The sequence below is a fragment of the Gymnoscopelus microlampas genome, assembly GCF_963454915.1.
Source record: "Gymnoscopelus microlampas genome assembly, chromosome: 15".
Lineage (NCBI taxonomy): Eukaryota > Metazoa > Chordata > Actinopteri > Myctophiformes > Myctophidae > Gymnoscopelus > Gymnoscopelus microlampas.
Genome location: NC_139952.1, coordinates 46,212,808 through 46,275,706, shown reverse-complemented (window position 1 = coordinate 46,275,706; position 62,899 = coordinate 46,212,808). Strand labels below are relative to the sequence as shown.

The 62,899-nt window shown below is 41.2% G+C and overlaps 4 protein-coding genes across 4 annotated transcripts; all 4 read left to right on the top strand.

Moving 5' to 3' along the window:
• Positions 1-12,932: 12,932 nt before the first annotated feature.
• LOC311061819 (uncharacterized protein) lies at positions 12,933-21,672 on the top strand (the record flags this gene model as incomplete). The annotated part of the gene is made up of 6 exons (XM_084080516.1): positions 12,933-12,942; positions 13,841-14,006; positions 17,940-18,259; positions 19,340-19,499; positions 20,498-20,627; positions 20,727-21,672. The coding sequence occupies 6 exons, from the start codon at positions 12,933-12,935 to the stop codon at positions 21,195-21,197; spliced, it is 1,257 nt and encodes a 418-aa protein (XP_083936642.1). The 3' UTR covers positions 21,198-21,672.
• A 4,482-nt stretch (positions 21,673-26,154) lies between these two features.
• On the top strand, positions 26,155-29,133 carry LOC311062159 (uncharacterized protein). The gene is made up of 4 exons (XM_084080994.1): positions 26,155-26,412; positions 26,833-26,989; positions 28,091-28,238; positions 28,331-29,133. Exons 1-4 carry the CDS (start codon positions 26,160-26,162, stop codon positions 28,802-28,804), a joined length of 1,032 nt encoding a protein of 343 aa, XP_083937120.1. The 5' UTR covers positions 26,155-26,159; the 3' UTR covers positions 28,805-29,133.
• Positions 29,134-40,152: 11,019 nt separating this feature from the next.
• On the top strand, positions 40,153-46,500 carry LOC311062030 (uncharacterized protein). The gene is made up of 6 exons (XM_084080787.1): positions 40,153-40,270; positions 43,941-44,106; positions 44,795-45,036; positions 45,230-45,389; positions 45,641-45,770; positions 45,870-46,500. Exons 1-6 carry the CDS (start codon positions 40,264-40,266, stop codon positions 46,332-46,334), a joined length of 1,170 nt encoding a protein of 389 aa, XP_083936913.1. The 5' UTR covers positions 40,153-40,263; the 3' UTR covers positions 46,335-46,500.
• A 3,019-nt stretch (positions 46,501-49,519) lies between these two features.
• On the top strand, positions 49,520-53,896 carry LOC311061818 (uncharacterized protein; the record flags this gene model as incomplete). Its single annotated transcript, XM_084080515.1, has 6 exons — positions 49,520-49,617; positions 50,767-50,935; positions 52,376-52,620; positions 52,808-52,967; positions 53,197-53,326; positions 53,426-53,896. The coding sequence occupies exons 1-6, from the start codon at positions 49,611-49,613 to the stop codon at positions 53,894-53,896; spliced, it is 1,182 nt and encodes a 393-aa protein (XP_083936641.1). The 5' UTR covers positions 49,520-49,610.
• Between the last annotated feature and the right edge of the window lie 9,003 nt (positions 53,897-62,899).

Sequence of the window (62,899 nt, the reverse complement as noted above, 5' to 3'; positions counted from 1 at the left end):
CGTGACACGGTCATACACAGGGACGTGCACAGATAGACTCTAGGTGGTGCTCGAGCATGCCCTCTTGACCAGAAGTGCCCTTTTGAAAAAAGGGCACTCAGTTTACAGCAGGGGTCTTCAACAGGGGGTCCGGGACCCCTAGGGGGTCCTCAGAGTTACTACAGGGGGTCCGCCAAATCTTTATGTGATATGATTTTTCTTTTTACCATAACCACTCGAAACCTAGCATCCCTTTTCTGAGGAGAACTTTAGCCAAAAATAGCAGATCTACAAGCCCACAACGCCTCGCGCTGCGAGGCGTTGTGGGCTTGTAGATCGGCTATTTTTGGCAAAGAGGTATAATTGCAGAGGGAAAAAAGAGCAGACCAAGTAAACAAAAAAAAAGTATAATTTACTTGAGCACCTGCCCCTCAAAATGTCTGTGCACACCACTGGTCATACAACAACGACAATAACAACGACAACAAATACAGCTTTTTAAGTGGTTTAACAGGATGGATTGGAATTTCACTCTGTGTGAGAATTCTCAGAGAGAATAAAAAAAGATACATTTTTATGGCAGGCCATTAACAGAAGTGTGTTGGAGCGCTGAGGAGGAGGACAGGTGAACTGGAGGCTACGACGTTTCCCTCTCTGTTTCCAGTGGTGGAAAAAGTACTCAAACTCTTTACATGAGTAAAAGTACAAATGTATTGGCATCAAAATATACTTATGTACTAAAAGTAAAAGTACTCATTATGCACAATATCCCATTTCACATGTTTCCAAATGTATAAAAGTTGAGAGCTTGTAGAACGGCTATTTTGAGAGAGATTTTGAGAACTGTACATTTTCTGTCTGTCTGTCTGTCTCTCCCCCTGTCTGTCTGTCTGTCTGTCTGTCTCTCCCCCTGTCTGTCTGTCTCTTGTCTGTCTGTCTGTCTGTCTGTCTGTCTGTCTGTCTGTCTGTCTGTCTCTCCCCCTGTCTGTCTGTCTCTCCCCCTGTCTGTCTGTCTGTCTGTCTGTCTGTCTGTCTGTCTGTCTGTAAAGTAGCATTTCCATGGGGTTAGCAGCATGCCTTTCTCACACTGTAATCTCACACCTGAGTATAAGGTGACGGTGTGACGGAGCCCGGGGCCTCAGAGGGTCATCTTTACACTGCCCTGTCACTGTGTGTGTGTGTGTGTGTGTGTGTGTGTGTGTGTGAGTGTGTGCGTGTGCGTGTGTGCATGTGTGTGCGTGTGTGTGCATGCGTGCGTGCGCGCGCGTGTGTGTGCGTGTTTAATTGTGTGTAGGTTCTCAGCAGTTTAGAGAACTGTGAATCACATACACGCCATATAATTATATTTGAAATTTAAACATCTTTAACCAACATAACATGCTCCCCAACTCCTTTAACAAGATAGAGAGGCCACTCTCTAATCCTCAGTGTTAATTTAACTCTCACACTTATATATATATAAGTATAATATAATATAACCAACATGGACCCCCGTTAAGGGACCATTCGGATTTGTTTCAAATGGACACGTTATTTTACTGCTGTACAGTAGGTGGGTTTGAAATGGGATTATCAGAACTCCAAATAAGACGGTACAGAATAGAAAAAAAGTCATGTAGAAAGTTGATTGTTGACATGTGTAAATGTATCTTTTGTCTCATTGAGATCACGTCTCTCTCTTTTACAATTAAGAGACACCTGGCCAAGGATAGCAGCCACACAAAGTTTCAACAATAACATATAAATATAAAGAACAACATAAAACAGTGAGTGAGTTAAAATGAGCAGACACAGACAACACGGATTCAATAGATTTCCCCATATAGTTTTAAAAATGCTTTAAAACACTCTGGCATCAGGTTAACCTGAAAACAGACAAGATATAGCTTAGTGCGTGAGTGTGTGTGTGTGTGGTGTGTGTGTGTGTGTGTGTGTGTGTGTGTGTGTGTGTGTGTGTGTGTGTGTGTGTGTGTGTGTGTGTGTGTTTGTGTGTGTGTGTGTGTGTGTAATTAGGCGGGCAGATTGCGTAATGGTAATCGGTGACTTCCAGCCCATCTCTTTTAAGTACATGTGACTGTGGCTCAGTTTACTTGACCTTATATCCTTCTCTGTGTGTGTGTGTGTGTGTGTGTGTGTGTGTGTGCGTGCGTGCGTGCGTGCGTGCGTGCGTGCGTGCGTGCGTGCGCGCGCGCGTGTGTGTGTGTGTGTGTGCGCGTGCGTGCGTGCGTGCACTTTTCTACATGTCAAATAGCTTCCAGTAAAGCTGAAAGTAATTTGACATTTCTCACGGCCTAAAAGCTTTGTGTTTGTTTGTCATTAATTCAGCTAACCTGCGTTCACAGAGACACAGGTGCATGGTGATGCCACTCCCTCTCATTCCCATGTTCTGATAGAAAAAGAAAACATAACCGTTGAAGCCTCATCATCTCTTACAGCGAAAATAAAAGGCTTAAACAGAACCATCAGTCGTCCATACATTCTTATGGATGTACCAATAAACCATGGTGATGTTCAATGTCCGGTGAACCAATCCTAGAACTCGACCTTACAACATGGACGCCAGGTGGTTACAATATACATTTTTAGGGTATATAAGCTTCCTCGGTGTAGGAGCCATTATGGTGGTGGCATATTATTTGTCAGGTTGGCAGTATTATTATTGGACACTGGGTGGCGGGCTCTAGATTTGACAGCACTGGGTGTGTATTTAAAGGGTCACAGGTGTAGTAATGATGACAGATGAGATGACACAGATACTGGGGAGCCACACCGTCCTTACCAGGCAGGCAAGCAGAAGCAGACAGAGACAGAACCACAGAACAGAGAATCACCACAGAAATGACGCTGCAATATCACTGGTATGTTCATTACAACTGCAACTACAATAAATACTCCTAAAACTGGAATTTTAGACTGGACATCCATCGTTTGTTTCTGTGTCTATTGCGTAGGATCACTCCACCATACTATACCTGTGAAGTAATGTGCAATGTAGGGCATTGGAAGGTGGAAATTGTAAATGCACTCGGTGTTGAGAATTGAGTGCACCAAGTAATGAGATAGTGTAGTTTATAGTTTTTGTATATTGTACATATCGCATTGATAACATGTGGTCACAAAAATGTGTCACAAAATCTCAAGACACACCTGGATTTGTCTCACGGCACACCTTTTGGGAACCACTGTATAGTACTGTACTGAGAGCTGTAGGCTACTCTCACTGTATAGTACTGTAATGAGAGCTGTAGGCTACTCTCTCACTGTATAGGATACTGTACTGAGAGCTGTAGGCTACTCTCTCACTGTATAGGATACTGTACTGAGAGCTGTAGGCTACTCTCTCACTGTATAGGATACTGTACTGAGAGCTGTAGGCTACTCTCTCACTGTATAGGATACTGTACTGAGAGCTGTAGGCTACTCTCTCACTGTATAGGATACTGTACTGAGAGCTGTAGGCTACTCTCTCACTGTATAGGATACTGAACTGAGAGCTGTAGGCTACTCTCTCAGATGGCTATCACTATGAAGCAGTGGTTTTCAACCCTTTTCATGTCAAGGACCCCCAAATTGACACTTATTAGCCCGCGGAGGGACTCCCATAAGAGAAGACTTTTACGGCTCTAGCAGTGATTCTCAAACATTTTAATATCAAGGAGTTTGTCATGCATTAGGGCTACGGACCCCCTATTTAATCTATCTGGGACCCTAATTTATATTGTAAAATCAATGTTAATTTAACTCTGAGAGTGTACAAATGGAACGGGTCCATTTGGTTCCATTTGTACACTCTCAGAGTTACAGACCCATAAGGGTCCATTTGGTTCCTAAATATCTATCATTTAGCAGGGGACCCCCTGGAACCCCCTCAAGGACCACTGGTGGTCCCCGGACCACTGGTTGAGTACCACTGCTATAAAGGATACTGTAGTGAGAGGTGTAGGGCTGTAGACTACTCTCTCAGATGGCTATCAAGGGAGCACGTCTGATAACAAAGCTCTAGTAGTGATTGCTCAAGGGCACTGCAGCAGGGCAGGGCTTTAAGTCACCCGTCCAGAGGGCTGGGTCCGCAGTGATGTACCCAACCTGTGGGACCTGGATGATGAGTTTTCATTGTGATCCTGAAAAACAGGAGATGAAAATAAAAAAATATAAATAATAATAAAATGAAAATAAACTTTGAAAACGCTCACGCTCGGCTGCCATGTTAAGGAGTCAGCTGGGTGGGCCCTGATCCACTGGTTTACTGGGAAGCAGTGTTGATTTTGTCGACTAAAACTAAATAAAAACTCAATAAAAGCTAAGCTATGACAACTAAAACTACATATATTGACAATTCCGTCAACAAATAAAAACTTGACTAAAATGTTGGTTAGGGACTAGTGGAGAAGAGATCCAGTAGAACTAAAAGACAAGTCATTTTATGTTTGCTCGGGTGCTGAAAATAGCAGATCTACAAGCCACTGCGACGCGTTGTGAGCTTGCAGATCTGCTATTTTCAGCATGCAACCAAGTGTAAAATCAGCCATTACGACGCCATCAAGGCACCGCCAACATACATTTTAGTCGACTAAATCAACTGTAGATTTAGTCGACTATAATCTTAGGATATCTTTGTCAACTAAAACTAGACAAAGACTAAAACCTTTCAGATGACTCAAATATGACTAAAACTAAATGGAATTTTATTTAAAAGAAATTAAATCAAGATTCACTGTCAAAATCAACACTGCAGGGAAGGAGCAACTGTTTCTCCATGAACCATGAAAACAGTTCAGGTAGAGTTACTGAGAGGAGCTACTAGACTGCCTGGACGGGTATCTGTCTGTCTGGTGTGTGTGTATGTGCATGTACTGTGCACTGTGCATGCATGCTTGGCCTATACGTATATCATTATGTGTGAATGTGTGTGCATGTGTCTCTATTCATGCATGTATGAGCACGTTGGAGCTGTTAACACAGAAACACAAACCTCTGAGGCAGCTGAGAACAGCAGGAAGTGAAGCAGTGGCGTGCACAGACATTTTGAGGGGCAGGTTCTCAAGTAAATTATACTTCTTTTGGTTTACTTGGTCTGCTCTTTTTTCCCTCTACACACCTATACCTCTTTGCCAAAAATAGCCGATCTACAAGCCCACAACGCCTCGCAGCGCGAGGCGTTAAAGTTCTCCTCAGAAAAGGGATGCTAGGTTTCGAGTGGTTATGGTAAAAAGAAAAATATCACATAAAGATTTGGCGGACCCCCTGTAGTAACTCTGAGGACCCCCTAGGGGTCCCGGACCCCCTGTTGAAGACCCCTGCTGTAAACTGGGGAAAAAAAGTACTCTTGTACTTTTGGACAAAAAAGAAAAGTGCCCTTTTTTTCAAAAGGGTACTTCTGGTCAAGAGGGCAAAGGGCAGGGGCTCTAGCACCACCTAGAGTCTATCTGTGCACGTCCCTGAAGTGAAGAGAGTCTGTCTGGAGACAGTTGTTTTTACTGCTTTAAGTGAACTGTATGTTTGATGTGACAGTTACTATCACATCTGTATTAGTGAACGTAAACCTTTTATACTGTGTGGAACAGCCTGGATGCCAGTGTCAAACTAACCAATCTGAGGTATTTTTTAAGCAGCATTTTCTCACAGGCTGTGAGAAAATGTTCCTCTGTAGAAGGTCGCTTGTCTAGGGCAGTGGTTCTCAAACTTTTTCATGTCAAGGACCCCCAACTTGACACTTATTAGCCTGCGGACCCCCATTTGAAAAGATAAGCCAGGGACCCCCATAAGAGAAGATTTTTACGGCTCTATCAGTGATTCTCAATCATTGTAATTTAAGGACCCCCCCAGTTTGACATGCATTAGGCTACGGACCCCCATTTAATGGCATTTCTATCTCTGGGGCCCCAATTCATATTGTAAAATCAATGTTAATTTAACTCTGAGAGTGTACAAATGGAACCAAATGGACCCTAACGGGTCCATTTGGTTCCATTTGTACACTCTCAGAGTTACAGACCCATAAGGGTCCATTTGGTTCCTATAAATCATTTAGCTGGGGACCCCCTGATATCCCCTCAAGTACCCCTGGGGGTCCCCGGACCCCACTTTGAGAACCAATGGTCTAGGGATAGATAGTTCATCGTTTGTTTGATTTTTATGTATGTTAATGTCATACTTATTAATTGTTGCTTGTGAGAGGAACCACATTGGAAATAAGTCTTATTTGTCTGTTCTGTTTATCCTCGAACTGATGTAACCTGGTGGTGTTTTGCATTTCAACTAAACTAAACTAAAATGAGCTTTAAGAACTTTCAAACATAGTCTAGAGATCTCACCACAGCTATGACCAATGTGCTTCATTTGGAATATTGACAGAAACGTGTTGACACTTCACACCCAAAATATCTTCACAAAAAATATAAAAAAAAAAAAATAGGAGTGAGACTCAAGGTGGTATAAAATGGACACTTCCTCGAAACAAAGGGAACAGCATTGTGTTGGGTCAGTGAGTGTTGTGTGTAGTGTCTCTGTCTACCTGCTGTGTAAGCTGTTGGCTTTGTCTTGAATTGTTCCCAAAACTGTTAGTTTGTCACACGTGGGCCACTAGAGGGGGCTGTGGTCCAACAGGTGACAGGGACAGGGTTGGCAGTTAGTAGGAGTAGGTCATGTGAGTGTCAATTCAAATGAGTGGATAAAACGGCTTTAGTTCTTGAACTAGAGGAAATGCAATTTAGTACAGTGTAACACACACACACACACACACACACACACACACACACACACACACACACACACACACACACACACACACACACACACACACACACACACACACACACACACACACACACACACACACACACACACACACACACACACACACTAAGCTCCATCTCGAAAGTCATGGAAAAAATAGTCTATGAACAGGTCGACAAGTATCTTGCCGAGAAAAATCTAATCTACAAATTCCAATCTGGCTTCAGAACAAACCACTCCACTGACACATGCCTTCTCTATTTGAACGACTCTATCAAACAAGAGATTGAAAAGGGCAAATATTGCGGCATGGTCATGCTGGACCTCCAGAAGGCTTTTGACACCGTTAATCACCCAATTATGATCAATAAGCTCAAAGCAATAGGTTTTGATGACACGTCAGTGAACTGGATGAGATCCTACCTGGAAGGGAGGGAGCAAGTGGTGGAAGTAAACGGCACCCAGTCCCCCCCCCTCCCAGTGACTTGTGGTGTTCCCCAAGGAAGTATACTAGGACCCTTACTGTTCCTGATATATGTGAATGACATGTCGTCAGCCTGCGACTGCAACCTGTTCCTGTTCGCAGATGACTCGGCCCTGCTAGTCTCGGACAGGGACAGGCTGCAGGTTGAGAAAACTCTCAGCTCTGAACTCAACAAAATCTGCATCTGGCTCTCCGACAACAAGCTCTCATTACACCTGGGCAAAACGGAATGCATCCTCTTTGGGTCCACTCCTAACCTCAGAAAGGCAGAGAGCTTCACGATCAAAGCGGGTGATGATATCATCAAAAGAAAAAACGAAATTACCTACCTGGGCTCTATCTTGGAGGCTGACCTCTCTGGTGACAAAAATGCTGAAAAAACGATCAAAACGGTCCACAAAAAAACACGCTATTTGCGGAGTATTGATCGTAAAGTCAGTAAGAAGACTCTGAAGACTCTCGCAGTGGCCCTCATACAAGGTCATTACGATTATGCATGTACTTCATGGTATCACAACACCTCCAAGGCCTTAAAAACAAGGCTCCAAACATCCCAAAACAAACTTGTAAGGCTACTTCTTGGCCTCAACTACAAAACCCATCTAACCCCTGATCATTTTGATAGGATTGGATGGCTTAGGGTTGCGGACAGAGTACAGCAACTTGCTATGGGCCTGGTCTTCAAGATATATCACAACATTGGGATCCCCCTGTATTTGTCAAAATACTTCCAAAATGTTAATGATGTCCATGATCACAATTACAATACCAGAGGCAGCTCCACAAACCTTGTCCAACCCTTTTTTGGCTCAACAAAGGGAAGTAACTCGTTCTCATGCTATTCATCAAAAATGTGGAACGCCCTACCAAAAGGAGTAAAGGAGTGTAAAACCCTACTCTCTTTCAAAACAGCCCTAAAGATACACCTTCAGGAGGCTGCAATTGGAAAATGGCCCCTGTCTAAGTCCTAACCTAACCTACCCCCCTACCCCCCCCCCCCCTCTCTCCTTCTCCTTTTGTACATATTTCTCACTCTTCATACCAGTAACCTGTAAACTGATTGTATGACATTCTATAGTAGTTGTGTATATCTGTCTGTCTCTTATATGTCATCATGATTTGTGTGCATGGGGAACTCATTTGAAACAAGCTCAGTGCTTTTATGAGTCTTCCAGTTTAGTAGACCTTGTATTGTGAATTTGTACTTCCATGTACTGTTGTTCTCATGTCTTACTAAATAAAGTACATCAAACACACACACACACACACACACACACACACACACACACACACACACACACACACACACACACACACACACACACACACACACACACACACACACACACACACACACACACACACGCGCACTCTAAACAGAAACTTCTAACAACTGTCACCCATGGGTCATGTCTATAGAAGTTATCACAACACTGACAGAAGAAGACAAAACTGTTCCCTTTGTTTTGTGGAAATGTCCATCTATCTGCCTTTCAAGCCATCTTTTTACAGTTTGTCACAAATAGGCCACTAGGGGAGGATATGGTTCAACAGGTGACAGGGATGACAGTTAGTAGGTCACTAACTGTCATCCCTGTCAGGTGGCAGTAGTGTCACTTCAAATGAGATGTTAAAACAGCACTAGTTCCATTTCAAATCACTGACAGGTTATAGAGAGTATGCACATACATCACTTTTCCATTTGGGACATACCCCCCTCATCTAGACCATTGGTTCTCAAAGTGGGGTACGGGGACCCGCAGGGGTACTTGAGGCGGTTCCAGGGGGTCCCCAGCTAAATGATGGATAGGAACCAAATGGACCCTTATCGTTCTGTAACTCTGAGAGTGTACAAATGGAACCAAATGGACCCGTTACATTTGTACACTCTCAGAGTTAAATTAACATTGATTTTATAATATACATTCGGGTCCCAGAGGTATAAATGCTATTAAATGGGGGTCCGTAGCCTAATACATGTCAAACTGGGGGTCCTTGACATTAAAATGGTTGAGAATCACTGCGAGAAAGCCATATAAACCTTCTCTTATTGGGGTCCCTGGCTTATCTTTTCAAATGGGGGTCCGCGGGCTAATAAGTGTCAATTTGGGGGTCCTTGACATGAAAAAGTTTGAGAACCACAGATCTAGACTGAGTGGCAAAACATTAAGCAGCATGGAGCATTGGAGTTTGGAAGCGCTTGTTGGAAATCACTCAACGGTCCTGTGTACCACCTGTTTCTAAATGTCACATAATGCAGGAGGCAGCAGGACGTTTCGTTTAAGAAAACGAGCGCTTCCAAAATCTGACACTTCAGAAAAATAATCACCTGCATGGAATGTATTGACAGAAAGTAGCTCATAACATGTCTCTACGGTGGATTTTTATGAAACAAAAACTTTGCAGGTAGAAAGAGGATAATTCAAACTTTCCGTACAGCTGCCATGTTGGTGGGTTTAACGTCATTTAATACAATCAGATAGGACCTTGTTTTGATGTATGGGCTGTCAAGGCCAGAAAGTATTTTTTTGCCACTCAGTAGGCGTTCCCGCATAACCTCCGGGTACGATGATGTCACGCGCATAGCCTCTATTGTCCCCTGGACATCAGTGGGACCCTCAGGGTTCCTTGGAGGGGTTCCAAATGGACCCTTACAGGTCTGTAAGTAATAATAGTAGCTATTATGTGGAGTTATTATAGTTGTCTTTGAAATTAAAAAGTTAGACAACTAATGCCATATTAGACAAATACGGTATATGGTGGTTCTTAGAATAGATTTAACTAAAGTGAATTAAGAAAAACATAAAGGCTTTTATACCTGATGCTCTGTCGTCCAGGTAATTCAAATGTAATTCAAAGGAGAAAAAAATATTTTTAACAGCCATATATACAAAGTAAACTTTGACATGAGTTCACCGGAAATGGAGTTAAGTGGAAATTGCATAAATATTGTGTTGAAATGGCTCTGCCCAAGTGCTGCTGCAGTAGATAATTATACTATACTTAACCTATCCTTGTGTTCCTAAAATACATTATTTATCTTACCTTACTTTTATACTTATTACTCATGCTGATACTATCCTAAGATGAATACACAAATCACTCTTTGCCTGGTTTAACCACTTAAATCTATTTATTCTTATTTATTATTATTATTATTATTATTATTATTATTATTATTATTATATTACAGTATATTAGGCCCCCTCCTGTTTTTGCTCTAAAGTAAATTCGCCCAAAACATCTGAATGTTAGACTCAGAATAGGTTCAAGTGCATGGTTACCAGCATTGGAGAGTGTCTCAGTGTCATATGTATTAGAAAGTCACTGCTGGTGTTATCCTTTCTTCACAAACACCTGGTTTCACCAGCATGTCGTCATAATACCATATACGGCTTATTGTAATAATCTTGACCTTGGCTGCAGTAGCCTCAGTAGATTGGAATGCTCTGCCAGTATGTGAGATGAAGATACGAGAGAAGTAGCTAGACAAAGGCTCCTGTCTGCATAGGCAACACACTGGAAAGAAAGGAGATTGCAGGAGGAAACCAAGGCCAATGGACACACACACACACACACACACACACACACACACACACACACACACACACACACACACACACACACACACACACACACACACACACACACACACACACACACACACACACACACACACACACACACACATGACTTAGGCCCAGTGTTTGTCCTGTCCAATGCTGATTTACAATACTGTGTAGGTCTGTGAACCCAGCGCCCCAGAAAAGGTGTTGCCTCATAAGTATTGTATGCATGAGTACTGTGTATGCTATGTATGATTCTGAAAGATATTAGTAAAGCTTTGATTAAGAATCATTGTTTGGGTTATTGGTTTCTTCCACATATTCCACAATTCTATGAACTTAAAGAAGATAAAGATTTTCTTCCACAACAGAACTTGTCTCTGCATTAAGCCAAGATAAAAACACATAAAAACGAAATAAATAATGAAATGAAATGATCACTTAACCCTTACATACATACCTAAGTTGACAGGAGTCCCCTGGGGTCTATATACTATATGCCCCCTCCTTTTTCCTTCTGCATAAACATCTCTTTTTAACAAAGTATTGTTCTATGGCATGCTTTCTACAAAGTAATATCATATTTGTGAATATAATTGCGCCCTTCTCATTTATTTTTAAATGATTAAAACATACAATGAACACAAATATTTTGTGTTTAAATGCTTTAGATCACAACAAATCAACTGTTTGTGTCAGTAGGATACTAGATATAACAGTTTAATAGTTTTGGGGCTGGTACTGTATGTCTAAATCATTGACAGTGGGGGGTCTTTGAAGGGTTTCCATGGGGTCTCCTCCAGCAAAGTTTGTCATATAGCATCAAAAGATTTAATCCTATTTTAGACTTAAACTTTTCAAAAATATTGAAAGATTGTGAAAAATCTTGAAACATTACTACCGGTAATTATGGGGGGGAAAAAAGAAGAAAATATTCTCTTTTGGGGGGTCCTGATCATGTTTTCAAATGAGGTCCCGCTGTCTACACAGACAATTTGGGGGTCCTTGACATGGAAATGTTTGAGAGCCTGATCTAGATCATTGGTTCTCAAAGTGGGGTCCGGGGACCCCCAGGGGTACTTGAGGGGATACCAGGGGGTCCCCAGCTAAATGATTTATAGGAACCAAATGGACCCTTATGGGTCTGTAACTCTGAGAGTGTACAAATGGAACCAAATGGACCCATTTGGTTCCATTTTAATTACAGACACATTTTTGTTTTTCCTTAACTTATTACGTACATTAAGCCACTCTTTCAAATGCACTTTACTGTACTTCTACCTCTTCTATCTTTTAACTGCATTAATGGGCTTGTACAATTAAGAATTTCACCCATATTACCTGTAATGTGATGTGACAATAAAGTTTGATTCTGATTCTGATTCTGATTTGGACACTCTCAGAGTTAAATTAACATTGATTTTACAATATGAATTGGGGTCCCAGAGATAGAAATGCCATTAAATGGGGGTCCGTAGCCTAATGCAGGTCAAACTGGGGGGGTCCTTCAATTACAATGATTGAGAATCACTGCTAGAGCCGTAGAGATCTTCTCTTATGGGGGTCCCTGGCTTATCTTTACAAATGGGGGTCTGCGGGCTAATAAGTGTCAATTTGGGGGTCCTTGACATGAAAAAGTTTGAGAACCACTGGTCGCAGTTAATTTGGGGGTCCTTGACATGGAAATGTTTGAGAGCCTGATCTAGATACCATTGTCCTTTAATCACTGTTGAGGACACTTTTATGATGCCAAGTTATGTTAATGGGGGTTTGTTCTCCGTTATCTGGCTGCAGCCTTGGTCCCAGAGAGAGAGATGCTTAGTTGGAATGGAAAGTTTTGCGACGGATTTTGCAGGAATTCAGCAGAAGACGCTTTTCATTCAATTCAGCTGCTCGACTACTATATGTTACTATAAGTTTATTCTGAACTCTTCATCGACATGAATGATCGTTTCGATAATTAACACAAATAAATGCATTTCCTCGCGTTGAACACTAGAGGGGAGATGTGCGTCTATTAAACGGATTTAAGCAGAACATCAAACTTGTGGAAACCACCTGAAAACCACCAGGAAGAACTCAAGACTCTGTCATTCATTCATCCGCTGCAGGCAAACTTCGACGCCTTTTCATTCATTGAAGACAAATTTCTCCCAAAATCCTGAACAATGAACAGAGGTAGGATACTGTAAATCAAAGAATATACAGACATTTAGTTCATGATGATCATCCTCATAACTCTGTAACTGTTTTAAATACTGCAGGACGATGGGAACATAATCTAGCCTGTCAGTTAGCCTCTTATAATGATTAGGCCTAATAATAATCACTTAAACTTAGTTTGTGGTACATCAATAAATAAGCATTGTGCCTTGTAGTTGTAGCCATGGTTCACATGACGCTCGTCTGTCACAAGCGTCATTCATGGCGCAACTTGTTCCTGGTTTTGGCTACATAAACGTTCTGATTTCAAATATAAGTAAAAGTGCTGACCCCGCGGCCATGGATGTAACAAGTTGAAACGCCTGGGTCTAAGTACCCGTATCTACCGTATTGTTCAATAAAAATCATTTTAATCCGATCGGGTGGCCATTTTCTCATAGAGTTATCATGTATCAAAGTGCAATACACCTCCCAACCGATATGGTCGCGTACTTGAAGGCATACGAAGGACATTTTGAGAAAATAGCCACCGATCGGATTAAAATGCTTTTATTGAACAATACGGAAGATACGGGTACGTAGACCCAGGCGTTTCAACTTGTTACATCCATGGCCGTGGGGTCAGCACTTTATATTTGAAATCTGAACGTTTCTTTTCTAGATGTAAGGGTTGTAAATGGAGAAAGTGCCAAAACCAGGAACAAGTTCCGCCGTGACTGTCATGATGACAGTCGTGTTTCAGGGTAGATGTGCAAACATTTTTGCATATTTTTCGCTCAAATTAATATATTTTCGACAGGTGTTTGACGATTTCCGTCTGTTACAGTATCAGGCAGGCCATTATGCAACTATGCAAGTGTTCATATGTGTGTTTAATGTGTGCAATAATATGTTTTATGTGTCTCTTGTACAGCCTGGGACCCCTCACAGTGGCTGGACAGCTTTGGTGACATGCTGGACTCAGAGCTGGACACTGAAGACCAGTGGAGTCTGAACTTTAACTACAGCCAGACATACAGCATCTCCACAGAGGAGCAGAGGAGAGGATGGAAGCTCTACAAGCACTGGGCTTCTGGGAGGTACAGTATGCACAATGCATTTTAACATTCATAGGCTACTGACTAATACTATCATATAGATTTATAAAGACTAATACTAATTTAATAGTAATTTAAAAAGAAAAGAAGTGTCTCTCAGAGTGGGGTCCAGGAACTCTCTGGGTTCCGTGAGGGGGTTCCAAATGAACCCTTACAGGTCTGTAAACTCTTATGGTGGTCCTTGAAATTAAAAAGTTTGAGAACCACAGATCTAGGAATAAATACAAATTCCACTAATAATTGTTAATGTACAGCTACAAGTTAGTTAGTCAAATAATAACGTAAATAGTACAATAAGAGTATAAACTAGTAGTGCAACCTCAACTGAAGCGTTCAAAATACTAAATAATTGATGACCGTAAATGAAATATCATCATGTGATAAATTACATGGTATCAGAATGGCACAGACTGACATACTCACCGATACCGATACCAGCATTTAAGGCAGTAACGGCAGCTCTTCCGATACTGGTATCGGTATCGGAATGACTAAAATACTGTATCAGTCTTATTAACCCATTAAGACCTGAAGCCGATTCTACATGTCTCCTAAATCCCAACAGTATTCTGAAAAACGTATGTTTCTATATCAGTGTGGTGCTCAATATTTTACATGTCAAGGACCCCCAGAATTATATGTATTTGGCTGCGGATCCCCATCTCAAAATGTTGTTCCAGGGATCCCCCAGAAGCACTTTTTTTTTTTTTTAATGTTAAAAATATATATATTCAAAGATTTGCACACATTTTCACTATTTTTCAAAAATAGCAGATCTACAAGCTCGTAGCTCGTAGCGTGGTACAAATGGAACCAAATGGACCCTAACGGGTCCATTTGGTTCCATTTGTACACTCTCAGAGTTAAATTAACATTGATTTTACAATATAAATTGGGGTCCCAAGGATAGAAATGCCATTAAATGGGGGTCCGTAGCCTAATGCATGTCAAACTGGGGGTCCTCTTGAAATTAAAATGGTTGAGAATCACTGGTAGCTAGCAGTGAAAAATCTTCTCTTATGGGGGTCCCTGGCATATCTTTTGAAATGGGGGTCCGTGGGCTAATAAGTGTCAATTTGGGGGTCCTTGACATGAAAAAGTTTGAGAACCACTGCTATAAGAGAGTGATTTTTCATGTCAAGGACCCCCAATTCATATGTATTTGACTGTGAACCCCTATCAGATGATATTTAGTGCCAGAGACCCCCATACAATATTAGTGTGGTTAAAATGCAAAAAAAAAAGTATCCCCAAAAAATGTTGTCACATCACGACATGTTGTGAGCTTGTAGATCATCAGCTATTTTCAAATGGCCTACACAGTATGTATTTAGGTTTAAAGTTGCTATATATATGCTATATTATCTTAAAGTTTTGCTGGGGACCCCCTGGAACCCCCTCAAGGACCACTGGGGGTCCCCGGACCCCACCTTAAGAACCACTGCTATAAGCTATGTGGAGCAGTGGTTCTCAAACTTTTTCATGCCAGGGACCCCCAAATTAACACTTATAGCCCGCGGACCCCCATTTGAAAAGATAAGCCAAATATGATCCACATATGAGAAGATTTTTATGGCTCTAGCAGTGATTCTCAACCATTTTAATTAAATTTACCCCATTTACTGGCATTTATATCTCTGGGACCCCAATTTATATTGTAAAATCGATGTTAATTTAACTCTGAGAGTGTACAAATGGAACCAAATGGACCCTAACGGGTCCATTTGGTTCCATTTGTACACTCTCAGAGTTACAGTCCCATAAGGGTCAATTTGGTTCCTATCTATCATTTAGCTGGGGACCCCCTGGAACCCCCTCAAGTACCCCTGGGGGTCCCCGGACCCCACTTTGAGAACCAATGATGCGGAGCACTCTGTAAATGTGTGGTCGTGATCCTTACTTTCCACATGCAATATGCATCTCAATGAATACCAGGCCCCCTCCTGTGTTTGTCTCTACTCTATTCATTCATTGCCCGAAAATAGTCGATCTACAAGTTCACAATGTGTTGCTGTTGCAACGCGCCGTGAGCTTGTAGATCTGCTGTTTTCACCTGCTAGAATGCTCAGAGTTAGAGTGGTTAAGAAGCATGTATTCTCCACCCCCTCGTGGTGTGTGTGTGTTTTGCCAGGACGGTTGATGAAGGCTGCCTTTTAGTGCCTAACTTTCACCTCTTCAGATTTCCAAGAAATCACGTGGTTGTCGGGTAGCTTACCAGACAACACTCCTCGCCCTCTCAGCTGGGACGTTCAGTTTGATCAGCGTTTGTGTTGTTTTTAAAGAGAGACAGGAAACCACAGATACAGATACAGCTGCTCTCATAGTCTGACACGTGAATTATGTTGTGAAAGTTGAGGGTTCACAACAATGAAAGTCAGGTTTAAAATTGAACTTAAAACAATAATGTAGCACACTGTAATGTTAGTTATTAAAGATGGGTAGTGGAGACAAACCTGTAAAGTTTAAACTATTCTGACACGTACATACATACGTATGTGCATGTGCACGCACGTTCATGCTTAATTCCACCTCGGCAATAGGTCCTGTATCCAGGACAGGTCCAGTCATGTGCCAAACTTCCTCAACTCACATTAAAACATTAAAAATATCAGTCGTCTACTGTATATGTGCTTGTGCTAGGCTATCACTTTGCAACTTTAGCCAAATGCCCACGTTAACAGACATGTTCAGATCATGCTTGAGCTGGCAGGAATTATTTGTCTATGACTGAGTTTTTATCAAAAACTGTGAAACTAAATAAGTTCACACTATCCACCTCTTTATGAGGAAAGAACGCTTTATCTGCTGAAAAAAAGTAAAGAAGAAAAGTGTGCATCATGTGACTGTTTTTTAGCCTTAAATATTGCCTAGGCCATTGGTTCTCACACTGGGGTCCGGGGACCCCCAGGGGTCCATGGGGGCGTTCCAGGGGGTCCCCAGCAAAATGTGTTAATATAGCATTGCAATAATTTGAACCACTTTAACCTTTTATACTTTGGTCATTCAAAAATAGCAGATATATGAGCTTGTAGATCTGCTATTTTTGAACAATCACGAAAGTTTGTGCAAATCTTTGAATATATATATTTTTAAAGCGAACATTTGTAACTCAAATCTTTGCTTCTGAGGGGTCCCTGGAACAAAAATATTTTGAGATGGGGGTCCGCGGCCAAATACATATCATTTTGGGGGTCCTTGACATGAAAAAGTTTGAGAACCACTGGCCTAGGCTATCAACACCCTATGTTGCAATGGCCATGTTGATTGACAAGAGGAGAACAATTGCCCTCGCTTTGGCTTTTGTTTTTATAGGCAGAAGAGGAGGAGGGACTGGTTGTGGTCAGGAAATTAATCAGGTTATTAAACCGCCCATTGCAAAAAAAGGCTTAAATATCCTCTTCAGGGATCTTAAAAAGGGTGATGGCCCTTAGTAGTGTCAAAAGTCCTGTACTTCTGGCACAACTGGTTGCCGATGGCCAGGGATCAGTTCAGTCGTGTGCTCTATAAAAACTGAATTCCAAACCGTCCGTGAAGTTCATAAACGAAAAGCTTTTATTCTCTGTCAACATTAGCATACAAATAAATAAATACAATTAAACTTAAACACTTAAATGCACGGGAATAACACAGTCAAAAACTGTGTGCCTCTGCCACAAGCAACACCTGTGCTTGATTGCAGACCCTGTTAGGTACCTAGGCAACCTTGGCCTTGACGCAGACGCAGTAACGTCATAGAAAACAAACAGAAACCATATGGCTCTTATAGCCCTGTTTTTGAGACCCCGTCCTGGCAAGCAGAAGGTTGAGCACTGGGGGGTTACTCATCTCTGTGTGTGATTGACCGGTATATATTACTGACATTCATTGACTGATGTGAATGTTGTCTCTGCTGTGTCTCCCTCCAACCTCCCACAGGTTCTGCTGTAGCCACTGCTCCAGCAAATGGACCTCGCACAACGTGGTGGTCTTGTTTCGCTACCGGCTGCGGAGCGGGGACGACCGCGGGACGGTGATCATGAGGCCCTACGGGCAGGCCTGCAGACGCTGCCCTGATGCCGGGTTCTACCTCCCGGGCTTTTCAGAAGGAGAAGTGACAGACGCCCTGGAGAAGCTGTTTGAGAAGATACAGAGGACCTGCTACGATGATGATGATGGTGATGATGATGAGGATGAGCGGCCAGTGGCCAGACATCATGAGTCAGCTCTGTGTCAGGCGTGCAGAGAGGGCATCTGTGGTGAGGACAAATAGAGCTTTTTATTTTAAATGTTGCTGAACGTTTTCATATTACAATTTAATAAGCACAAATCTAACAAAAACGTAATATTGGGGTCAAATATGAACGGTAGCCCAGAGTTCCAATCATCTTATGTGTTTGTGTGTGGGAGGGGTTGAACATGTTTTGTGTGGGACGGTTTAATTTAGATGCTGTTTTGCACCACTGTTCATTTTGGGGGAGGTAGATAACACACCTAAAAAGGGAAAGATTTGGAATAAATGAAGTGCGCCTTTATAATTGTGATAATTAGCCATACAATATTATTACAGTCATTTAGCAGATGCTTTTATCCAAAGCGACTTATAATAAGTGCATTCAACATAGGTAGGGAACGAAACTACTAATCACCAGAAGTTTTAAGTGCATTCTCTTCTAAAACAAGCAACTAAGAGTATACCTTAGTTAGGGACGGCTGTGGCTCAGGAGGTAGAGCAGGTCGTCCAATGATCCGTGGGTCGTTCGAATCCCGGCTCCTCCTCCTGTCCACATGTCGAAGTGTCCTTGGGCAAGACACTGAACCCTACATTGCCTCCAATGATTCGGTCGGCGCTCGCTTGCAACCATTGGTGTGTGAATGTGGGAAAAGTGGGGACGCTGGCGTCGACTGTTCGCCGCTCCACCTCCCAATGTCCCCTCCCTGTATGAATGAATGAACCATTGTAAAGCGCTTTGAGTAAGTAAAAGTAAAAGTGCAATATATCAGCTACCTACTTTCATAAACAGATGAGACAAAATAGGAAAGTCAAATGAGCAATATAACTTATAAAATTGGGCTGGATGTATTTTGACTCCCTGCTCTTCTATTGAGACATTTAGATAGTGTCAAAGCTCACCTAGACACAGGATCTGACACACATTTTGACCTGATGGTCGAGATTCAATTTATCCCCTGAGCAAGCAGGCAGGCTCTATTATTAGCTCAACGGTATAAAAATGTCACAATTGCGCAGGAAACCGGGTTCAAATCCGGTTTAGAAGAGAAAGGTTATATAGTGCTGCTTTAAATACTATTACTAATTTTAGTTATTTTCATTACAGCTGGACCCGTGGAGACATTTGACTGGGTGGTGGCCAGCGCGGGTTATGCCCGGGCTCAGCACAAGGCTGGGTACGTGCTGTCAAAGCTCTCTGTCACCAACCTGGAGAAGAGGCAGAAGATTGAGACCGACACCGTTGGGCAACACAGGAACCGCTTATGGTAAGAAAGATCATTAAAGAGGTAGTGCCATGATTTTAGTACTTGTTCTGTTTTCTTTTCTCGTGTTTTTTTTATGTGGCTATTTATGTATCTTAATTCTCAAGATCATCCGGTGTGGTTAAACTGTGCGAGGATGCCTTCCCTGTGTATTTTGTGTTTATTTTTGTAAGCTGCAAGCATCTCTGTCAAACGGATGAGTAGAAACAGACAGATCCTATGACACACCCAAGATCATACATCCCGTCACATTAATATTTAATATCGAATGACATCACTCAAAAATAACCTACACACACCTATGCACCTCAACAACCAGGAAATGAAGAGAATGTGGAACGTCTTCATAATCTGTGTAATCCATGCATGTAAAACAGTGTATTTGTTGTGGAGCCGTTAATAGAAGTGTTAAAAAGCATCGCTACCGCGTGATTGACCAGCAAGTCGTGTGCGCACGGACATGCGTATGGTCAGCACAGTGCTGACATCACCGGATCCAGAATGGTGACAGGCAGTTGGGTCGCTCGCGTTCAGCAGGTCTAATGCTGTTGCTCCACGTTTTGTGTGGAGCCTCTGTACCTGCCGTTTGCATTGACCCTCATTGCTCCCTTTACCTGTCTTCTGCACCAGCACAGCAGTCAGAAAGTTAACGACAGTCTAGTCTCTAATCATTACACATATAAATATATTACAGCAGCAGGGACAGACAGTGTGTTCCCGAGGTGCCCGTCCACACACACAGACAGACAGGTAGCCAGAGTAATGCCTAATTGTCTCCGCCAGGCCGAAAGGCGTTGAATAGACATGGCCGCTGTTCAAATGCCAGTTAATGGAGAAGTAATCTCTCAAGAACAGATTCAGAGAAAAAAAACTGCACAGGGTGCTGTTTTTCCTTTTTTTTTTTTACTATGGGTTCCCAGATGAATGGAGAAGTGACACAATTAATGTATTCCACAATAGCTGAGCTATGTCCCTAATTTCTGGTTTCTTTATAATAACAGGTTTGCATATCGTAAGAATCGTCTCACTGCAAGCAAATTTGGCGAAGTCTTGGCAGCAGTTAGGCGAAGATCTTACCCTGCTTCCTTATTCAAAAAGCTGCTTGGACAATACGACCTCAGCAGAGTTGAAGTAAGTAGTGGGTTATACGTTATTGTTTTTAAACATATTGCATGTTTCTGTGTTCCCTAGAAAACAGTTAATAATAACTGGCAACATTTTTCTTTCAAGGCAGTACAATATGGAATCCGCAATGAGCCAGGGGCAAAGCAGCAATACACACAGCTCACAGGGAGGCATATCCAGGAGAGAGGAGTGTTCTTGTCTGACAGCGGGCTGCTTGGAGCATCTCCAGATGGGACGGTGTCTGGTGGTGATCGCATCATTGAGGTCAAGTGTCCATTGTCAGCCAGAGAAAAGAAAATCAGGCAGGCAGCAAGAGAGATTAGGGATTTCTATCTGCAGTTAGATAAGGTGAGTGGTGCCCTGACGCTAAACAAAAATCATATAACTGGCTTCAACTACTGGCACCAGATCCAGGGCAACCTACACCTGAGTGGAGCTAGCAGTTGTGACCTGGTCATTTGGACCCCTCTTGACCTAGTCATCCTGCCAGTGCCCAAAGACCCAACATGGGCTGAAAACATTCACACTCTGGAAACATTTTATAAAGATGTTTTCCTACCACACATTCTACCCTAACCCTCTCACTGATGTAACTGCATCCGAAGGGTCCAGTTGATAGCTTTGCTTTATTGCTTCCATACATTCCGTCATCAGAAAGATCAATTGATAGCTTTACTTTGTTTCCATAGATTTTGTCACAGATGTAACTGTACATCAGAAAGGTCAGTTGATAGCTTTTATTTATCATTTTGATAGACCCACCATGTCAACTACCAACATTTTTATGATGGTATCTACACTCACCGGACCCTTAAACTGCACTGAGGCCGATTCTACAAATGCCTTCTTAATCAGTTGTTCTCACACTTTCAAGGTGTTTCAAAAATGTTCAAAAATAAAAGATGTACAAGCTCATACAAGCTTGTACATCAACACAAGAATCTTAACTGACACAGATTTTTTCCCGGTTTTGATGGGTCCGGTCTTTAAAGCTTTGCTCTTTGTTTTTAACGCTCTCAACGACGTAGCCCCTCCATACATTTCTATCTGATTGAAGAGCCTCCGCAGCCACTAGGTTACTTAGATCATCCTCTGAGGCCGCACCTATACTCTGAAATAATCTCCCTTTTCACATCAAGATAAGCCCCACCATTGAGATTTTCAAATCCAAACTGAGGACCCACCTTTTTACTTTTTACTGACTTGACTTAACCGATTTATACCATGAGAGTCTGTTTTCCTTTGACTTTGTGAATTTCATATGTGCTAATGTCAGAGTGATCGTACAATTTCTGGCACAGTAACATTTGTTTGACAAATAAATGTTTTCAACAAAATGTTAATCTGGTGGCATCGTTGTTTTTTGATCAAATGCTTTCTGCAATACAAACAGCAAGAATTGTGCATTGTGGGGTGTTATTTCCAGTCTTGTCCCCCAAGGTTATCGTTTATAACGAAATAATGGAAACTAGATGGGAAATATATTTTAGATATGGGTAGACTATTAAACTGTTATATCTTAAAACACATAGTGAGTGACACAAAATATGTTAATTTGTGTTTATTTAGGTTTTCTAAAACACTTAAATAGAAAATAAATGTTCAGATGGGTTGCCACTTTCTTCCAATCAGGTCAGAGTACCCATTTATCAGCTTCAATTTGATAATGTTCAAGTTCCAATTCTGTCTGCTCATTTATTTGTGTCATCACTTCCAATTTCTCTTGTTTATCCTGTATCCTGTATGAGTTATCTCTTCTGATTGGATAAAATTTGTATCCCGACGTGAAAATTGTCCCCTAGTATATAGATCCTAAGAGTCTATATACTACGGCCCATCTACACAAAATCTCTTTTTAACAAAGTATTGGCATGCTTTCTACAAAGTAATTACATATTTGTGAATATAATTGCATGCCTCTCATTTATTTTTACATGATTAAAACATACAAACATTTTGTGTTTAAATGCTTTAGAACACAACACTTTTTGTGTCAGTAGGATACTAAGATATAACTGTTTAATACTTTCTGGGCTGGTATACCAGTCTAAATCAGTGGGGTCCTCAAAGGGGTTCCAGGGGGTCCCCAGCTAAATGTGTCATATAGCATCAAAATCAGTTTAACCACTTTAATCCTATTTTAGACTTACATTTGGACTTAGAAACCTACACAAAATGTTTTTCAAAAATATCGAATTTGGGGGTCCTTGACATGAAGATGTTTGAGAGCCTGGTCTAGATCAGTTGTTCTCAAACCTTTTCATGTCAAGGACCCCCAAATTGACACTTATTAGCCCCCGGACCCCCATTTGAAAAGATACGCCAGGGACCCCCATATTAAGAGGGGGTACATTTGTAGGTCACTCTCAGAGTTACAGACCCATAAGGGTCCTGGGTCAATTTGGTTCCTAACTATCCATCATTTAGCTGGGGACCCCCTGGAACTCCCTCAAGGACCCCTGGGGGTCACCAATGGTCTTCTAGATAACGTTGTCCTTTAATCACTGTTGAGGACTCTTTTATGATGTCATGAAACATGATGTTGTTAATGGGGGTTGGTTCTCTGGTCTGACTGTCAGAGGCAGTTATAACTGGCTGTGGCTGTATGTGGCAGAGATGCTTGGAATGGAAAGTGAAAGCAAAACGTTTGTGACGGATTTTGCAGGGGGAAAAAATACGCTTTTTCGTTCAATCCAGCTGCTTGACTATATGTTTCTATAACTTTATTCTGAACGTTTCATGGACATGAATGATCGTTTCGATTCATCCATTAATGCATTTCCTTTCTTTGAACACTAGAGGGGAGATGTGAGTCTATTTAAAAGATTTAAGCAGAACATCAGACAGTGGAAACTGGAAACCACCTGAAAGCCACCATCAGCTGCAGGAAAACTTCCAGGCTTTTTCATTCATTTGGCGACGATTTTCTCCTCAAATCTTTAAAACCTCAACCTGAACAATGAACAGAGGTAGGCTACTGTAAATCAAAGAATATGCAGACAGTATATGATTATCATCCTACTTAAATCATAATTCATTGTAATGAACTGTTTTAAATACTGCACGACGATGAAGGAAATATATTTTCTTCAACTTCAACACCATAATCTAGCCTGTCAATTAGCCTAGATTATAATGTTTAGGCCTAATAACCACTTAAAACTTGTGGTACATCAACTTTGTGGCGTGATGATGTGCTATCTCTTCGGCCAAATTAATCTATTTTATAGGTTTTCGCCTGTTACAGAATAGCCCCGCCCCCCCACTGTTTATTGTACTTATTTTTTGTTTTTCTTACCTTTAAACTGTTTAAATGATGTTCTGCATAGTAGTGTATATCTGTCTGTCATTTAATGTCTATGCCAGGGGTCTTCAACGTTTTCAGGCCAAGGACCCCATAGCTGAGAGAGAGATGAAGCAGGGTCCCCCTACTCTATATTGTATGAAATTGTGTTTCAGATTATACTTTTTTTCGTTTGCTTGGTCTGCTCTTTTTTCCCTCTACACCTATACCTCTTTGCCAAAAATAGCCGATCTACAAGCCCACAACGCCTCGCAGTGTCGGCTTGTAGATCGGCTATTTTTGGCTAAAGTTCTCCTCAGAAAAGGGATGCCAGGGTTCAAGTGGTTAAGGTAGAAAAAAAATCATATCACACAAAGATTTGGCGGACCCCCTGTAGTAACTCTGAGGACCCCCTAAGGGTCCCGGACCCCCTGTTGAAGACCCCTGGTCTATGCATTGAGTACAAAGCAAGGACACCCAATGGAAACAAGCCAATGTTTTTTTTCCTGCAAACTTCTAATAAAGTATTCAATTCAATTCAAAGGCAGGCCTATGCAAGGGGGGGGTTCATGTGTGTTGGTTAATTGCTGGTTAATGTGTAATATGTGGACAGAGTACAGCAACTTGCTATGGGCCTGGTCTTCAAGATATATCACAACATTGGGATCCCCCTGTATTTGTCAAAATACTTCAAAAATGTTAATGATGTCCATGATCCCAGAGGCAGCTCCACAAACCTTGTCCAACCCTTTTTTGGCTCAACAAAGGGAAGTAACTCGTTCTCATGCTATTCATCAAAAATGTGGAACGCCCTACCAAAAGGAGTAAAGGAGTGTAAAACCCTACTCTCTTTCAAAACAGCCCTAAAGATACACCTTCAGGAGGCTGCAATTGGAAAATGGCCCCTGTCTAAGTCATAACCTAACCTACCCCCCTACCCCCCCCCTCTCTCCTTCTCCTTTTGTACATATTTCTCACTCTTCATACCAGTAACCTGTAAACTGATTGTATGACATTCTATAGTAGTTGTGTATATCTGTCTGTCTCTTATATGTCATCATGATTTGTGTGCATGGGGAACTCATTTGAAACAAGCTCAGTGCTTTTATGAGTCTTCCAGTTTAGTACACCTTGTATTGTGAATTTGTACTTCCATGTACTGTTGTTCTCATGTCTTACTAAATAAAGTACATCAATCAATCAATCAATCAATCAATGTTGTATGTGTCTCTTGTACAGCCTGGGACCCCTCACAGTGGCTGGACAGCTTTGATGACATGCTGGACTCGGAGCTGGACACTGAAGACCAGTGGAGTCTGAACTTTAACTACAGCCAGACATACAGCATCTCCACAGAGGAGCAGCGGAGAGGATGGAAGGTCTACAAGCACTGGGCTTCTGGGAGGTACAGTATGCACAATGTTTATTCATACTGTATTAGCCCATTAAGACCTGAGGCGATTCTTGAAAATGTTTTCTAAATCGTAACAGTTTTTTGAAAAAAATCTTTTCACGATTTTTCAAAAATAGGTGCCAGGTGCCGTGCTATGAGCTTGTATATCTGCTATTTTTGAATAGCCAAAGAAATCTAAAGTGACACAGATGCGTTCCAGGTCTTAATGGGTTAGCCTGGGATCAAGAGACTATCATAGATTAATGTATTCGTGTCTGACATGTTTTGCTTATACATAAGCAAATGTCAGACTTGATCAAATAAATCTATGATAGTCTAAGACTCTCTTGACCCAAGGCTAATGCTGTATCAGTCTTATTAAAGGGATAGTTCACCCCCAAAAATACTTTTTTCCCTATCGATTAGTCACCCTATGGAGACTTGAATTCATGGATATTTCTTTGTTTTGTTGCATTCCTAAGCCAATAATTTGATGACCGGCAGCGGTTCCGGTAGGAGACACAATAAAGAGTCTCCTTTGTGTCTCCTACCGGAACCGTTGCCTACCGGTCCGCTGGTCATCAAATTATTGGCTTAGGAATGCAACAAAAACTAAACAATATCCATGAATTCAAGTCTCCATGGGGTGACTATTCGATATGTATTTTTTTTCTAGGCCATCGTCCCTGTGTGTGATTTACTGGTATATTTCTAATATTCTTGTGTTCATTGATTGATGTGAATGTTGTCTCTGCTGTGTCTCCCTCCAACCTCCCACAGGTTCTGCTGTAGCCACTCGCACAACGTGGTGGTCTTGTTTCGCTACCGGCTGCGGAGCGGGGACGACCGCGGGGCGGTGATCATGAGGCCCTACGGGCAGGCCTGCAGACGCTGCCCTGATGCCGGGTTCTACCTCCCGGGCTTTTCAGAAGGAGAAGTGACAGACGCCCTGGAGAAGCTGTTTGAGAAGATACAGAGGAACTGCTACGATGATGATGACGCTGATGATGATGATGATGATGATGATGCTGATGATGATGATGATGAGGATGAGCGGCCAGTGGCCAGACGTCATGAGTCAGCTCTGTGTCAGGCGTGCAGAGAGGGCATCTGCGGTGAGGACAAACAGACGCTTTATTTTAGATGTTGCTTAGCTTTTGTACTATCACAATTTAATGAGCCAAAATCTAACAAAAACGTAATATTGGGGTCAAATATGAACGGTAGCCCAGAGTTCCAATCATCTTATGTGTTTGTGTTTGTATGTGGGAGGATTGAACATGTATGTGGGAGGGTTGAAGATGTTTTTGTGTCGGATGGTTTCAATTAGATGCTCTTTTGCACACCATTTTTGTGATTTTTTCCATTTATTTTAGTGGGGTAGAAACATCCACTTTCATCAAATAACGCACCTAAAAAGGGAAAGGTTTGGAGTATGTACACCCAGACATAACCATTATAATGGTGATGAAAGGCAGGTTAGTTCGGGTATAACCTTAAATTCTATTACTTATTTTTTGTTATTTTCATTTCAGCTGGACCCGTGGAGACATTTGACTGGGTGGTGGCCAGCGAGGGTTATGCCCGGGCTCAGCACAAGGCTGGGTATGTGCTGTCAAAGCTCTCTGTCACCAACCTGGAGAAGAGGCAGATTGAGACAGACACCGTTGGGCAATGGAGGAACCCCTTATGGTAAGAAAGATCATGAAAGAGGCAGTGCCACGCTTTTGGTACTTTTTCTGTTTTCTTTTATGTGTCTGTGTTTTTTTTTTATGTGGCTTTTTTGTGTGTATCTTAATCCTCTCTAGACCGCACTGTGCAAGTATGCCTTCCTTCGTTGTGTATTTTTGGTTTCTTTTTGTAAACGGCAAGCTTCTCTGCCAAACGGGCGAGTGGAAACACGATGGGCGATCTCATGATGCACCCAAGATCATACCTCCCATCACATCACATTAATATTAATATCGAATCAATCACGTCTCTCATAATAACATTCCTGCCTTGTCAGTCTCGCAGATGTAAATGCACCTCAACAACCAGGTAATGAAGAGAATGTAGAATATGTCTTCATTAATAGAAGTGTTTAAAAGCATCGCTACTGCATGCTCCTAAGCAATGCTCCTATGCCCAGCAAGTCGTGTGTGCGCGGACATGCGTATGGTCAGCGCGGTGCTGACATTGCCGGATCCAGAATGCAGTTGGGTCGCGTTCAGAAGGTGTAATGTATTGTTGCTGCTTCACGTTTTGTACTGAGCCTCCTGCCGTAGCTGCCGTCTGCATTGTCCCTCATTGCTTCCTGTACCTGTCTTCTGCACTAGCACCGCAGTCAGAAAGTTAACAACAGTCTACTGGTACCGCTCGTCTCTCGTCTGTGCACGTAATTTCAACAGGGACAGCCAGTGTGTTCCTGAGGTACCCGTCCACACACAGACAGACAGTCGGGTACCCGTCCACACACAGACAGACAGGTAGCCAGAGTAACGCCTAATTTATACTCCGTCCTTCGATGGTGTCGCGCACCAGAAAAGGCCAATCTACAAGCGTGATGCATTATGAGCTTGTAGATCGGCTCTTTTTTTATCTTTCTGGTGCACGACACTGTCCTATGACTAATTGTAAATCAGGCTTAATGCTTCAACTTAAAGTTCATTATCACATCACAAGTTTGAGTGCCTGTTCGGGACGGGCACTGAATGGACGTGGCCGATATTTATGGACAAGTGAAATTATTATTATTATTATCATTTTTTGGCTAAACTACCTCTTTAATTTCTGTTTTCTTTATAAAACCAGGTCACTATATCGTAAGAACCGGATCACTTCAAGCAACTTTGGTGCGGTCTTGATAGCAGTTGCACGGCATTCCACAACGGGCAGTCCTTACCCTCCATCCTTGTTCAAAACCCTGTGTGACCAATACCCCCTCAAAACACGATCTAAAGTAAGTAGTATGTTTTATTTGTTTTACTTAAAGTATCTCTGTGTTCCTAAGAAACCAGTTGTAAAAATAACTGGCAACGTTTTTCTTTCAAGGCAATTAAATGGGGAATCCGCCACGAGGCAAGGGCAAAGCAGCAATACGTGCAGCTCACAGGGAGGCATATCCAGGAGAGAGGAGTGTTCTTGTCTGAGAGCGGCCTGCTTGGAGCATCTCCAGATGGGACCGTTTATGATGGTGATCGCATCATTGAGGTCAAGTGTCCATGGTCAGCCAGAGAAAAGACCGTCAGGCAGGCAGCAGCAGAGATAAGGGATTTCTATCTGCAGTTAGATGAGGGGACTGGTGCCCTGACGCTAAAACAAAAACATAAATCTAACTACTGGCACCAGATCCAGGGCACTTTGCACCTGAGTGGAGCTAACAGTTGTGACCTGGTCATCTGGACCCCTCTTGACCTAGTCATCCTGCCAGTGGCCAAAGACCCAACATGGGGTGTAAACAAAATTCACTCTCTGGAAACATTTTATAGAGATGTTTTCCTGCCACACGTTCTCTCACAGATGTAACTGTAAATTAGAAAAGGTCAACTGATAGCTTTACTTTGTTTCCATACATTACATTTTGTCACAGATGTGAGAAGGGTCAGTTGATAGCTTTGCTTTATTGTTTGCATACATTTTGTTACAGATGTAACTTTACATCAGAAAGGTTAGTTGATAGCTTGACTTTATTGTTTACATTTTGTCACAGATGTAACTGTACATCAGAGGGCTCAGTTGATAGCTTTTCTTCATCATTTCGATAGACCCACCATGTCAACTACCAACCAGAGCACATTTTTATGTTAGTATCTACACATACTGGACCCTTAAACTGTGTTCAAGTCATTAACCGATTTATACCTCCTGGGAGAGTCTGTTTTTCTATGACTTTGTGAATTTGTGTGCTAATGTGCTAATGTCAGAGTGACACAATTTCTGACACAGTATCATTTGTTTGACAAATAAATGTTTTCAACAAAATGTTAATCTTGTAGCATTCATCATTTTTTGGATAAAATGCTTTCTGCAATACAAACAGGAACAATTGTGCAGTGTGGGCCGTGGCTTCAGGGCTATGTGCTGTGTGGGTCATGGCTGATTTAGGAGGTCACACCTGGCCTGGGTCCAAACTAAGTGGGCTCTGAGCTGGGTGTGACTGCACACCTGTTGTGCATCAATCTAATCGATGCACAGCCTGCTATATTAATCCCCACACTCACTGGAGAGAGAGACCTCTGTCATGACAGATGTGGCTTGTACCATGTTGCCACTCTCTACAGTAAATGCAGTTTAAACATACTTGACTGTGTCTAGACTCATTAAAAACATCATCCATGTCCTCATTAATGGCATGGCATTCAGACTCATACACATGAAGAGTTTAACTTCTGAAGGGTTGGGTTGTGATTGATTGATTGATTGAATACTTTATTTAGAAATTGGTGGAAAAAAGCACAATAAGGTACAGTTTACATACAAGGTCAACTCAATAGGATTGAAAAAAAAAACATGAAAGCCTAATGGCTTGTTTGTACATGTCTCTGGAATCGAATGTTTTTCACTTGCTTTAGTCAGAATGCTAGCATTTTTTCCAGTCTTGTCCCCCAAGGTTATAGTTAACTAAAACTAACAAAATTATGAAAACTAGATGATAAAACTAGAGAATATTTGGATATGTGTATGACTCCTTCAATAGAGAAACAGGGAAACACACTGGTGATCAGTGTTACGTGCTTTGGAATTGAGGAAGCCACCTTCAGCCCTGAAACTATTAAACTGTTATATCTGAACACACATAGACACAATCACACAAAAGATGTTCATTTGTGTTTATGTTTTCTAAAACACTTAAACAGAAAATACATTTTAGGCGGGTTGCCAATTTCATCCAATCAGGATAGATTTCCCATTTATCAGCTTCCATTTGATGTCTAAGTCTGCTAATTTCTTTGTGTCATCACTTCCAATTCCACTTGTTTATCTATAGAGGAATCCACAGAGCGCCAATCATAACTACTCTATTTTGTATAAAATTGTGTTTCAGATTATTTATTTTTACTTAGTCTGCTCTTTTTTCCCTCTACACCTATAGCCTCTTTGCCAAAAATAGCAGATCTACAAGCTTGTAGATCTGCTATTTTCGGCTAATGTTCCCCTCAGAAAAGGAATTCTAGGGTTCAAGTGGTTAATGTAAAAAAAACTAAATCCTATCACAGAAAGATTTGGCGGACCCCCTATAGTACCCCCAGGGGTACTTGGGGGGGTTCCAGGGGGTCCCCAGCTAAATGATGGATAGGAACCAAATGGACCTTTACGTGTCTGTAACTCAGAGAGTTAAATTAACATTGTTTTTACAATATAAATTGGGGTCCCAGAGATAGAAATGCCATTAAATGGGGGTATGTAGCCTAATGCATGTCAAACAATGTCAAACTTGAAATTAAAATGGTTCAGAATCACTGCTAGATCACTGCTTAAATATTCTCTTATGGGGGTCCCTGGCATATCTTTTCAAATGGGGGGTCCGCGGGCTAATAAGTGTCAATTTGGGGATCCTTGACATGAAAAAGTTTGAGAACCACTGCCCGGCCTAGGGGTCCCGGAGCCCCTGTTGAAGACCCCTGGTATAGACAAAAATCTGCATTTGCAGCTGTTACTGAACAAACGATAGACCAGTATATTAGAATCAGAATATAGAGCTATTTAACACTTATTTCAACAATCAAGGGTAGGGCACCAAAACATTCTGGGCACCTTAGAAAGAGTGGGCACCAAAACAGAGTGGGCACCAGACCTCGGAAGAGTGGGCACAAGGGGAAATCCAGACACCAAACCGGGAATACTTTGAAGTCTGGCATGCATATTACTGGAATGCAACTACCGGTACATTTAGTGGCTCATGCTAAACCTTTTCTGACAAATGTTATATTAATTTGAAGTTACAGTTAGACGTTGTTCTGTGAGGTTAAGGTTAGGTTTAGGCAGTGGTGGAAAAAGTACTAAAATGTTTTACTTAAGTAAAAGTATCAATACTGCAATGCAGAAGTACTCCGTTACAAGTAAATGTCCGGAATTAAAAATGTACTTGAGTAAAAATACAAAAGTATTGGTATCAAAATGTACTTAAAGTACCAAAAGTAAAAGTACTAAAATGTTTGAAAATTTTTCAATAAAAATGTTCAAATAGCCTAGGTATAAAATAGGGCTGAAGTGGTTAATGTATGTTTTATAATATAGATAACTTGCTCGTTTATCACAGTTGACGACACTTTGGTATGTTGCTGTGGTCTGTTGCTTCATGTTGTGTAGAGCAAGGGTTCCCAAACTTTTCAGCCCCCTACCCTCATAAATAATCATATTTGAACTGGAAACCCACCCCCCCCCCCCCCAAAAAAAGGAAAAATAATCCAATTTGAACTGCCCCACCCTGACAAGCACCAAGCACTTCAGGAGTTGAGGCATTATTTAGTTTGACTAGGTTCCACAAATAAATATTGTGAAAATAGCAGATCTACAAGCTCACAACGCCTTGAGGTGTTGTGTGAGCTTGTAGATCGGCTATTTCCAAACATTTTGCCTCTTTCTTACATCATTTAATTTGACAATTCGGCCAGTTTGTATTAAAAAGGTCATTAAAAGTCCTTAAATTGTCACTTTATAAATGTGAAGATACCCTGTATACACTTATACTGTATGTTGGTTTGTTTACTGTTGAGTGAGACAACAATGTTGCACATTAAGCTATTCATCTGGGCTGGGGAACCTCCAAAATAATTTGGGGACCCCCTGGGGGTCCTGACCCCTAGTTTGGGAACCACTGGTGTAGTGGTGGGTGTGTCAGACAATCCGGCTGCATCGCTGTTTTAAAAGTATCAATACACTATAGTAGAAATAGTCTGTTACAAGTTCGGTTTTCAAAATTTACTTCAGTAAAAGTACGAAAGTATTGTTATCAAAATATACTAAAAGTACCAAAAGTAAAAGCAGAATGTTCAATTTCACAAGTTAAAAATGTATAGGCTATAAAATATTTTGCAAATAGCAGATCTGTCTACAAGCTCACAATGAGCTTGTAGACATGTGGTTAAGTGTTTGTTTTGTAATAATAATCAAAATCCACAGTAAAGCAAAGTAACTATAAAGTTGTCAAATAATTGTTGTGGAGTAAAAAGTAAAAGTTCTGAAATTGGAAATACTCCAGTATAGTAAAAAAAAAATACCTCAAAAGTTTACATAAATAGAGTACTCAAGTAAATGTACTTAATTACTTCCCACCACTGATTTCTCCATACGTGTAAAGAACTTTTGCGTGGGATTTTGGAGAATCCATGTCGTGCACCAGGAGTAACAACCTCAGAACAGACGCGTTTACAATTCAGTTGCTTGACTAGAAGCCAAATGCATTACATGAATTAAAAATACTCTTTTCGATTCATTCGTAAAAAAAGAAAATACACTAAGGAGTGCGTTGGAAACGGGAGGATCACCCCACACATTCTGGCACAATTCCACGCTGTTCATCCCTGGACGACAATCTTTAACATGACATCAAGGACAATGAACAGAGGTAAGTGTAAATGTTAAATAAGTGGAAAATATGCAAGCCTGAAACAACATGATGACCGTCTTATCATGACAGTCATGGATGAACTTCAGCCTGGTGTTTGCACTTTCTCCGTTTACGGCCCGCATATCTACATAAACGTTCTGATTTAAAATATAAAGTGCTTAACCCATGGCCACGGATGTTACAATTATGTACGGTTCCTCAGAACTACCTGTATCATCCGTATTGTTCAATAAAAAGCATTTTAACCCGATCGGTCGCCATTTCATACAATGTATCAGGGTGCAGTACACCTCCCAACCGATAGGGTCGCGTAGAAGAAAATGGCCACCGATCAGATTAAAATGATCTTTATTGAACAATACGGAAGATACGGGTACATAATTGTAAAGAGGCCGTACATAATTGTAACATCCATGGCCATGGGTTAAACACTTTATATTTGAAATATGAACGTTTATGTAGATGTACGGGCCAAAAAGGGAGAAAGTGCAAACACCAGGTTGAAGTTCATCCATGACGGTCGTGACGGATCCATGGCTAAGGTGAGCACTGACTGGAGTATTATTTATTCTGAACAGTGACCTGCCCACCATTCATTATCACGCACGCTACTCAATAAAGCAATTAATACATTGACACAAATAAATGTAGGCTATTATCCTATTACAACAAAACTATTTAATTGATTTTAAAGGATTTTATTGTTGCTTTGCAAGTATACTATTGATCAAATATGAAACAATTATGTTATTGCACTGCATGTGTCGCCTCAGATGTTTTAAAACACATTATTTGGCTACTTTTAAGCTGTGAAATTACATCCTGTGTGTGTTTGTTTGTTTGTTTGTTTGTTTATTATGTTTGCCATGTTTGAATTGGCGATTTGATTCAGGTGTGTTGTAGGTGTATCATATGTCGGTCTATCATTCTAGTGTTTGAGGTTCTCAAACTTCTTCATTTCAAGGAGGGACCCCCAGTTTTAGTTTTGGTAGAATTTCAGAAAATGTGCTTAAAATGCTGAAGACAAATCGTGTTAATTCATGGCATACTGTACATGTTTTTTTAGGGGTGCTGCTGAATCCAAATCTGCTGTAGGCCTATATGCTCAAAATTGTCTGCTAATGCTTCAAAATGGACCATTTAGAGATGGCTGCCACCACTATTCTGAAATATATTACAAACATATTTTTGACCAAACAAGGTAGAAACTTGCTTTTGTAGGTTTTCATATATTAGCCCATAAGGTGAACCATTAAAAAGTGACTTTTCGTTCCCACGTCTGGGCAGTAGGTCTACTTTTTCAATGCATTTTTTGCACAGATTACACCTTTGTGGACTTTAGTAAATATCATGCAGTTTTTTCTGTCATGAAACATAATTGTCTATAAATAATCATGAATGACAAAATAAAATACAATCTTATGCTGATTGTTTTGCTTATACATCATGTAGCCTATTAATATTCATTTTCCAACTGTCATTTATATGTGCACCTAACATATGAGACAAGTATTGATGCATGCAGCATGTGTAGGCTATACTCAAATGTGAATTCAAACCATGACATATATCAAAGCTTATAATGTTAAAAAAAAAAACTTAAACTTGAGTGATTGGCACCCAACAAAATTAAACATTACACATGGTATATGTTGCACAACACACATCAATTAATGGCAAAAAATGGACACTAGCCTTCTAAAAGAATATTCTATAGTATGCATCTATTCTAGTATTGTCCATATTTGGGCGTTTCTTTTCCTTCCTCCTCTCATTCATTACACAGTAGGTTTTACCATGTTTGTATGAAACGTATGTTGAACAAAATTTACCATGTGCAATGTTTAATTTGGATATTTTGGCTTACATGTCCATTTGATTCCATGTGTACACTCTCAGAGTTACAGACATGTAAGGGTCCATTTGGTCCCCATTAACGATCACAAATTTTCCTGGGGACCCCCTGGAGTCACCTCAAGCACCCCTGGGGGTCCCCGAACTCCTTGAGAACCACTGTGTCATTCATCGCAGCGGTCTGACTGCTGTCAAGAAATAACAGACCGCTGAATGTTGTGATTGACCAATCAGAATTGTGAGAGAGCCGAACTAAAGTACTTTTTACTCATGTATCCACACGATGCAATAAAGAACCTTGGCTTGAACTAGAACTATTTCCCCTTGTACAGACTGGGCTCCCTCACAGTGGCTGGACAGCTTTGATGACATGCTGTATAATCGGGATTACGAGCTGGACTACAGAGACCAGTGGAGTCTGACCTTTAACTACAACCAGAGGCAGAAATATGACCTCTCCCCTGAGGAACAGAGGAATGGTTGGATGGTCTACATGAGCTGGCCCTATGGAAGGTATTTGTTCATCATATCACATCTAATTAACAAACGCAGGATGGCACCAAGTGTCATGGCCACTTTGTTTGCTCCTCTTCTTCGCATGAACATAAACAGGACTTTGCATGCAGGTCCACTCCTATGCCAAACTTCCTCAGCTTCCATTGTGGGAAAAAAAATAATAATAATGTGTGCGTGTGCTCGCACGAGACGTCATTAAAATAGCGTTCAGCCATTGAAGGAAAAACACCATTACACCCCTGCTGATGTGAATGTTGTCTCTGCTTGTCTCGCATCAGGTTCAGCTGTAGCCACTGCTCCAGGAGATGGAACTCGATGAATGTGGTGGTCTTGTTTCGGTACCGGCTGCGCAGCGAGTCCGGGCGAGGGACGGTGATCTCGACGCCCTACGGGCAGGTGTGCCGACGCTGCAAAACCTTTGTTCTCCCGGGTTTTTTAAAGAGAGAAGTGGAAAGCACCCTGGCCAGCCTGTTTGGAGAGATACGAAATAACTGCTACAATGATGATGCTGATGAAGACGAATATGACTGGATTTACGAATACAGAGAAGAAGACATGGAAGGAAATTATGATGATGATGATGACTACTACTACTACGAAGATGATGTAGAAGATGATGATGTTGAAGAAATAAAAGTAAAAGTAGAAGTAGAAGTAGAAGTAGAAGAAGCTGAAGATGAAGATAATGAAGATGAAGATAATGATGAAGGAGAAGGTCTTGCAGCCTACATGGAGGGCATCCTTGGTGAGGATAATTAGACTTTTATTTTTTTAGATGTTGCTAAATGTCTGTAATATTATTAAAGTGTAATATTCAAAAACGAAAGTAAATATTTAATATTGGGGTCAAGTATGATTCATACTTGACCCCAATATTAATTATTTACTTTATGAGCGGTACTAGCCCAGAATTCCAGTCATCTTATCTGTTGGTATTTATGCGGGACGGTTGAACATTGTTTGTGACGTATGGTTTAAATGAGATGCTCCTTTTCCCACCATAGCTCACAGTTTAGATAGTTTTAGCAGGGTTACAGTAATCCACTCTTAATTCAAACAACAAAAGGCAGTTTAGTTCAGGTATAAATAACCTTAATCCAATAAAACTGGGAACGCATCCGTGTCATTTTAGATGTCTTTGGCTATTCAAAAATAGCAGATCTACAAGCTCATAGCGCCGCGCTATGAGCTTGTAGATCTGCTATTTTAATGTATATATTTTAAAGCTAACATTTGTAAAATATTTTGTTCCAGAGACCTCCAGAAGCAAAGATTTGAGTTACAAATGTTGGCTTTAAAAATATAAACTGTATATTCAAAGATTTGCACAAATGTTCAAGATTTTTCAAAAAATAGCAGATCTACAATTCATAACGCGGCACTCGGTGCCCCACAACGTCACGTCCGGGTCCAAAAAGCACCAGCGCCGTCCACTCTTTATTGTAAACAAACATGTTGGAACCCGTAAATCTTTTTACAATAACCTCCTTTTTCAGAAATGAACCATTGAGGGTTTTAATGCTAATATCATAGACAGTAAAAAGTAGGCTTATATTTATTTATTATTATTATTAACATTATAATTATTTTTGTATGTGTATATATATATATATATATATATATATATATATATATATATATATATATATATATTTATATATATTTTCCTCTTCTCTTTGTCATTGCCAGGAAAGCGGTAGAATGACACTTTAGTCGTTATTTTAGTCTCAGATCTGTTAAAACAGCGAGAGACACAGCACTGTGCATATTGGGAAAATACACACTTGGACCCGGAAGTTATTCTGGCGGGGCGCAACGTCACGGCTTAACAACCGAATAGCCAAAGTATAAAATAATAAGTGGTTAAAATCTGAAATGACACAGATGCATTCCCGGTCTTAATGGGTTAAATACTGTTACTCATTTTAGTTTCTATTGTTTCAGCTGGACCCGTCATCCAGACAGTTGATTGGGTGGTGGCCAGCCCGGGTTATGCCCAAGCCTCAGACAAGGTTGGGTATGTGCTGTCAAAGCTCTGTGTCACCAACCAGGAGAAGAGGCAGATTGAGAGGGACACCGTTGGGCAAAGCCAGAACCCGTTATGGTAAGAAACCTAAACACTTAAACCTTATATAACTGGGGGCGGCACTGCGGCAGTGACTCGGGAGGTAGAGCGGCCGCATTGGAAAACGGAAGGTCTCCGGTTTGATTCCCGGCTTCCTCTGAGTTTGTGTCCTTGAGCAAGGCCCTGAACCCCTAACTGGTTGGTGCCAGTTAGGGGTTCGGTTGGTTTCCTCTGTCTTCTGTGTGTGAATGGGTGAATGTAATGCACATTGTGAAGCGCTTTGGACGAAGATGCTATATACTGTAAATGCGCCATTTACCATTTTTATATACATCCCCGGGGTCAGCTACAGGGGTGCCCCAGGTCAACGTTATGTGTGCGACGCATTGTGAGCTTGTAGATCTGCTATTTTCAGCAAATGTTTGCCCCAGAATAGGGACGCTAGGTTTCATGTGGTTGATAAAAAAACAAAACTATGTGGTTGATGAAAACAAAACTAGACATCATTGAAACTGTTCACCTTTTCACAAACTTTGTAAGTGTTGACTTTCTTTGACACGATGATCATAATAATAGCAACTGTTGGCTGCAGAAGATCATACGTTTCTATTAATACAACTATCTATTTACTCCAGGAATCTCTGTATGTCGGACTGTGTGTGTCTGAATGTCTGTATGTATGTCTGACAGTATGTATGTATGTCTGAATGTCTGTATGTGTGTCTGACAGTATGTATGTATGTCTGAATGTCTGTCTGTATGTCTGAATGTCTGTATGTATGTCTGACTGTCCTTCACATTATCTCCTGAATCGCTCATCTACTTCTCACTTGGATGGTCTATTGTTGAGGATCCAAGAAACTTGGATTCTTTAGAGTGATGTCCATCAGATGAGGGGTTCTCCAGAACCGGCATTCTGAACAGCGGCCACATCCCGAACGGGCTGCACTTGTTCAGCGCCCCGTCCATGGCGGATAATCCACCAATGTGGCTACCGTTCAAATGCCAGTTATGTAAAGTCAAACTATATTTTACCCACCTGTCGCCCTAATGTGGGGTTTCTTTATAATAACAGGTCAGCATATCGTAAGAATCGGATCACTTCAAGCAACTTTGGTTTGGTCCCTTTGGTCCCCTTGTTCAATACCCTGCAAGAACAATACAACCTCAGAGGAGTTAAAGTAAGTAGTAGTTTTATTTTTATTTTTTTTACTTCATGTATCTCTGTGCTCCCACAGTAAAAAAAATAAAATAACTTGCAATGTTTTTCTTTCTAGCCAATTAAATGGGGAATCCGCCATGAGCCAAGGGCAAAGCAGCAATCCATGCAGCTCACAGGGATGCATATCCAGGAGAGAGGAGTGTTCTTGTCTGAGAGCGGCCTGCTTGGAGCGTCTCCAGATGGGACGGTGTATGGTGGTGATCGCATCATTGAGGTCAAGTGTCCATATGTAGCCAGAGAAAAGACTGTCAGGCAGGCAGCACAGATCAGGGATTTCTATCTGCAGTTAGATGAGGTGACTGGTGACCTGACGCTAAAACCAAATCATAACTACTGGCACCAGATCCAGGGCACTCTACACCTGAGTGGAGCTAACAGTTGTGACCTGGTCATTTGGACCCCTCTTGACCTAGTCATCCTAGAAGTGCCCAAAGACCCAACATGGGCTGTAAACATTATGAAGATGTTTTCCTACCATACGTTCTGCCACAGATGTAACTACATGAGTAGGGTCAGTTGAGAGCTTTGTCTTATCGCTTCAATAGAACCACCATGTCAACTACCAGAGAGCAGTTAGCAGTTAGTTAGCATCGACACTCACTGGACCCTTAAACTGTATTTAAGTCATTAACTGATTTATACCTTGAGTAGAGTCTGTTTTTTGTGAATTTTAAATGTGCTAATGCCAGAATTTCAACGTGTGAAAGTAAACGTTTCGGCACAGTAACAGTTTGTTAGACAAATAAATATTTTCAATAAAATGTTAATCTGGTAGCAGTTATTATTATTTTTGATACAATACTTTATGCAATACAAACAGCATGACTTAGGCAGTGTGGTTCAACAATGAGTGATAGAAAAATGAACTCCTCGTATTTTACTCAGAGAAACATACTGGTGACCAGTGTTGTGGTTCTTTGGAAGTGAGGAAGCCACCTCAGCCCCAAAACTATTACATTTAAAACACATTGTTAATTTGCTGTGTTTATTTATGTTTTCTAAAACACTTCCCTGCATCCTTTATGAGTTCTCTCTCCTGATTGGATAAAATTGGCATGACAATACCTAAATATATTTAGGCTAATGTTTACTAAAGAGCTGGAGAGACTGCATGGGGGACCACTGTTACTGAACAAACAGTAGGATAGTAGGCTACTGTATACAGCAATAATTACTATCAGAATTTAGAGCAATTTGATTGATTGATTGAATACTTTATTAGCAGCACCCCAGCAAAAAAAAAATACACTACTATGCAAAACGTCATATAAACAGTTAGAAAACAAAAACAAAAATATATCGGCCTACAGTAAACAGGGGCCACTAAATTTAACAAATGGATGAAAGAATAAATAATTCATAAATAACAAAACAAAAAAAACTATTGGCTGCATCTTTTAACACATTTTGCTGGGGACCCCCTGGCCTGAAACCCAGGCAGGGGTCATTGAGGCACAGACATATGGCACAGACAAGTTGGGTGCATCGCTGAAGTCCTCAGCCTCTGGTGGTTGTTACTTTACACTAGAAGATTTACAGTCTGTTGCACTGTAGCCTATAGAGAGAGGGGGGTAGGGTAGGAGAGACAGACAGACAGACAGACAGAGGGGGGGAGTGACAAAACTCGTTGGAAAGTCGTGTAAACTGTAAACGTATATCCTGAGGAGGATCATCATATCAGACACATTCTTCAGGCACAATTCGACGCGTTTTTATCCTTTTGTCGACATTTTCCAGCTGAGCTAACATCAAGGACAATGAACTGTAAGTATACCAGTGGACAAAATGCAAGTTATAATAAATGGTGAGCAGGAGGACATGTTAGAGACCCTGACAGTTATTACTCTGAACAGGTTTATTTTTCTCAACTAACGGCCCGCTCAACATAAATTATGCCGCTTTATGGCTATGTAATAAAAAATGAATTAATACATTACATAAAATGTAACAACAAAACGATGTCATGTCATTGATTTTAAAGTGATATATTACTAGCTATTGCTTATCCGGAGTGTCGAACGCAAGTATACAGGTCGGTTCGCAAAACTCCTGCGCAGTGAGGAAGTGTTGATATATAAATATGATGTTTATTGCATTGCCATCGAGTCAAATGTATTTTTTTCAGCTGTTAACTGAGATCGTGTGTTTGTTTACGTGGCTGCCATGTTGAATCATAGTTATAAATATATCGTGTTGAATAGGCTGTACGGCAAACAGCTTGATATGTGCGTAATTGTCTCTGTCCAGAGAGTTCTCTCCAACACTCTGCCAGGCGCGCTGCTCTGCTCATAGACCGAACATTACACTGCCGTGCGAGGTCTCCAACTTTAGTAAAAAAAATACGACATGTAGGCTAAAGTATCATTCATAGTCGGACGTAAGGATACGTAACGAGCGCTGGCGCTCCTTAAACGTTGACGTTTTTGTCTCCCCCTCCGTCAATTGCGGCTACAGTTTTTCCGTCCGTTCAGTCGACATTCACCGTCAGCCCGACGCACGTTCATTGCGTTTTGCCTGTAGTACCACTGGGCTACAATGCTAGTTTCATAGCATTGTAAGCTGTTGCCAGATTTTGTGAGAGAAATAAGTAACCAGGTCTATGAAAACAAGCCCAAAAGAATCGCCACATATGAACAGTGGTGGAAAAAGTAGGCATACTCAAATGTTTTACTTAAGTAAAAGTATCACTACTCCAATGCAGAAGTACTCTGTTACAAGTAAACGTTTGGAATTAAAAATCTACTTGAGTAAAAGCACAAAAGTATTGGTATCAGAATGTACTTAAAGTACCAAAAGTAAAAGTACAAAAATGTTTGAAAATAGCCGATCTACAAGCTCACAATGCGTCGCGATGCGACACGTTGTGAGCTTGTAGATCGGCCTATGTATAAAATAGGGCTAAAGTGGTTAATGTATGTTTCATAATATCATCATTTATATCTGAAAAGTAACTAGTAACTAAAGTTTTCAAATAATTGTAGTGGAGTAAAAGTACAATATTTGCCTCTGAGATGTAGAGTAAAAGTAAAAGTATTGGAAATTGGAAATACTCAAGTAAAGTACAATTACCTCTTTACACCACTGCATATGAAAATAGCAGATCTACAATATATATTTGAGAATCACTGGTTTAAATAATAATTGGCCCAAATAAGCAACTACACTTTAGAAACAAGCCCAAATAAAACCGCAACCACCAATAAAAAAATGCTTGTTTGTTTACAAGCAACTATACAGAAGAATAAGCCCAAAGTCGCTTATAATAAGCAGACATGGCAACGTTGGGTACGTGCAATCTCTCTCTCCTGAGCGACTATGCACGTGTCCGTAAAGAACGGACGGAATCCCTCACCCCGTGACGGACGTTTCAGACCCATCTAGGGACTATGAACGGGCCTTAAAGTGTATTTTTAATTGGTGCCCAACTATCAATCATTTTTTAACGAATCCTGCATGGGGACCCCCTGGAGCCACCTCAAGGACCCCTGGGGGCCCCAAACCCCACGTTGAGAACCACTGTTATTTATTCATAGCAGCGAATAGCGGTCTGCGATCTAAAAATAACAGACCGCTGAATGTTGCGATTGAGCAATCAGGATTGAGCATTCAACCAAGCCTAATAACAGACTGTCATTAACTAATGTCTGGTGTTTTCACCTTCATTATCATCCTACCAGAGCTCATAATTAATAATGAATTGTTTAGCTGTTTAGTAATGCTTAAATGACTGCAAAAGGATAAAGGAAAGGCATTTGGAATAGTTGCAGTGCAGAGACCAATTGTCTCTCATTGTCAGAGGAATGTAACACATTCAATTCCATGGCCTTTTGGTCAGGTAGCCTTATGTTATGCAAAGCAGACAGGTAGAGGGCTTTTGTTCTCTGGTGCGGGCAGGCATTTGCACCTTCAGAGGCCGGCTCCACCCTCAGCACACCCCTGCCTACAGTAGTGGTTCTCAATCCTGTGGGACCCCAAGGGGGGTCCCCAGATGACAGTGAAGTGACAATTTAAGGACAAGAAAAGAAAGAAATGAAAAAAGACCATTACGGCATCAAAAGCAATCTGCAAACTATGCTATAAAAACTGGTCAAACATGGGGTAAATTGTCAAATAATATAAGACAGAGAGAAATGGGGAAAATAGCTGCTCTACAAGCTCACACTGTAGATCTGCTATTTTCACAACATTCATCTGTGGAACCGAGTCAAACTAAATGTAATGCCTCAACTCAATATGATTTTTTTTTTTTTGGGGGGGGGGTCCCCCAGTTCAAAATATGATTATTTTGGGGGTTGCGGTCTGAAAAGGTTGAGAACCACTGGCCTACAGTAGCACATGACATTTTTTCTAGAGACATGCCATGATGAGCCATTGAGAAACTTCCACTCAACCTATCAAGTGACATTAATGGAAGCAAGTGCTGAAACTTGACATGCTTTCAGAGTCTATCCGTCTCTCCAGCTCTTTAATAAACAGAACATGCATTTTCACCATCTGAAAATGTATTTTCTGTTTATTAAAGAACTGAGAGAGAGATGGAGATGGAGAGGACCAAACATTCTACAGTCTACACAGCAATGATTACTCTCAGAATATAGAGATTTAACCGGCTTTTAACATTTAGCTTTTTGTTTTGACCAAAACATATCACTTTACCCTACCTTTAAAAGTATCAGAGGTGCTCCTGGATCAAACAGGATGAAACACGAGAGAAAAACAGATGATCCGGGCACTAAATGGTCAAAAGTAGGAAACAGCCTTTATTAAGTGATTTTATTTGGTGACATAAGAAAAAGAGCACAGAGCTCTCTCTCAAAAACATTTGTTTTTACCCTGCAGGTGCAGTATGCAACCCAATTTAAATAAAGTGCATATGTACCTCCTCCACTGCAGAATATACAATACATTCACAGTTTATCATATAAAGTGCTATACCAAACATTCTAATAAAAGGCATACATTAACCAATTGAAACCATGTGACTAGCAGCAGCAGGGCAAGGGGAATGTAATGTAAAGTGACCAATAGAAAGGGAAAAAAAATGCTGTAAAAAGTCTTAATTCTCCATTTTTAAGAGCTATTTTAAAAGTGCTTAGAGAGGCACTTGTTTTTATTTCCTTATAGGCAGATCATTCCATTGCACTGTTGCGCTGTACCTTAATCTATTCTTACCCATGAGGTTGTTAAATTTACATTTATTGAAACAAGGCAAAGACCAACATGTTTCGACCACAAGCGGTCTTCATCAGGTCTCGCCCCGATGAGTGGCAGGAGCGTTTGTTTTTCTCACATACCTGTCTGCTGTCTGAATGTAACTATATCCAAAACTCATTACCATAATGATACATTATGATTATGCTGCTGCAATGTCCAATATACCTTTACACAAGATGCATTAAAGAACCTGGAACTTGATATATTTCCCCTCATACAGACTGGAGCCCCTTGCTGTGGAAGAACACATTTCAAAGCGTAAAGGATTCAAAGCTGGACTATAGAGACCAGTGGACTCTGAACTTTAACTACAGCCAGACACAGGACATCTCCTATGAGGAACAGAGGAGAGGTTGGATGGTCTGTGAGCACTGGGCCTATGGAAGGTATGTATAATACATTTGTTGTTCATATCGGTCTTCTTTTTGTTTTCTATCAATATATTTATTGATAGTTCTTTTTTACAAACACAATACAACAAGACAATATACGACAACACATACTCAGACAATACAATCACTCACATATGACAAAAAAAACAACCAAAACAAAAGATTTATATATATGGCTATGATTGTCTTATAGGGAATTTTCCATTTCCCCTTTATTAGTAATTTCATAACGGATATCTCTGTCTGAACTTTTCATGAACTAAAGTTTGATTTGTGTACGTGATGTATGAATACGTCTATTTTGTGAGACAGTCTGCCATTGTTCATGTTTTTCTTAAACTGCTCTGGCCACGTGATGCGACACTGTGACAACAGTCGCAGTTCCCCCCCGGGAACTGCCTCTAGGAGGGGCTGGGGACAGACAAATATGTTAATACAGTGTTTTCTCATGTCTCCTTGCCGAAGCCTGTGCTGACAGCAACGAGCCATCCTTGCCAGCCTTCATAAAATGCACTAAGACAGCTCTTTATTTTTGTGACCCCATTCTGGCAAGCAGAAGGTTGAGTACAGGGGGTACTCCTCATCCCTGAGTGTGATTGACTGGTATATTACCAGTATTCTTTACTTAAGTTCATTGACTGATGTAAATCTTGGTATCTGCTGTCTCTCTTCAACCTCCCAGTTTCTGCTGTAGCTACTGCTCCTGGGAATGGGACTCGCATGTGATGGTCTTGTTCCGGTACCGGCGGCAGAGTGCGTCCAGGCGAGGGACGGTGATCATGAGGACCTACAGGCAGGGGTGTCAATACTGCGGCACCTTCGTCCTCCCGGGCTTTTTCAAAAGACAAGTGGAAATCGCCCTGGAACACCTGTCAGTGGATATAAGGAGTAACTGCTACATCAGAGAAGAAATTCGTATCCATGGTGAGGACACTAGACTTTTTTTTGTAGATGTTGCAAAGCTTTTCTAAGTAATTTAATGTTGGGTTTAGGAATGGACACACATTTCGGTTACCGTCCCAGTTATGTTTTGATTATTTTAGCAGGGTAGTTACAATAATCGACTCTAATTCAAACAGCAAAATACTATTACTCATTTTAGTTTCTATCATTTCAGCTGGACCCCTCATGAAGACATTTGATTCGGTGGTGGCCTGCCCAGGTTATGCCCAAACCAAGCACAAGGTTTGGTATGTGCTGACAAACCTCGCTGTCACCCACCAGGAGAAAGGTCAGATTGAGAGAGACACAGTTGGGCAAAGCCGGAACCCTTTATGGTAAGAAAGAATGAATACTTTGCTAACACAGTTATTAACAGTACAGGGTGAAGTCCATCAGATGACGGCTTCTCCAGAGCCGGCATTTTGAACAGCGGCCACATCCCGAACGGTCTGCACTTGTTCAGCACCCGTTCAGGACAGATAATCGTCCAGTGGCCGCCGTTCAAATGCCACTTAAGGGAGAAGTAAAACAATAATTGACCCACAACGGCTGATCTCCCTAATGTGGGGTTTCTTTATAATAACAGGTCGGCATATCGTAAGAATCGGATCACTTCAAGCAACTTTGGTTTGGTCTTGGCCGCAGATTACCGGCAGTCTTACCCTCCTTCCTTATTCAGAACCCTGCAAGAACAATGCAACCTCAGTGGAGTTGAAGTAAGTAGTGGGTTATACGTTATTGCTTTTAAACATAATGTATGTTTCTGTGTTCCTTAGAAAACTGTTAATTAATAAATGGCAATATTTTCTTTCAAGGCAATACAATATGGAATCCGCAATGAGCCAAGGGCAAAGCAGCAATACACACAACGCACAGGGATGTATATCCAGGAGAGAGGAGTGTTCTTGTCTGAGAGCGGCCTGCTTGGAGCATCTCCAGATGGGACGGTGTACGATGGTGATCGCATCATTGAGGTCAAGTGTCCATGGTCAGCCAGAGGAAAGACCGTCAGGCAGGCAGCAGCAGAGATTACGGGTTTCTTTCTGGAGTTAGACAAAGATAGAGCCCTGACACTAAAACCAAATCATAACTACTGGCACCAGATCCAGGGCACTCTACACCTGAGTGGAGCTAACTATTGTGACCTGGTCATTTGGACCCCTCTTGACCTAGTCATCCTGTCAGTGCCCAAAAGCCCAACATGGGCTCGATCAAATATTGTCATTCTGGAAACATTTTATGAAGATGTTTTCCTGCCACACGTTCTGTCACAGATGTAGCTGTACATCAGAAGGGTCAGTTGATTATTTTAATACTTTGTCTTATTGTTCCAATAGACCATTCCAGAGAGCAGTTAGCAGTTAGTATCTACACTCACTGGACCCTTAAACTGTAAGTCAGTAACTGATTCATACCTTGAGAGTCTGTTTTTTTGTGAATTTTATACTTATGTGCTAATGCCAGAATTTCAATGTGTGACAGTAAATGTTATGGCACAGTAACAGTTGTTTGACAAATAAATATTTTCAATAAAATGTTAATCTGGTAGCATAGTTATTTTGGATAAAATACTTACATACAAACAGCATGCATTATGCAGTGTGGTTCAACAATGAGTGAGAAACGCGTATCAACATTTTTGGGTTGATAAAAATAGACTGTATGCCTGCAATTTTCAATGGAGAACTTTAATTGCAGATTTAGCTTCTGTTTCCAGAAGATATCGTCCTCATTAATGACATGGTATTCAGATTCATACACATTAGAGTAAAACTTTTGAAGGGTTTGATTACTAGATTCATATACAGTATATCAGGGGTTCTCAAACATTTTTGGCACCGGGCACCACTGTAACATGGGCTGTACACATTCGCAGCTTGGAAACATTTTATGAATATGTTTTCCTGCCACACGTTCTCAAAAGGGTCAGTTGATAGCTTTGCTTTGCTGTTTCAACAGACCCACCCATGTCAACTACCATACCTTGAGACTGTTTTTCTATGACTTTGTGAATTCTATATTTTCAATTGTGTGAGTTTTTGCCACAATATGGTTCGTTCATTTCTCTAGAAAATGTTAATGTTCGTAGCATAATTAATTTTGATAAAAACGCTTTCTACAGTACAAACTGAGACAGAATAAAGCAGGGTGGTTCAACTGTAAGTGTTAGAAGTCAGTGAATTCCTACTCTTCATCCTAATCAACATTCATTTCTGTTGCTGCGATGTCTCCTTTCAAATCAAACCGTTTCCTTGGTTGGGAGACTTCACAGTAGCTGTACATCTAGGGCAAAAGTCGAAGTACATTTGTACTTGACCTTTGCCCTAGATGTCAAAATGTGTACATGATGAACTACCAACAAACCTTGGTGTGAAACCCACCGTCCCAACCACAGGCCTGATGTTCTTTCCTGTGTTCTTTCTGTTCTGCCTCCAGTGACAGGGTGAGAAACAAGCACCCGAAACTAGACGCTTCACTGCAAAGAAAACATACTGTAGCTATCTTATACAGTACGATGACATTTTACCTGTTAACCAAGAACTCAAGTACTTAAGGTTATCACTTGTGACTATTCAATTGTGCAACTCTTATTGTGTAACCACATGTACCTGTGCTACCCTATACATACTGTGTGACTGCCTTTAGTAAATCGGAGCTGACTGAAATTCAAACATCTTTGTCAGGCTTCAGTTTGTTATCCTTTGCTGCTAAAAGGGTAGCAATCAGTTTCTGGGTTCATAAAAAAAGAAGAAGAAAACTAAAACCGTAATCATGCTTTATGTCTATACGCTTAGCGCTTGCAATTTCCAGTTCAGAACCTTAAGTCAGTCTGGATAAGCGAGTCCACTAAGTGCCTATAAATTGTAAATTGATAAATTGATGGGAGTTGCACTGGTTTGACTCTAGTACCAACCAAATAGTGCTTATGGAAACCGCTCTGCCTCGCACAAGATTACTGGTTGCAACTAGATGTGACTGATTTGACTTGTTTAACTTGCCCTTGTCTATTGGGTGTACTGTATGTGAAGGAAGACATGGCTTGTTTTTTGAAACACAATGACATATTCCACCTTGTTTATCATAGGCTCCTGACCAATGGTGGAAAGTAACTAAATACATTTACTTAAGTACTGTACTTCAAAGTCAAAGTCAAGTTTTGAGGTATTTGTACTACTGGAGTATTTCCAATTTTCAATACTTTTACTTCTACTTTACTACATCTCAGAGGCAAATATTGTACTTTTACTCCACCACAATTATTTGAAGACTTTAGGTACTAGTTACTTAGATTAGATTTGATTATTATGACAAAACATACATTAACCACTTCGACCCTATATACATTTCGGCCATTTGAAAATAGCCGATCTACAAGCTCACAATGCGTGGCGAGGTAGACAGAGACATGTTGACACTTTCACTCCACACACCCATCATGTTGTTATGTGAAATCACTCATTGACCCTGAGATTGAAGTTGTGACTGCGTGAGTGACAGCTTAATTTAAAATATAATTAAATGAAAGAAATCTAGAAAATCTTACCAAAAAAAAACGTTTAACAAAAATGAAAATACAGATTATCAAGATGTGTGTGAGGCACATTTCCACAAAACAAAGAGAACAGTTTTGTCTTTGGTCAGTGAGTGTAGATTATACTGTAGCTGTCAGCTGTTAGTTTACATCTTCTGTCAGTTACTGATTAGTCACACTTGGGCCACTAGAGGGGGCTGTGGTTCAACAGGTGGCAGGGATGGCGGTTGGTCACCTAGTGTCATTTCAAATGAGATGATAATAAAACACCACTAGTTCCATTTCAAATCACTGAGATTGTATTGTTCACTGGACACCAGTGTCCCAGATAGCTAATGCTTCTAAAAAAAATCTGTATAACACTAAACCAAATCATGGAGGAAAGAAGAATTGTTAAAAACCTAAATGTGTATTCTGATGTTCTCTTTTATCCAGGTGCAGTACACAAATGTGACTCAAATGATTTATAGGAGAAAGAGATGTTTTTTTTTTTACCGGCCCTACCGACTTTACCTTGAACATCCATTTGAGCTGAAACAGCATCACATTTTGTGTTGAAATTACCCTGGCAAAAGTCACAGGGGTTGGGGTCAAATCAATTTGCAGCAATGAATTCACACACCATATCCAGAATACGATGGGGAGGGGGGGGGGCAGGGCTAACAGTTATTATTTCAGTGAAATGAAAGTGAAGGTTACCGTTTGCGAGGGGGTTTGGAGAGCCCATCGTGCACCAGGAAACAACAGCAACAACAACTGAAGACGCTCTCGAGACTGGAACACACACTGGAACTCAAATGCAGTTTACATGAATTAAAGATCTTTTCGGTCAAATCCGTAAAAAAAAGAAAAGAAATTTAGGGAATTGTGTCGATAAGGTATTAGGCGGACATCACACAAAAGTGACAAAACTACCTGGAAAGTTGTGTAAACTGTAAACATATCCTGGGGAGGATCATCATCATATCAGACACATTCTTCAGGCACAATTCGACGCTTCCAGCTGTTTTTAACATCAAGGACAATGAGCTGTAAGTATAGACGGGTTTCCGAGCGACGTCATCACAGAGCAGAATGCGCAATCTGCGCATGCCTGGGGGTAAGGCGCGTTCGAAAATACAGCCCTGAGCGGCAGTGAGCGCACTGGCCAATACAAACTAATAGGCGAGTGTGCTCCGGTGCGTAATTTCCAAACGCACCCATAGGCTTCCCCCCGCAGCTGCGCGGTCATATTCCTCTCATGTTTACTAACAGGAAACCCGTCTATATCAGTGGACAAAATGCAAGGTATAATAAAAGGTGAGCAGGAGGACATGTTAGAGACAACACCCTGACAGTTATCACTCTGAACAGGTTTATTTCTCAACTAACGGCCCGCACAACATTCACTGGTCACCATTCGGACTACATGCCGCTTTAATTACATGGCTACGAATTAAAGCAATTAATACATTTACATAAAATGTAACAACACAACGATGTCTTTGTATCATATGTATTTGATCGAGTCTGACTTTTACTTTATCATAGGCCTATAGGAAAGTAAAAGTCAAACATATAGGCTAATATACATCTATGGTAGTCTTGATCCAAGGGTAAATTACGGGGTGTCTCGCAAAACCCCTGCGTATAGTGAGGAAGGGTTGATGATCAATATGAATCAATGTTACATTGCCATAATATCAGCCATGGTTCACAACTTCACATGGTTCACAACTTCACATGACGCTCGTCTGTCACAAGCGTCATGGCGCAACTTGTTCCTGGTTTTTGAAAGTTCTACATTTACAACCCGTACATCTACATACACGTTCAGATTTCAAATATAAAGTGCTGACCCCACGATCATGGGTGTAGCAAGTTAAAACGCCTGGGTTTAAGTACCTGTATCCTCCGTATTGTTAAATAAAAAGCATTTTAATCCGATTGGTGGTCATTTTCTCAGAATGTTCTCCATATGTTTTCAACTACGCGACCCTATTGGTTGGGAAGTGTACTGCACTCTGATACATTATAACTATGACATGACATCCGATTCCACAATTATTGTGGAATTGTGGCACAGTTAGTTATTCCCAATGACCAATCAGAATTGTGAGAGCCGAACAAAAGTACTTTTTACTCATGTATCCACAAGACGCAATAAAGAACCTTGGCTTGAAATGTTTCCCTTTGTACAGACTGGGTTCCCTCACTGTGGCTGGACAGCTTTGATGACATGCTGCATTCAGATCTGGACTATAGAGACCAGTGGACTCTGAAATTTAACTACTACAGCCAGACAGGGGACATCTCCTATGAGGAACAGAGGAGAGGTTGGATGGTCTGTGAGCACTGGGGCCATGGACGGTATGCAGAATGCATTTGTTGTTTCATATCAGTCTTATTAACAGACGAGAGAGAGAGAGAGAGAGAGAGAGAGAGAGAGAGAGAGAGAGAGAGAGAGAGAGAGAGAGACGGAGCCCCTGTTTTTATTCTCGTGTGTGAACTGGATGTGAAGCGTCAGGCAAAACAATATAACGCTAGTTTATAAAGACATTAGAAGGAGAGGAGCCCTCTCCTCTTGTACATAAAAAGAAAGATATAAATATAAAAGCCAGCAGAGTTCATTTTTAATTAGCGGTGCCCCAACCCTATATGGAAATAAACGGCAAACTCTGCGTAACCGTCATATCTCATCTTACTAGCTCGTTCTAATGAGTTATTTGTCTGTTCATCACACACGGTTCGGTTCACTCTGATTATTTTGCTACTACTTTGATCACCATATCTTTTCCAAAGATAATTACTAAGGTACAATATGTTGTTTTTGAATCGTTTGCAGAATGTAGGCCATTCTGATAAGGTGGCTAAGTTTATGGCAAAAATTATCAAATGGAACACTAGTATACTCTATATTGCATGCATTTAAGAATAGCCAGTTGACTTTGTATGCTGGTATGTCAACTCAGTTGAAACATATCTCATAATAAACCATTACAATTTCTAATTGTTTAACTTCTGAGTGACTATGGTCTTCTAGGTGTTAATTTCTTGTGTCTTAGATTTTAGAAAACCACTCCGCCTCTACAAATGCATAGGGTAAACAATTGTTAAAGGGCTACTACTGTATGGCTAGTGTAGGTAGTGACTGTGTGGAGGTAGATGCATTCTGAGCCCTGTACTGAAAAATGTAACACCCCCCTTTTTGTAATAGGCCTACAAATTTTTTTATGGCTCCTTTTTTATTTATTTTTAACATTTCTGAGGCTAAATGTCACACAGCCCACATTCACTTGGAGCAAGTCATTACGCAGTCCTTACAGTTAAGACAGCGTTGTCTGGCGTCAAGTATTTTATTTCATTTTATGTTTTATTTTTTACAAAACAAAATGTGAACCCCCCCTTGCTGGAGGAAAATTATATTAAAGACCCCCCATTTAATGCAAAAAAAATAAATAAACCTTAAAGATCCATCCTCAGATATCTTAGAAAGGGTGTTGGCCTTGTTTTTGTGACGCTATCCTGGCAAGCAGAAGTAAAGGTTGAGTGCAGGGGGAACTCATCCCTGAGTGTGATGACTGGTATATTACCAGTGTTCTTTATGTAGCAGTAGTGATTCAGAGCCTCTGTCTGATGACCTAAAAGCCTAATATATTCCCTGGATGAGGGGGAATCTTCCTAAATCCTAGTGGTTAAGATGTTGGCTTTACACGCAGGAGACCCGGGTTCGAATCTTTGGCGTTTAATTTACTTGAGTTCATTGACTGATGTAAATCTTGGTATCTGCTGTCTGTTTCAACCTCCCAGTTTCTGCTGTAGCTACTGCTCCAGGGAATGGGACTCGGTGAATGTCATGGTCTTGTTTCGGTACCGGCGGCAGAGTGCGTCCAGGCGAGGGACGGTGATCATGAGGCCCTACGGGCAGGAGTGTCGATACTGCGGCACCTTCGTCCTCCCGGGTTTTTTCAAAAGACAAGTGGAAATCGCCCTGGAACACCTGTCAGTTGATATAAGGAGTAACTGCTACATCAGAGAAGAAATTCGTATCCATGGTGATAGACTTTTTTTTGTAGATGTTGCAAACCTTTTCTAAGTAATTTAATGTTGGGTTTAGGAATGGACACACATTTCGGTTACCGTCCCAGTTATGTTTTGATTATTTTAGCAGGGTAGTTACAATAATCGACTCTAATTCAAACAGCAAAATACTATTACTCATTTTAGTTTCTATAATTTCAGCTGGACCCCTCATGAAGACATTTGATTCGGTGGTGGCCTGCCCAGGTTATGCCCAAACCCAGCACAAGGTTTGGTATGTGCTGACAAACCTCGCTGTCACCAACCAGGAGAAATGGCAGATTGAGAGAAACACAGTTGGGCAAAGCCGGAACCCTTTATGGTAAGAAAGAATGAATACTTTGCTAACCCAGTTATTAACAGTACAGGGTGAAGTCCATCAGATGAGGGGTTCTCCAGAACCGGCATTCTGCACAGCGGCCACATCCTGAACGTTCAGGACGGATAATCGGCCAGTGGCCGCCGTTCAAATGCCAGTTAAGGGAGAAGTAAAACAATAATTTACCCACAACTGCTGATCTCCCTTATGTGTGGTTTCTTTGTAATAACAGGTCGGCATATCGTAAGAATCGGATCACTTCAAGCAACTTTGGTTTGGTCTTGGCCGCAGATTACCGGCAGTCTTACCCTCCTTCCTTATTCAAAACCCTGCAAGAACAATACAACCTCAGTGGAGTTGAAGTAAGTAGTGGGTAATACGTTATTGCTTTTAAAAATAATGTATGTTTCTGTGTTCCTTAGAAAACTGTTAATTAATAAATGGCAATATTTTCTTTCAAGGCAATACAATATGGAAACCGCAATGAGCCAAGGGCAAAGCAGCAATACACACAACGCACAGGGATGTATATCCAGGAGAGAGGAGTGTTCTTGTCTGAGAGCGGCCTGCTTGGAGCATCTCCAGATGGGACGGTGTACGATGGTGATCGCATCATTGAGGTCAAGTGTCCATGGTCAGCCAGAGAAATGACTGTCAAGCAGGCAGCAAGAGAGATTAGGGGTTTCTTTCTGGATTTAGATAAAGATGGAGCCCTGACACTAAAACGAAATCATAACTACTGGCACCAGATCCAGGGCACTCTACACCTGAGTGGAGCTAACTATTGTGACCTGGTCATTTGGACCCCTCTTGACCTAGTCATCCTGTCAGTGCCCAAAGACCCTGACCCAACATGGGCTGTAAACATTGGCATTCTGGAAACATTTTATAAAAATGTTTTCCTGCCACACATTCTCAAAATGGTCAGTTGATAGCTTTGCTTTGTTGTTTCAACAGACCCACCATGTCAACTAACATAGCGTGAGAGCGTTTCTATGACTTTGTGAATTCTATATTTTCAATTGTGACAATTCACTTTTTGCCACGATAACGTTTGTTCATTTCTCTAGAAAATGTTAATGTTCGTAGCATTATTATTTTTGATAAACGTTTTCTACAGTACAAACTGAAACAGAATAAAGCAGGGTGGTTCAACTGTAAGTGCTAGAAGTCAGTGAATTCCTACTCTTCATCATAATCAACATTTCTGTTGCTGCGATGTCTCCTTTCAAACACAACCTAACGTTTCCTTGGTTGGGAGACTTCACAGTAGCAGTACATCTAGGGCAAAAGTCGAAGTACATTTGTACTTGACCTTTGCCCTAGATGTCAAAATGTGTACATGATGAACTATCAACAAACCTTGGTGTGAAACCCACCGTCCCAACCACAGGCCTGAAACTAGATGCTTTACTTTGCAAAGAAAACATACTGCAGCTATCTTATACAGTACGATGAACAAGAATTCAAGTACTTAAGGTTAGCACTTGTGACTATTCAATTGGGCAACTCTTATTGTGTAACCACATGTACCTGTGCTACCCTATATGCTGTGTGACTGCCTTTAGTAAATCGGAGCTGACTGAAATTCAAACATCTTTGTCTGGCTTCAGTTTGTTCCCGGTGCACCGTTATACTTTGCTGCTAAAAGGGTAGCGATACATTTCTGGGTTAATAAAAAAGAAAACTAAAACAATAATCATGCTTTATGTCTATACGCTTAACGCTTGCAATTTCTTGTTGCCTCACACAAGATTATTGGTTGCAACTAGATTTGACTCATCTAAATTGTTTGACTTGCCCTTGTCTATTGGGTGTACTGTATGTGAAGGAAGACCTGGCTTGTTTTTTTAAACTCAATGATATATCCCCCCTGCTTTATCATAGGCTCCTGACCTATGGGCCACATCACTTTACAATTACATTCAGCAGATGCTCTCATCCAGAGAGACTTATTACAAGTGCAAGATCAGAGCAAAGCAGAGCAGTGGTGGAAAAAGTACTGAAATGTTTTACTTAAAGGTAGGGTAAGTGATAAAATAGTGTTAAATAGCTCTATATTCTAATAGTACTCATTGCTATAGAGTGTTTGTTCAGTAAAAGGAGTCTCCCATGTCTCTCCAGCTCTTTAATAAACAGAAAATGCATTCTGCATGCAGCCATCTCCTGATTGGCTTAAAATGTGTCTATATTCTGTTTACTAAAGAGCTGGAGAGACCCCTGTGACCGAACAAACTCTCTGTAGCAATGATTACTATCAGAATATAGTACTTTAACTTTTTTAACACAAAAAATATATATATATCACTTACCCTACCTTTAAGTAAAAGTATCAATACTGCAATGTAGAATTACTCTGTTACAAGTTCGGAATTCAAAATGTAAAGTACAAAAGTATTTTTTTTTTACTTAAAGTACCAAAAGTAAAAGTACTCATTATAGAGAATGTCCCGTTTTACAAGTTTTCAAATGTATGAAATGTATAGAAAATACAGAACTACAGATCTGTAGTTCTAGTTAGTACAAGCTCACAATGCGTCGCATCAATTTGAGGCACTTCAAACAATGAAGTGCCTCAAAGAAACTAGCATACAGAGTAAACAGTGAACCATCTGCTCCAAACAACACGTTATCTAAATAACAATTACAGTAGATAGCATGTGGCTCGGCAACAGTTGGTTCCCAAGGCTAAATAAATGCTACTTGTCCTTATCAGTAGGGACATAGTGTCACACAAAGGAGCTTGAAGGGACTCATGAGTTGTGTCTGTCACAAAGACATCCTCTGAGGCAGCTTAAAAACAGCAGGATGTTACTCTACTCTGGGCTGGACACAGTTTTCTCAACTGCTTCAGTGAACTGTTTGAAGTGACAGTTTTAGAGAGATTTAGATTAGATTAGATTAGTTGTTCTTTATTATCCACAAGGGGAAATCATTTTTGCTTGGGTCAGTACAGCTTACTACTTACTTACTTACTTACGCCTATTACCCCTTCTGGGGCTTAGGCCGTCTACCAGAGTTCTCCAAGCATCTCGGTCCTGAGCCAACACCTCCAGCTACTCTTTTTGACGTGTCTGTGTTGTTATTACGGGGTGGGGTTGTTAGCCCCACGCCCAACCCCCAACATGGAGGGCCAGGTGTTGGCTTTCGTCGGACCGCTACCCTGAAACCTGCCCGGCTTGGTTGAACCTGCCAGGGGTATGACCCCTGCCGGTACAGCCCCCAGGGCAGGTCCTCCCCACCAAGGGAGGTAAGGCAAGGTAGCAACAATCCAGGGTCAGCACTCAGTACAGACAAGATGACAAATAAAAACTAATGATATTGTTGATGTTTTTGCTGGTCATCATCTGCTGCCTCAGTACAGGATCTGAAAGCAGTTTCATCACATCAACCTGTATTAGTATATACCTTTGATGAGCTTTGAGAACTTACAATTACTACTTTACTACTTACAACTACTAGCTTTTTATGCTGTTTTAAGCCTTTTTTGGCCTTTTAGAAATGTTCACTGTAGTTTTTAGAATTGTATCATATCCTGTGTATGTTGTCTTGTTGTGATGTCTGTTTTTCTATCCGTTGAGCTGTGCTACACCACAACAAATTCCTGTGTGTCCTTGTGATACATTTGGCAATAAAGTGATTCTGATTCTGATTCTGATTCTGATACTCTATCTACTATATATAACCACAATGGAGACAAGTCCCCAGGACTTTTTTGTGTTAAGATAAAAGGACTTTTAGCCCAAATGTCTGACTGTACCTCGAGCTGTTTACATTTCTGACAATTTCTAATCTAGAAAATCTTCAAACAAAAAATGTAAACAAAAAATGAAAATACTGATGATCAAGACGTATGAGCGACACACTTCCACAAAACAAAGAGAACAGTTCTGTCTTTGGTCAGTCAGTGTTGTGTGGTAGTTAGTCTGTCAGTTACTAAATTAATCAGTCACACTTGGGCCACTAGAGGGAGCTGTGGTTAACAGGCGGCAGGGATGACAGTTTGCCTAAGTGTCACTTCAAAGGAGATGATAAAACCGCACTAGTTAAATTAGATAAGAGATATTATTGTCCACTTAATCCACAAGACGCAATAAAAAACTGAACTTTAACTACATGTACAGGCAGACAGACGACATCTCCTATGAGGAACAGAGGAGAGGTTGGATGGTCTGTGAGCACTGGGGCCATGGACGGTATGCAGAATGCATTTGTTGTTCATATCAGTCTTATTAACAGACAAGAGAGAGAGACAGAGCCCTGTTTTTATTCTCGTGTGTGTGTGTGTGTGTGTGCGTGTGTGTGTGTGTGTGTGTGTGTGTGTGTGTGTGTGTGTGTGTGTGTGTGTGTGTGTGTGTGTGTGTGTGTGTGTATGTGTATGTGTGTGTGTGTGTGTGTGTGTGTGTGTGTGTGTGCACGTGTGTGCGTGTGCGTGTCCACAGACCAATTAGAAGCCGCGGTCAGTTTTCTCCCGTGTGTTCATGGAGATACAGTAGGAGGCTTTTCAGACTGTGAAGCGAAGTGAGAAAGAAGCAAAAGCTGGACGTAACAATCAGTCTGGATCCCAGGCTAACATTAGAGACTCCATATTGGGGCATAGCTGACCCGTAAAATCTATATTTGGGCATGGCTGACTTATGACCTCATCATGATGACACAGCTGAATTGTATAAAATATTAATTATTGAATTTTCCACAACCAAGACCCCATCTTCAAGAACCACAAGACGTGTATTGTTAACTGTATTTTACCGTCGGTCGTTGTGTTTGAAATGTTTTGCTGGACTTTGCATCTGGAAAACGTAAATAAAACAAATGCAAGACTATTTGGCGCTGTTGCAACAGTAGGGCTCAAGTTGTACTGCTTTGGATCAGTGTGTCTCCCTGGCGACAGTTCGGATGAGGACCCATATGAAGACCTATATGACGTGTGTCTTGTGCACATCTTAAACACAGAGTCTTTGCGCTGGAAAACGTTGCACCCAGAGACAACTGGACCTGCTCCACACATAACAAGTGACCACACAGCTGTGCTGATAGACCATATTATCTATGTCTTGGCTGAGCGGTGCCGTGCCGCATTTGATGTTGACACCCACAGATGGTTCGAGCCCAAGGTTTGTGGGACTGTTCCAGAGGCCAGGTGGGGACACTCAGTCTGTGTGTGGGGGAAGGCCATGTATGTATTTGGAGGGAAGACCTGGCACCATGGGCTCACCAATGACATGTACAAGTTCGACACCAGCACAATGATCTGGTCTTTTCTGAACACGAATGGCACTCTGCCACCTGCTACTCGCTCTCACTCTGCCACCGTCATCGGGACAAAGATGTTTGTAATTGGGGGCTTGGGAAGGAAGGACTTAAACACCATCAGCGTGTTTGACAAAGAGACCAGCTGCTGGCAGAGCGTAACCTCTACAAATCTTTGCACACATCTAGAACGTTTTTCATTCTTTGCCTACAATGGAGAGCTGCACATACTTGGTCACTACAATGATCTGTGGAAATTAAATTCAGAGACCTGCTCCTGGAAGAAGTTAAAGCCCAGGGAAGAAGTTAAAGCCCCGTGTGCAGACGGGTTGCACAGTGGCGTGGTGGGAGATCGTATCTTCCTCTTTGGAGGAATCAGAGGTCACATAGTCGATGACCTGTACATGTTAGACTTTAGTCCTGGTCTCAGGATGTTATGCAAGCTAGCAGTTATTCGGTACGATCTGGAGAAGTCAGAACTGCCACATGACATCAGGTGGGAACTAGCAGCCATGACTAACAAAAGCTGGTGCGGAAACTACTATGAAAAAAAATAATTAAAAGAATTGAAGAAAGAAGAATGAAAAAAATGAAAAAAAGAAATGAAGCAGGGGCGTAGCACCAAATCCTGGGCCCTGGGGACAAAGATTCACTGTGGGCCCCCCTATTATTAATTATTTATTTTTAGCCCCCTCCCCCACACTTACCTGGGGCCCAAGTAACTCAGTCCCACTTACGCACCTGCAGCTAAGAACTTGCTTTTATACCATTCAGCAGTTATATGGAATGGGTTGGCTGCAAGTGTTAAGTCCATTAACTCATTCACTGCCAAGGACGACTTTGTGACAACTGCACTACGATTTTACTCTGTATCTGCAATCTTAAATAAGGACATTCACGCGTCTTTCTCTGCTTAACTGTGTCTCTCGACCAAGGGGCAAGGCTGAGATATTTACGATGAGGCCGACAAAATGGCCAGAGTGGCGCTGTTTTACCCTGCGCCGACCTGTGAGTTCAGAAAGAATTTATTTTAGCGCAAGTGAATGGGTTTTTTGACAAACTTTAGACTAGATTTTCTTACTGTAATAAAAATTGTCATAAATTCTATATGCTTCCAGTCGCTAGTTTAAAGTCTCCTTTCAATCATCAGGATATGCGTTTTGCTAAATTATGGTTCTATTTATTATAAAATTGACGATAAAGTAGGCTATTCTCTAGGAGGGGCGGGATGATTTGATTGACACGCTACACAACCAATAGCATTCATTCCCCGCCCCCCCGCTCTTGATTGACAAGTTACCCAACCAATAATGGTCTGAACTCATTCTGACGCGTATTGAAAGATGCCGGACCTACAGTCTTGCAGCAAAGGCTTCGTTTTCGGTCTGTAGAAAGCAGCGGAGGGGGTTTGTCCATCTCATTTATACAGTCTATGCTCTCGACTCGTCTGTCCGACACAGCAAAAACACCAACAATATCATTCACAATTATATTTAGTTACCTCATGTTTTTATTGTCTTTTACTGTGGTGTCTTTTAACTGTGGTGTTTTTATTTGTCATCTTTCTGTACTGACCCGAGCAAAATGATTCTCCCTTAATAAAAGATAATAAAGAACAACTAATCTAATCTAATGTAATCTAAATCTCTCTAAAACTGTCACTTCAAACAGTTCACTGAAGCAGTTGAGAAAACTGTGTCCAGCCCAGAGTAATTTGAAATTTCCTGCTGTTTTCAGCTTCCATGTTAAAGGATTACATTTTTCTCAGATTTCTGTTGTTTCCTAATATTAAAAAATGACGTATCCGCTCACCCGGCTTTAGGGTCAGAACAGCGGAACAGCGCCCGCGGTCATAGGCGGCGAGTGAGCATTGGGAAGGCTGGGGTACGACGCCCCTGCGCAAAAAAACATCTTTCTGGACGGATTTTGTTAGTTTCTTTTTGGTTACATTATTTTGGTTATGGGTTAGGTTAGGTTATTTGATTCTTATTTTTGCCTGATTTTACTGATTTATTATCAAAAAATTAAATAAGTAATGCTGCGCACATATATCATATATAATTTGCACAATTCCCAGAATTTCCCAGCATAACATTTTGGAACGCTTAGCCTACCCTAGCCTTCATTACCCGCCGCCTATGCCCGCGGTTTTAGAGGTTGAAATGCGTGCATAAAATTCCCTGTTTAAATGGGATAAAGAGCCATCAGCCTCAACCAGCTGATGGCTGCTCAGGGGGTGATATTGAGTCCTCGGAGGGAGCAGTTCAGGTGTTTCATGGACACCTCGACACATCTCGATTCTAGGAGCAGAAATTCTAGACAACTAGAGTAGCAAAGAATAGCAGGTGTTCTATAAAAAGAAACTGCTACGACTCAACTCATTGATGGTTATAATTAGATCCAGGCATCCAGCTGCTATTCAGCCAGGTCTTTGTGGAGGACTTGAAGTTAACAATGGAGATATTAATGGACTTAACACTTGCAGCCAACCCATTCCATATAACTGCTGTATGGTATAAATTATAATACCATAATAATAATATGGTGAATTATTATTATTTATTAATTATTTATTTGGGGGCTACAAATAAATAATTAATAAATAATAATAATTCAAAAACTCATAGGGGGGGCCACAGTGAATCTTTGTCCTCAGGGCCCAGGATTTGGTGCTACGCCCCTGCTTCATTTCTTTCTTTCATTTTTTCCATTCTTTCTTCTTCATTTCTTTCTTCATAGTAGTTTCCGCAGTAGCGTTTGTTAGTCATGGCTGCTAGTTCCCACCTGATGTCATGTGGCAGTTCTGACTTCTCCAGATCGTACCGAATAACTGCTAGCTTGCATAACATCCTGAGACCAGGACTAAAGTCTAACATGTACAGGTCATCGACAGTGTGACATCTGGTTCCTCCAAAGAGGAAGATACGATCTCCCACCACGCCACTGTGCAATCCGTTTGCACACGGGGCTTTAACTTCTACCCTGGGCTTTAACTTCTTCCAGGAGCAGGTCTCTGAATTTAATTTCCACAGATCATTGTAGTAACAAAGTATGTGCAGCTCTCCATTGTAGGCAAAGGCTGAAAAACGTTTTAGATGTGTGCAAAGATTTGTAGAGGTTACGCTCTGCCAGCAGCTGGTCTCTTTGTCAAACACGCTGATGGTGTTTAAGTCCTTCCTTCCCAAGCCCCCAATTACAAACATCTTTGTCCCGATGACGGTGGCAGAGTGAGAGCGAGTAGCAGGTGGCAGAGTGCCATTGGTGTTCAGTAAAGACCAGATCATTGTGCTGGTGTCGAACTTGTACATGTCATTGGTGAGCACTTGATGCCGGGTCTCTCCTCCAAATACATACATGACCTTCCCCCACACACAGACTGAGTGTCCCCACCTGGCCTCTGGAACAGTCCCACGAACCTTGGGCTTGAACCATCTGTGGGTGTCAACATCAAATGCGGCATGGCACCGCCCACCCAAGACATAGATAATATGGTCTATCAGCACAGCTGTGTGGCCACCTGTCATACTGTGTGGAGCAGGTCCAGTTGTCTCTGGGTGCAACGTTTTCCAGCTCAAAGACTCTGTGTTTAAGATGTGCACAAGCATCACGTCATATAGGTCTTCATATGGGTCCTCATCCGAACTGTCGCCAAGGAGACACACTGATCCAAAGCAGTACAACTTGAGCCCTACTGTTGCAACAGCGCCAAATAGTCTTGCATTTGTTTTATTTACGTCTTCCAGATGCAAAGTCCAGCAAAACATTTCAAACACAACCACCGACGGTAAAATACAGTTAATTGATGGAAAATTCAATAATTGATATTTTATACAATTCAGCTGTGTCATCATGATGAGGTCATAAGTCAGCCATGCCCAAATATAGATTTTACGGGTCAGCTATGCCCCAATATGGAGTCTCTAATGTTAGCCTGGGATCCAGACTGATTGTTACGTCCAGCGTTTGTTTCTTTCTCACTTCGCTTCACAGTCTGAAAAGCCTCCTATCTCCATCTCCACACGCACACGCACACGCACACGCACACGCACACACACACACACACACACACAAGCTGCACTTGTGTGTGTCCACGCTGCGGCACCTTAGTCCTCCCGGGTTCTGTGGAAGACGCCCTGAAACACCTGGCAGTGGATATAAAGAAAAACTGCTATGGTGAGGACAACTTGACCATTTTTTTAGCGGTAGCGCTGTTCGGTAGCGCTGTCGCCTCACAGCTAGAAGGTCCTGGGTTCGATTCAAAATGTTTTCTCTTCAAATGTTTTCTTTTATTAGGTATAAAATATTGTATGTGGAACAATTATAGATTGAGTGGTTCTGACGAAACTTCACAGCTATGGCAGAAACAGTATTCTGAGCTGTTCAACTGTGTAAAAAGTAATCTGGTTGTAGTGGAAAATGTAGATTTTAATGATGAGGTGATTGTTACTCCTGCCGAAATTCATGAAGCAGTTTTGAAGCTAGGAGATAATAAGGCCTGTGGTCTGGATAAGATAACAGCTGAACATCTAAAACTAGCCAGTAAGAAACTGTGTCCTTTGGTTGCTATGTGTTTTATATGTTCTTTTGTTCATGGGGTTTTTACCTGTTTCCATGCTCTCTGTTGTGTTAGTGCCGGTCATTAAAGACAAAGTGGGGAAACTAAACAGCTCAGACAACTATAG

Excerpts from the sequence above, each read along its gene's own strand:
- LOC311062159 (XM_084080994.1), top strand. The coding sequence starts at position 26,160 with ATGAGGCCCTACGGGCAGGCCTGCAGACGCTGCCCTGATGCCGGGTTC. Across the intron at positions 26,990-28,090 it reads CAATGGAGGAACCCCTTATG|GTCACTATATCGTAAGAACC; the intron begins GTAAGAAAGATC and ends TTATAAAACCAG. Across the intron at positions 28,239-28,330 it reads CCCTCAAAACACGATCTAAA|GCAATTAAATGGGGAATCCG; the intron begins GTAAGTAGTATG and ends TTTTCTTTCAAG.
- LOC311062030 (XM_084080787.1), top strand. Across the intron at positions 45,037-45,229 it reads AGAAGAAATTCGTATCCATG|CTGGACCCCTCATGAAGACA; the intron begins GTGAGGACACTA and ends CTATCATTTCAG. Across the intron at positions 45,771-45,869 it reads GCAACCTCAGTGGAGTTGAA|GCAATACAATATGGAATCCG; the intron begins GTAAGTAGTGGG and ends TTTTCTTTCAAG.